Raw genomic sequence first — 69,953 nt, forward strand, 5'->3', positions numbered from 1 at the left:
AATGTGACACATGAATACCACCACCACCCCAATATTTGTAGCCTTTTTAAAAAAAAAACTAAAATGACGTGTATAGGTGTTTGTCTGTATGTGTGTCCGTAGAGGCCAGAAAAGGGTATTGCATGCCCTAAGACAGTTACAGACAGTGGCGAGCGGCCATGTGGGTGCTGGGAACCAAACCTGGGTCCTTCCTCTGTAAGAGAAGCAAGTGCTCTTAACTGCCGAGCCATCTCCCCAGCCCCAAGAAATATATCCGCCCCCCTCCCCTCTTTATTTTAATGTCAAGCATGTTTTTGGGGATAGAGGTCAAGGCCGGGGTCAGGTGAGCATAGGGGCCTAGGAAGGTGTGCCACAGGCCTGGCCGATTGAGTCTGTGTCTGCTCTCCTGTTCCTCCTGAGACCTCAGGCCCAGAATGCAGAGCGCACAGGCCGAAGCCACCCAGCGGGGGTCTGACTTCTACCTTCAGAGGTCCAGCTATGTTCCCTCAGACCCCACCCCCTGGGGTGCCTTTGTCCAGGTTGTACCAAACTGCAGCGCGCGCGTGCGCGCACAAACACACACACACACACACGCACACGCACACGCACACACACACACACACACACAAAAGCTAACAGACTCTTGCTCGCACACGCTGCGGTTTTGGCCTTCCGGCTCCAGCAGTGAGGCACCTCTTCCAGGAAGTTAGCCCTGCTGACCCCGGAGGGGAGGGAAGTTCAGAGAAGGAAGTTGAAAACTTCAGCCCTCCCAGGGAGGCAGCTCAGCTACCCTTCCTACCACTCAGCATGAGAGAGGAAACTGGGGGCCCGCGCCTGTATCAGCACCCTTCCTGACACCCTATAGCTTGCATCTGAGTTTTACTTTGAGTGGGGGTGGGAGGGCATCCTTTTATAGGTAGCCTAGGCTGACCTGGAACTCCTGGCAACTCTCCTGCCTCTGCCTCCCAAGTGCGGAGATTTACAGCCATGGAACCTGGCTTGCATGCTACTTTTGAAAGCCCCACAAGGATGGGTACTTCAGGACTGGACACCTGGCTGGGCCCTTTCTGGTGCACTCTGCCTGGGTTATGTTAGTGGCAAGGATGTGCCCCAGTGCACCTTGGGAAGAAGGTGAGTCCCCTCCCGGGCTGAGTAATTGTCCAGAGATGAGAGCCCCACCCCCACCCCCCATTGCTTAGACCCTCATGAAGGTGGGCATTAAAAGACAACTTGCAACCTTTAATTCCAACACTCCAGGAGGCAGAGGCAGGCGGATCGCTGAGCTCGTGGCCAGCCTGGTCTACAGGGTGAATTCCAGGACAGCCAAGGCTACACAGAGAAAGCCTGTGGTGAGGGGGGAGAGCTGTGAAGAGGTCAGCTTGCTTCCTTTCTGAGGAGTAACTCTCCTGCTGGCTATGCTGGGGGAAAGCAGTTAAGGTCGCTGGCTATACCCCTTCAACCAGGCTCCCGTGTCTCAGATGATTTTTTTTTTTAAAACAAGACCTCACTTTGTAGCCCAGGCTGGCCCTGACCTCATGATCCTCCTGCCTCAGCAGCCTCTTGAATCTTAGGGTTAGAGACCTATGCCACCTCACTAGGTTCCCACACTGGTCCTTGCTGCTACTGTCTCCCCAGGACCAAGGCCCTTTGGCTTCAATTCCAATGGAAACCCCACCCTGGCTGGTGGGCCCCCAACTCCATGTCCATGAGGCCGGTGCAGCCCTACCTCACCCCTGTCCCTTGCCAGCTCCGTGAGGAGGCTGATGCCAGCTGCAGGAGGCGTTGTGATGAGCAGGGCAGAGGGCAGTAGGCCTCTGACTCACCCAGGCAGGAAGGAGGCCCACAGCCTGTGTGCAGACTGTTCCACCATGACCTTTCCACCCCCTGGCAAATGTCAACTTCCTCATCCAGAAGTGGGGGCCCTGAGCTGCCACCACCAGGCCCTGTATGCTGAAGACAATGGCCGCCACTGAAGGGTCCTCTTCCCCCACCCCCTGTTCCTGCTGCCTCGGGCCTTAAAAAGCCAAACTGCAGGGCCAAGGAGGGGTAGGGGTGTCAGTCCCTGGCCAGTCGCCCCATAAGGCAAGAGCAGTTACCAGTAAGTGCCATGCCCCGTCCACTTGGGGGTGCTGAGCCCACGAGCAGTGTCTGGTGGAGTGGGGAGGGGGCAGCTCTCCAATCAAGTGGGGTGTGGGGAAGGAGGTTAAAGGGCACAGGTAGTGACCCAGAGCCCCAGAGGAGACCAGGGTCAGCTCAGAGCAGGTAGGCACCTGCAGAGGGGCAGCAGGTGGGCAGCACCAGCTTGACAGTTCCTCCAAGGAGGAGGAGGGGAACAAGGAGACCACAGGAAGGGGGTGGGGTGGGGATCCCCCTGCTCAGTCACCCTCCCCACCCTCCATGGCAAGATTTGAGGAAGCTCCCTGAAGAGTCCTTACCGGCTCCACCCATGGCCAGCCATCGTCAGAGGATACCTGCCAACGCTTCTCAAAGACAGATGAGAGGCCAGGCAGTGCTGGCAGGATTAGTAAGGAACCGAGATCTAGGGGCTGCCATTTATCCCAGTAGCCTAGAGCATCCTGATTTAGCCTGCTTCAAGCCTCAGTTTCCCCATCTGTAAAATGGGTCTCTGGCCAGGCCACGGTAGCCAGTGTTCCTCCTGCAGGAAGGTCTGGATTCCCATGTATCACAAGGGAATGGCCTGACCAAGCGGCTACTTCCATCAGCCCTGTCCAATGCCCACCTCCCAGCACGGTACCAACCCATCACTCAACAAACCTACACCTGAGCAGACCACACTTCATCTACCTTTAACACTGTGCCCCTCCCAAGTAGCCAGCTTGTACGATTCCTACCAACTGTCTTCTCCCTGGCATGACCCAGTCTCCTCAGCCCTCATCTGCATGTCGTCGTCCCCCCCCCCCCGCCCCCCGCCCCCCCGACCCCTGGAGTTACCTTGATGGACAGGTAGGTGGCTTAGACCCAGCTCCCAAGCAAGACTAGGGCCCCTCGGGTTGCTGCAAAGAGCACCTTTATTCAGAGGAAGGGCGTCACCACGGCAACAGCACATCAATTCCCTGAGAGCTTTTCCCTTATCATCGTTAGCTTGCCTAGCTAAAGTGTTTGCAGAAAGAACACAGAACACAGGCCACGGGGTGGGGGTGGGGTGAGGTGAGGCTCGGGGTGCTGGAGAGGATGGCTGGGGGGGTAGGGGAGGAAAGGGGGTGTAGCAGGGTTCCAGATACTGGAAGGCACAAATAAGGCGTTCACGGTCCAGCTTTCCAAAAGACCAAGCCTGTTAGGCTTCTGCTTTTTTTCTGATCCACAGAAAACATAAAATAAGACCCTCTCCAGCCTCCCCCCCCCAAAAAACAGCCACCCCCCTCTCCTTTTACACCTCCCAGCCATCTCCCCCTGCCGCCCCCCACAAGAAACAGCACAGTAAAAAAATACTGTCACAATATTTACAGGCACACCCACTATGGGCGACTTTCTCTCTACTTTGGAGAGGAGATAAAATTCATAACTCTGAACCCCACGGGTGTGGGAGACAAAGATAGGACCTCAAGGGGTAGGGCTGAGGACTTCACCCCCACCCTGGAGGGCAAGGAGCGGGGGTGGGGGTGGGGGTCAATGTTCATCTGAATGGCCACTGTCAGTTCCCCAGGCCAGAGCTCATAGGAGGGGCCCAGGCCTCCTACTACCTGAACCAACTTCCCTAGCACTGGGCACAGCTCAGTTATCAGGGAAGGTTCCAGGTAGGTGCTGGCTCCCCAACTTAGAGACTGTGCTACAAGACAGCACCCATGCACCCCTGAGGAGAACCCTGAGGCTTCTCCCCCTACCCACCCACCCCACCCTGACCACTGCAGAGATCTGAACATAGATCCCACAGAACCTGCCCTTGGAGTGGCCCTCAGAGTGCAGAGGAGTTAGGGACAGACAGACCTGCCACTCCTTGAAAAACACGACTGCCCAGCAGTCTGCAACACGGGTAGGCACGCCACACAAACACACAAATATAGACACACACACAAATACACACAGCCCTGAAAAGCCTCGTACAGCAAGGCCAGGACACACAACAGGGGGTCCCTGGGCCCTTTGGATACCAGGGGCGCCCAGGGACAGGGTCTCGGCCACGGCTGCTAGAAGATAGCGGTGCGGGGACACCAGGGCGTGTCCGGGTACAGGTGGCAGTGGATAGAGCGGAACCTGTGGGGATAGAGCGGAGACTGGTCTGTGTAGGCTGGGGGTGGGGGGTGCCTCGCATCCTCTGGCAGTCCCGACAGCACCCGTGTGGTTCCTAGAGCCCCCACACACAAGTAATCCAGATGTTTATGGGTATTTGGCGACCTTTCCCAAGCACTTACCTGGATGGGTCAGCCTCCACAGAGAAGGGGCCCTTGATGTGCACCGCATTCCGCTTGTTTTCAAACATGCCGTAGCTCAGGGTCACCTGTATTGGGAGCAATGGAGCGATACTGGAGAGGTGGCCAGGCTGGCTAGTCCTGCTGGACACCTGCAGGACCAAGGACACCTGCTCTGCCCACCTGAAGACTACGACCATCAACCAGACAGACCAGGTGTGTCCCCCCTCAAAGGGCAGAACCAGCAACGTAGAAGAGGATGTTTTATCTTTTTTTTTTTTATTTTACTTTTTTGAAGAACCGGAGAGGAAACCTGGTGTGCCTCATATGGGCCAGCCAGCTCGGTATAGAATGTGACACCTGACAGACAAACCCCATTTAACGCAGGACCCCTGAGCTAGCCAGTGCTACACAGAGAAACTCTGTCTCAAAAAGCCGAAATAAATAAATTCACAAATAAGCAATGTCCCTTTCCCCGACCTCTGTCCCTGCCGAGTTCCCTCCTTGGCCACCCGGGCCTGGGGACTGCATGCATACTTGCTCATGGAGCTCGGTGGTGGGCACTTGCTGCAGATTCTCCAGGTGGGAGTGGAAGAGGCCACTCCGGATGAGGGGCACACCCAGCAGTGCCTCCACGATGTAGCCTATGGTGCAGTCATCGGGGAGTCGGATGCGCTCAGCTGTGCTCATGAAGTGCCCCCCACTGCAAAAGGGAAGGGCCAGGGAACGCCTAAGGGTTTCACCCAAGGGTGCTAGACAGCTAGAACAGAGCTGTCTATGGACACCTAAGGGAGAGGAGAAGGCGGCTGGCAGAGGGTGGCCCAAGCCAGGACCTGCAGTGGGGTATGGACACCCTGCTGTGTGGGTAGTCTCACCTAGGCAGAGGACACTCACCTGGCCCATGGGCCCATCTTTAGGGCCAGCCCTCGGCTGATGCAGAAGCCAGCTCCTCCGGTGGCAAACCAAAAGTGGACTGGTCGCTAGTGGGGGTGGGGTGGGGGGGCAGGGAGGGAAGTGAAAATGGCCCTCATGAGATTCCCGGGTTCCACCAGGTTGCAAAAGTGGTTCAGCCCCTCCCTAGCTCCTCAGGGTGTGTGCAGCCGAGACAGTGTGAGAGAAGACACTTACCACCTTGTGCTCGCTGATGCGTTCTGTGGCCTGGATGGGCCTGTCCAGGCTGGGCTTGCCGATGTACACGTCTTGGGTGTGGGGATAGCTAGCCAGCAGCCGAAGCAGCGCCCGGAGGTTGACGTAATTGTCATCATCCACGTGACAGAACCACCTGAACACGGGGCGGGGCGGGATGCTGTCAAGGACCCGCAGACAGAGGGGTGGGGACCGCCAGGCTGCCAGGGAAGGGGACACGGGACGGGCACAGCAGGGGAGAGGTAAAATAAACTCACTTCTTCCCAGACTCAATGAACTGGTCATACTCCACGGCCATCTTGCAGGACAGAGCCTGGCGGCTATGGGCCGCAGAGCAGTTGGTCAGTACCACGTTGCCTGTGCACAGGGGGAGGGCTGTGAGCAGGCCTGGGGTGGGGGACAGGGGGGCCCACAAGAGCAGAAGGGGGCCTTACTCCCAGCCCAACCCCCTCCCCCAGGGTAGCCCCTGCCCATTCATCCAACCAGCTCCCCCCCCACCCCCCCCCACCCCCAGTACGGGCCACCTGTTGCTGCTAGCATGACTCAAAGGGTCCCTAGAGGATTGAAAGGGTCTCCTCTGCATAAGAATCGGGGCCCTGGGAATGGTGGGGAGGGACATGAAGCAAACAAGGGAGAAACTGGCCTCTCAGCCGGGCAGCCGGTGACCTCTGACCTCTCAGCTTCGGGGGGGGGGGGGAGGGAAGAAGTTGCTTGGGATCAGCGCCGCCCCACCCCCACCCCCACCCCCGCCCCATCCAATCCGGGACGTACCTGTGAGTTTGGCCAGAGCTTCGTCCTCCCCGTCGGTGAAGATAAATGTCTAGAAGAAGAAAACAGGCCTCTTGAGCCTTCAGCTCGGCCAAAGTATCCTTGGAGTGCCCTAAGCTTTAGGCCTATATCACCCCCCCCACCCTACCCCCATCCCTCCACCCCAGACCCTGCACAACTGCCTGAATTCTCCACTGCAAGTAGACTGTGAGTTTCAAGTGCCCCGGGGGTGGGGGGGGTGGGGGGGGAGCAGTGGCAGCTGGCTTGGTGGGGGGGGAGAGGCGGGCTCACACTCCAACCCCAGACAGCAGGGCCCAAGGTCACCATAGGCAGCTGGGAGGCACGAGCCAGGTGGGATTCCCCACCCACCAGGCAGGTAAACTGGCTTCAGCTAACCCTCCCGCCAACCTGTGCACCTGGCGGGGCACACACCCTTATTGACACAGATTGCCAGCCCGCCCAGCCTGCAGGCTCTCCAAGCTGTGGGAGGGGGTAGGGGTGGGGGGGACAGGAGGAGGAGGAGGAGGAGGTCGGCTTTGGGAAGCTGAGCCTCCACTCACTCGGGTCGGGGACAAAGGCCTCTGCTGGGCTGCTGCCAAGCCCTGGCAGACAAAGGGCCCCGGAGGGAGGATGAATCACCAGCCATTGTCCGCCGGCTTTGTCCTGGGCTGGGCCAGCCTTAACTCTGCCGAGTTAAGCAGGAGTGGCCGGCCTGCCATTTCCATACAGCTGGCCTGGTTAACTGGGCTGGCTGAGCAAGAGGTCCAGTGCACAGGGTTATGGGTAAGGGGCCACTGGCCATGCAGTACTCTGGCCTGAACCTTCTGCTATATGCCCTATATAGTGCAGGTTTCCCCAGCCACAGCAGCCAACCATGTTCTGGGAGGTCACCGGCGGTCAGCGTGATGGTGGCAGTACAGGACTTTTGCTCCCAGACCCACAGCAGTGCATCCGAGCAGTCAGTCCTGTTTAGGAGAGAACTGCACCCTAATCACTAAAGGCCTTGCCCAAGGCCACAGCCAAGACTCCACCTGGCCCAGCACCGGGCCACCCCCTGCCAGGATTGCTCTGCGGAAGGGGAGGGGGGGGCGCCGGGGCGGAGCCAGGAGCTGCCGGCACCCGCCTGGGCCCGTCGGCACACGGGAAGGAATGTTCCTTCCTCCGCCGGCCCGCCCAGCGCGTGCCGCCTGCCGCACCCTGGCATTGCAGAGTCCAACCCTGGGGCGGGTGGGGGATGCTCACAGCAGAGGCGGCACACTTCCCCCATCCTAGCCCCCCCCCCACGACCACCAGTCCTCTCGCTTTGCTTTTGTGCACAAAAGGGTCCCAAGGAAACCTGGGCATGTGCATGCGAATCTGGAGGCCAGCATGTACCCTACCCAGCCACTCAAAGAAGGAACTACCCCAGGCTTGGAGGGGTTGTGCACCATGCCCTGACCAGCCCTAGTTCTTTACCCAGGCTGACCCCATAACCAGAGATGCTCACTCCAGTGCAGCCAGGATGAGGGGGAGCAAAAGATGGGATCTACAAGCATGCACCCCTCCTTCCAGGTCTCTGCAGACACCAGGACAGCCCACACGCACAGACTCGTGCACCCCCACCCTACCCCCCCCTGCACCCCAGCATCTCAACCCAGGAATGCCGTGGGAGGTGCAGCGGGCCGGCCTGTGCAGACGCCGCTGCTGCAGGATTAAAAGGAAAAATGCTTTCTTAATGAGATCAAGAGAGAGGCCGGTTCTCCCGCGCTTAGATGGTGTCCTAAAAACCCAGCCCAAGGCTATGGAGATTAAAGTCACCTTTGTTCATTTGGGGGGGGGAGGTTGGAGGGGGGGGTTGGCGCAGAGAACCGTCTTTGAGAGGCAGAGATGTCGGGGGTATGCGGGTACTCTGCCTGCTGTCCCTCCAATACAGGGCAACCAGGAGAGGAGGGAGAACAGGGGTTGCACCTGTGGGTACCACTCAAGTCCCCAGAAACTGGAAAAATGGGTGCCCCGATACAGCTAGCCTGTCCAGAGCCAAGAAGTAGGCTTTCCCTCGAGACCCTGGGAGGTGAGCACCGCTTTCTTCTCCCTGGTATATATAGCAGAGACCAGAGAGGATGGCAGCCTGTGGCCACACTCAGGAAGAAGTAATGGGAGACCTTCATTTCCTAGCCTCCCTCCACCCCTGTTCCACAAACTTCTCTGAAGGGCAACCATCAGGGCAGTGAGGGCAGCCGAGATGGTGAGGGCAGGCAAGGGGTGTGTGTGTGTGGGGGGTGGTAAGAGACACACAGGAAGCAGCATTGTTCCTGGAGCCGAGATTCAAAGAAACACAGGATGCCAAGTTCTGCCCCAGCCATTGTGGCTGTGGCGGTGGCAGCCTGCAGCCTGGCGCTCTCCTTAAGAGTGGTGGGGGAGGAGCAAGCGGGCCAGAGGCCAGGCATCGTCTCAGCCTGTCCCCCCCCCCCCCCCACTGACCAGCCTCTACCATCTCTCCAAAGGCTGCCTGCTCTTTTTGGGGCGGGGGGGGGGTGGCAGGGTGTTACAACTTGCTTGATGCCAAGACCGCCCTTCTTGGACCACAGGACTGATGCAGATGGCACCTCCTCCGGGAAGCCCTCTTTCCATTCATACCCAACCCGGGCTTTAATGCAGCTTCTCTCGCCTTCCATCCTACTGCAGCCGCCCTGAACAGCCAGAGAAAGCAGGACCCTTGCTCATAGCACACCACAAGAAGGGCTTTGCTTGCCATGTGCACAAGTTGAGCATGGGGGTAAATCCAGCCTTTTCTGGGTGTGTGTGTGGGGGGGGGAACACCCTTACTCTGAATGACTGCTAGGATCACCAGGGCTCAAGCCCCCCGAGGGTACACAGTCAGCTTTATAATATCTCATTAGAAAGATAATATTTCACTTTTCAGGGAGCAAGAGACAGAGGGTCAGAGAGGCCCTAGGCTTTTCACTAGACCTCATAGCCCAACTGAAACTTGCTTCCGAGTCCTCTCCACCCCGGGACAAAGTCCCCAAATCTCCAAATGAGAGTTTCTCAGAACTCGTGGGGGGGGACTGGGGGGGTTGGCGGAGGAGGATACACACTATCCAATATCACACAGCAAGAAGACTGAATGCTGGAGGGAGGGGTGGGTGCCCCACGAGGGCTGTCATTCAGGGGTTGTGGGGGGGATGGAAGGAAGGACGCAGAGGCCCCCTCATCACCAGGCAACCTGAGTGGCCAGCACGCCAGCCAACGGTTCCCATGGAGCGCATAGCTGTACACAAGAGGCCGACGCCTTTTCTCGGCTGGAGAAAGGGGCTTTGTTGCTTTGCCCAAGGGGCCGGCGTGAGAGCAGCCTAGCGCTGGGAATCCTAACGGCACCGCAGCCAAACAAAACCCATGGCCCCCCGCCGGCCCCCTCCCGAAGGCCTGCTGAGCCCTTGGGAAAAGGACGCCTCATTCTCAGGAGGCTGCCTTGGGGTTCTCAAGGCCCCTCTCTGACCAAGACTAGATTAGGAACCTGTCCTGTTAAAACTCCACTCTGTCCTAAAACAGCCCCTAGCCAGGCGTGATGGCCTCCGGCTTACAGGGGCTGGAGCAGGAAGGAAGAGGACCTTCTTCGTCTTCACACCAAGTACCCAACCTCCCCCCCACACACACTTCGAAGTGCACTCTGCTCTCCCGCCCCAACGGTCCTGTTGTAGCCTCCAGGGAGATTTTCAAAGTGGGGTGTGTCTTTTTATTATGTGTATGAAGTTGATCTAACTGGGGGCGGGGGGGGGGGGGAGGGGGTGGGAGGGCTCAGCAACTAAAGCCTGGGGTTCTGCACAAGCTTGGAAAGCCAGCACCCATTTCTTTCACTATGCCTTCTCCTCCTTCATTTTCACCCAGGAAGAAGGGGGGGTCCGTTTAGAGTGGAGGGGGGACCTAGGATGGAACTGGTTGGGTCCATGCCAATTTGCTTGGAAAAGTTTGGCAACAAATATGGCCATTCACTCCTGTGTTTAGGAGAAGCATCACAGGGCCAACCCCAAAGTTGGAGACTACTCGTCCAGACCTGGCACATGTGGCAGGGGTGACCCTGGCAACATGCAGGGAAACTTCCAAGGCTGAATGAAAGGCAAAGTGGACCCCAGCAGCCACACGGGGCTAGAATGGAACTTATCGGTTTCATCGCTTCCCAGATAACCCCAAAGCTGTTATTGATGCAGCCAGAGCCGCTATCGACAGTCCTCAGTTGGACAAGAGGGTGCCCTACTTCCTCCTGCCCAGGCCGCACAGGGTCTCACCATCTCCTTGTGGCGCGAGATCCAGGTCTCGAACAGCAGGTCGAGACGCGCGCGGTGAAACTTTCTGGTGGTCTTGACCGCGATGAAGACGTCATGAGGGGACAGGACCTCGGCCGGGGGACGCAGGTGGCCGTCGCCCTGGCGGGAAGCGACCCCGGGCGGTGGATCCGCCTCTCTGCGCGCGCGGGTGAGTAGGCTGAAGTATTCGGAGAGGCTGTGCACCTCGCGGGCGATTACTCCGGGCTCCACGGCCGCCCTGGAACCTGGACCCGGAGCCGCCCCAGCGGAGCCAGACAGGCTGCGCAGCGCGCGCCGTCCGCGTTCGGCGGGCATTGGAGTGGGTGGCGGGTCCGCGGTAAGCACCAAGAGACAAGCCAGCAACGCTCCCGCCAGCGCCAGCAGCAGGCGTCTGCCGCAGCGCTGGAGCATGGTGGCCGGTGGCCGCACGTTGTTCCTTTCCAGAGCCAGCTGGTCCGGCTGCCCCAGGCTCCCGGTCCAGCTGCGAGCCTCCAGCTCCTTTCGCCCTTAAACCTCCCCTGTAGGCCACGCCCCCGTGCACTTATTGGCTGTTAGCTTTGGGGGCGTAACTTCGAAGGCGAGCTCTAACTCCCACGTGGGACATCAACGGGGGGCTGGGAACGACCCAGCTGGGGCACCCAGGGCACCCGCCTCCTTTGTACACGAGCATGTCCCACTCCCCTCCGAATCACCCTCCGGAGCTGCTCTGGGCGACACCCAGGCTGACCAACTCCCGCCACGCCACGGCTGCACGTGGAGGGAAGCGCCTCCCGGCGCTGGGACCAGGGTGATAACACCGGTGCTCCACCGCGGGCGACATCCTTAGCTTCTCGCTGTTTCCTGTCCCCCAGCGGGCTTCCTTCCCTGGGGACCGTGCTGACCGAGCCAAAGTGATAGCCAGCGGGGTGTCCTGAACGATTAATTCTGGGCTGCTCTTACTGACACTTGTGCCTTCGGTGTGGACCTGAGGTTCAGGCGAGAAGGTATCTGCTACCAAATTCTAAGTCCATCTGTCCGTCCGCCATCCGCCACCCCGCACCCCCAAACCCCCAGGCAGGCCTGTCCTGGCACCATGTTCCTATACTAGGAGGGTTGGTCTCTGAAAACCTCAGGCGCCCCGTAGCGAGGGGACAATTGGGCCGCCCATTCCCTCGCGGGATGAAAGGCTACCTTCTGTTCCATTTGGTTCCTCAGCACTCCCACCAGATGTGACCCAGCTGTGCGCCCTCCCAGCCCCGCCTCCCCGGCACACGGCCCCCTTCCCACGGGCGGGGGCCTTGCTTGCGCCCAGCACGAGCGGGGGCGGCAGGAATGTGCGCCTGATGGTGGGGTGAGAGGCTGCTTGTCCGGAAATGGTCAAGGGTCCCCGGAGTTGGGAGCAGGGTCCAAGCCCGAGCCTGCCTCATCTTCCGGGAGCTCAGCTGGAGGCCGCTCTCCGCCTGGCTGCCCCTGGATCTGGTTGGCTTCAGTTTCCGAAGAGTCCCCCATCCAAGAGAAGTCTGAGGCCATGCCGCCACCGCGGATAAACCGCTGTCCCTTTTGTCGCCGGTTCCCTAGCACTTATAATTAAGAATGGAGTGGCATATTTAGTCATTTATATACTACACTCTATTAACACTCCTCTCTAAGAATGTTATAATAAGGTAGCAGGTTGGATCCTAGGCTGGATCAGGTAAAGAAGGGGCTGGCCAGTTGGCTCAGTGGGGAAAGAAAGGCCGCTGCCGCCTACACTATGGATTTGAGTTTAATTCCCAGGACCCACGTGGTCAAAAGGAATCAACAGTATGTTGTCCTCTAACCTCCAAACGTTCAACTCGGCCTGAGCAACACACACACACACACACACACACACACACACACACTCCTGTCCACATATATATGTCTTCTTCTTTTTTTTTTTTTCTTTTCTGAACACAGATATGATAGCCCAAGTAACATACAGGAGGATTGCTGAGTCATATAGTGAACCTCAGGTCAGCCTCTGTTACAGTGTGAAAAGGGGATGGCGATGTATGTAGCTCAGCTGGCAGACTTGGTAGGATGGTTGCCTTAGCAGGCATGAACTCTTGGTTCCATCGCCAAACCAAAGAAAAGCTCGCCTGGTGGCCCATGCTTGTAAGACCAGCCTTCCGTAGGGTCGGAGGTTGAGATCTGTCTCAGCGAGTAGTGAGTTTGAGTCCAGCCTGAGCTACATGAGACCCTATCTCAAAGGAAAAAAAATGACATTGAACTGATGCGTAGCCAGGCTCTTCCTCCATCCTCTTTCCCCCTTCCCGCCCCCCCACCCCCACCCCCAAGAAGTGGATCTGTGGTCCATTTGCTTCTGAGAGCCCTGTGGGACAACACAGGCCGGCTGTGGTGGGAGGGAGTGGGATATAAAGGTTCCCAGGCTTCTTCCTGACCCCCCTCCCCCAGGTAATTAGGAGACACCACCTCTGGTGGGCAGATGCCTAAGCAGATGGTGCTGGCTGTGCCTGAGTGACAAGTCTCCCATGGCGTCACCTCCTGCTATAAACCCCTCCCCCACCGCCTGCCGGAGCCCAATCCCTCAAGGGCAAGGAAAAAAAAAAAATCCTACCTGGTATCTGATGGACTGCTCTCCAAACATAAATGCATCCTGGTCCCCTGGATGAGCCTCAGAGGCTCATCTTTTCCCGCCACCATCCTAGCCGTCATCCAAATATTTGAGTCCTCTTTCCTGGACCACTTGGCAACCTCTATGCTATTCGCCCGTGTCTACATAGTACCTGCTCTGATCGACACCCCACCCCTTCCCTATTCCGTGGCTCCCCGCTGTCACCTGCTATGAATTCAAGTCTCTCCTGGTGTCCACATGTCTTGTGGCAGTCCTAGCCACCACCATCCCCTCATGACTTATTCCTTTCCCAGTCACCACCACCACCACCACCACCGCCCCCAACTTTCCACATGGCTTCAATTTAAACCAAAGGCCAAGGTTCCTTAGTGGGCACCCACCAAGTCTGCCAGGGCAGGAGAGGTAACAGGAAATAGCCATGCCTTCCTTCAGTACCCACCTGACCCCGGTCCTAGCAGGATGACAATCTCTGTGAGCCTCCATCCCAGGCCCTCCCCCCCTCCCCCACCCCACCCCGGGGACTCCCTCCAGCTCCTGAGAACTTCATGGTCGCCATTCTTCAGGGTCACTGTAGCTTTCATATAGTGTGCCCCTTGGAAAGAAAGTAAGCTGAATGCTCAGAGGGAGGCTGGTGCGGTGCGCAAAAGAGCAGCGGTGCAGAGGAGACCCGGTCAGCCGTATCCACGAACCTGGGCTGAAGGGGGAGTAAGGAGCCTTGTTCTGGCTGTGGCTACTGATCTGAGAATGGCAGGTCAAAGCCTTACAGCATTTTTGTGGGCCGGGGGTAGGGGGGGGTGGGAACTGGGCTGCAGGCTCTGGCAAGAGTGATTCCGTTTCTTTGCTGTCAGGAGAATGGAATTTCGTGGTTACTCCTTGAGGTCTGGAGGCCAGAGGGAGACTTGACTGGCCAGCCTCTATTACTTCCTTGGCCCAGCTCTAGCCTGGAGCACCCCCTTCCCCCTAGCCCCTTGAGACTCACTGGGCATCATAGGAGGGTGGGGCACTCATCCCAGGACAGGAAATGAGGGGCTGGGGAGAGAAGACTAGGATATTCATGAAGCCCATTGGGGTCCTCAGAAACAGTCCCCAGAAGAGAGGTCCTAGGGTTGAGGTCCAGACAATAGCACAGTGAACCACACCCCCAGCCCCTCACTGGGGCATTCTAGGCAAGAACTCAAACTCTATTGTTAAGCCACACCCCTAGCTCTTTTTTTAACTTTCTTTTTTTTTTTTTTTTTTTCAACGACAAAATTTATTTTGAGGCTGCGAGTCCTTGGGCTACAGCATCGTTCCTTTTCCTTACAGTCCTGGGACTTTGCTGGCCTTGACTCGGGAGAGCACGTTAATGGCTTACAGAGAGTGGCTCATCTGGGCCTGGTGGCGCAGGCCTTTAACGGGCGTGGTGGCACTTGAGAGGTAGAAGCAGGTATCTGTGACGCGAGGCCAGCCTGGTCTACAGAGAAGGTTCTAAGACAACCAGGGTCCTGTTACACAGAGAAACCCTGTCTCAAAAAAAAAAAAAAAAAGAAAAGAAAAGAAAAGAAAGAAAGAAAGAAAAAAGAGGGGAGCAGAGAGAACATGTGGGTTCCAGGCTCTGATCATTGTATTGCCACTTGCATGGCAGAGGACCCCTTTGCTCACCTGTCATGCCAGGAGGCACACTGAGAAACTCACAGTTGTCTTTCTGACTCTACAGAGTCCCCTCGGTCCCATTACTTTCCTTGTCAACTTTCTCCCCTCTGATCTGAACCCATTGCGCAGTCCTTTTTTCTCACACTCTTTGAACAGGATTTGAATTCTGTATTTTTGATGTCCCCTAAGGAGATACCTGAGTCACTGCTTCCTTTTTTCTTTTCTTTTCTTTCTTTCTTTTTGGTTTTTCGAGACAGAGTTTCTCTCTGTAGCCTTGGCTATCCTGGACTCGCTTTGTAGACCAGGCTGGCCTCGAACTCACAGCGATTCACCTGCCTCTGCCTCCCGAGTGCTGGGATTAAAGGCGTGTGCCACCACGCCCTGCTCACAGCTTTTATTTTAAGGGGCCAAATTTACCTTTTCCTTATTTACTGCCAACAACAGGGACATAGTTGGGTCCCTGGGCTTATTGGTGGCAGAGCAGGTAAGAGGGCCAACCTGGCCCTCTAAGATGTGAGGCATAGCTTTTGCATCCTGAATCAGTCAGGACTGCATCCTGAATCCTGTCAGTCCCTGGCTGGTAGATGGCCCAGTGGCTGTCTATGTCTGGTCAAAACAGCTGAGGACCAGAGCTTTGCCCCCAGGGACCAACAGTTCCCCTGTAGGCTGAGCCAGCGGTCTCCGGTGAAGTCAAACTCATGGAGTCCTAAGGACACAGCCAGATCCTTCCTTTGCCCCACTAGCCTCTTTGGACTAGTTTGGAACTGCCTTTCTGCCTCTCTCCTCCTGGTGTCTCGAGGCCCCTACAGCAGCCTGCCTTCCCTAGCGCGGGCCTGGGAAGATCTCTGGAGACTGAATAAGTGAACCATTAACTCAGCGGGAACCCATCCGAGGCAGCCCGCACCCATCACTGCTTGGAGCTGACAGTCTGGGAACCAGCCTCCCTTAGCAGGGCAGCAGGACACCGCAGCCACACACCTGTAATCCCAGCACTCAAAAGGCGGAGGCAGGAGGATCAAGAGTACAAGGCCAGCCTGAGCTACATGAAATCCTGTTTCAAACACACACACACACACACACACACACACACACACACACACACACACGTGTATGGGGGTAAGGCAGTGTCCCTTAAGCCACAGTGAAGTGACACAGTGAGGTAGGGCCAGGGCTTTTTTTTTTTTTTTTTTTTTTTTAAATCTGGTGCACATGCACCAAAGATGTGGCCTGAGGAAGCACAGCACAGAAGGTTCTGTCACTCCTGGCAGAGGGGGAAGGGACAGGGTTGGCTAGGAGCTCAGCACAGCCAGCTCCAGCATCAGCAGGGAGTGGGGGAGGGCAGGGGCATAGGCCATGGAGGAGTACAAGGCTAGGAACAACATAGCAGCTGGTTCCCATCAGCTGGGGTGGGCACTATCCACGAACAAATCAGACAGACTGCAGCTGCCAGAGAAAGCCGCCCCATCCAGACCCACCTATCTGCCTGCTCTGCCCAGCATCCCTCAGCGCTGCCCACACTGTGGTCCTGGGCCAGCTCCCGGCTCGCTATAGGCTGAGGGCTTCCTTCCACGCTGTAATAAGGATGTGGCTGGTGCCTTCTGCCCTGGTGCTTTGCAGGCATAACAATTCAATGGACCCAGTTGCTTGATTGATCCTTGACTGCAATGTAGGTTAGAGCCTGGTTCGTTTGACTAGGTGGCTGGTTAAGGCTTCAGAGGGCACTCTGGCTTGGGGTGTCTTGATAAGCCCCAGAGGGTGCACCTTGCCCAATTCTCTCATCTTGGTATTTACCAGGTGAACAAGACTACCATGCTGTTGGCGGGGCAGTGATGGCGCACGCCTCTAATCCCAGCACTCAGGAGGCAGAGGCAGGCAGATTGCTGTGAGTCTGAGGCTGGCCTGGTCTACAAAGCAAGTCCAGGACAGTCAAGGCTACACAGAGAAGGCCGGGCGTGGTGGCGCATGCCTTTAATCCCAGCACTAGGGAGGCAGAGGCTGGTGGATCGCTGTGAGTTCGAGGCCAGCCTGGTCTATAGAGTGAGTCCAGGACAGCCAAGGCTACACAGAGAGACCCTGTCTCAAAGAAAAAAAAAAAGGCTACACAGAGAGACCCTGTCTCAAAAAAAAAAAATCTACACAGAGAAACCCTGTCTCGAAAACAAAAACAAAAGCCTGCTTACCTGTCATTCTTTCCGAAGGCAGGGTAATATTTTACTCCATGTCCAAGTCTGGCACAAAGTAGGGCTCAGTGAGCATGCTGCGTAGAGGGTAGAGAATGGGTGGATGATGGGGTAGCTGGATGGGAGGGAGGATGGGTGGATGATGGGGTAGCTGGATGGGAGGGAGGATGGGTGGATGTTTGAATGGATGAATGGGAAATCAGGTAAATGGGAGAATAGATTAAAGGAATGGGTAGGTGAATGGAAGGATGGATGATGGATGGATGGGTGGATAGATGGATAGATGAATGGATGGAGAGATGGATGGATAGAGAGATGGATGGATGATGGATGGATGGATGATGGATGAATGATGGACGGATGGATGGACGATGGATGGATAGATGGGTGATGGATGGATGGATGGTGGATGGATAGATGGGTGGATGATGGATGGATGGAGAGATGGATGGATGGGTGAAGGATGGATGGATGGATGGGTGGGTGGGTGATGGGTGGGTAGATGATGGATGGATGGATGATAGGTGGGTAGATGGATGGTGGATGGACAATGGATGGATGGATGATGAATGGGTAGATGATGGATGGGTGGATGAATGAGTGGGAAGGTGGATGGATGGGTCAATGGAGTGGATGAATGGATAAATGAATAGGGAGATAAATGCGTGCATGGACAGTCTTCTGGATAGGAGGATGGGTGAATGAAGTGGGTGTATGGGTGGGAGGATGGAGGGACAGATGAGAAGTATATGGACAGATGCATGGATGGATGGGTAAGAGGATGTGCAAATGGTGTGGATGGATAGACAGACACCAGGGAAAGACATGCGGAGACCCATGAAGGTGCCAGATGTCAGCTCTATGAGAGCAGAACCTGCCAAGGCTCAGCCCATGCCTAGAACAGAGCCTGGCTTCTACTATATGTGTAACGTACAGACATGGTGCAGATGGACAGGTGGGAGAGCAGATGTGCAGAAGTGCTGTGGGTTGAGGAGTCATTTGTTGCCTCTGTCCTCCAAACCGTGAGTCTTGGGAGTAAGAAGGCATGACAGAGCCACCTGCTAACCTCTGAGCTGGCCCAGGGCACAGACCTCATAGGACATGGGACCAGTACCTGAGACTAGGTTTCAGGTACTCCGCAGAGGAAAACAGTACCACAGCTATCACACAGGCCTCCAAGGGTCTCCCAGGGGTTGAGAGAGAAAAGGAGGCATGTGCTAGGCTCCACAGAATGGCGGCAAGAACCCGTCTGCCTGGGAGCCACATTCTCCCTGCCTGAGCTGGTTGAGCCTCTATGACCGTATGAGGACAGCTGGGCGTGGGGGGTGGGGGAAGCTGGCTGACTTAATGTGATTTGCAATGCCCAGTGACAGAGTTCGACCACCACCCAGATCCACTTCCTGACATCCTGCAGAGGCCAGACACCCCCCTCCAGGGAGACGCCAGAGTCACCGCAACCCAGCCAGCCTTTGTTTCTTTGAGAATGGCCAGTTTGTGCAGCTGCCATGGGCAGGCAGGGGTGAGACCGGTGGTACTGGAGCCTGCTGGTCATGACCCCATGCCCAGTCAGTGGGAGGCAATCCCAGAAACAGTAGAAGTAGGCTCTGGGCTGATGGTGCTCAAATGGGATGATGCTTATTGAGTGATGGAGTCTTTCCCTGACCATCAGTTCTTCCTCAGTAAAGTGCTCTGATGCTTCTCCTCCTTTATTTTATTTATATACTATTTAGTAGTACTAGAAGTTGAATTTAGGCCCTCAATATACTGACCAGGTGCTCTGCCACTGAGTTACAACCCAGCCCCTCACTGGGGGATTCTAGGCAGGGGCTCTACCACTGAGCCACACCCCAGCCCCTCACTGGGGGATTCTAGGCAGGGGCTCTACCAATGAGCCACACCCCAGCCCCTCACTGGGGGATTCTAGGCAGGGGCTCTACCACTGAGCCACACCCCAGCCCCTCACTGAGGGATTCTAGGCAGGTGCTCTGCCACTGAGCCACATCCCAGCCCCTCACTGAGGGATTCTAGGCAGGGGCTCTACCACTGAGCCACACCCCAGCCCCTCACTGGGGGATTCTAGGCAGGAGCTCTACCACTGAGCCACACCCCAGCCCCTCACTGGGGGATCCTAGGCAGGTGCTCTACCACTGAGCCACACCACAGCCCCTCACTGAGGGATCCTAGGCAGGGCCTTCACCACTGAGCCACACCCCAGCCCCTCACTGTAGGATTCTAGGCAGGGGCTCTCCCACTGAACCACACCTCCAGCCCCTCACTGGGGGATTCTAGGCAGGGGCTCCACCACTGAGCTACATCCCCAGCTCTCTTTTCACTTTGTTTTGAGACAGAATCTCAGTAAGTTTTTGAAACTGGCTATCCTGCCTCCATCTCTCAAGTAGCCGCCATGACAGGTTTTCACCACTAGGGTCAACTTTCTGCATCCTCTTAAGGGTGAGCTAGAAATGACATCTGAGGTCATCCAGGCTGGTGTGGAAAGGATTGGGGCCGCTACATACCAGAACTAGAATGACAGCCACTGTCTTCCTGACTGTCCACCTGTCCTCTCTCCTGCTTCACCACATAGCCCCTACATTTTCTCTATCCTCGACTTCACTTAGCATGAGCGAATTTATATCATTTCTTTATTTATTGGTGTGTGTACGTGTGTGCACATGCGCGTGTGGGTGTGTAGGGGACAGCCGTCTATATCAGGTGACTTGCTTTCCCCCTCACCACTTTACTTTTTGAGGCAGAGTCTCTCACTAAACCTAGACCTTTATCATTTCAGCTAGGCTGGCTGATGAGCAAGCTCCCTGGGACCCACCTGCCTCTACACTCTCCCCAGCCTTGGGATTAGAGGTGAGGTACGTGCCACCTTGCCTGTAGGCCTGGGGGTCTGGATTAAAGCTCTCCTGTTTTCACGGCAGTCACTTTACCCTAAAAGCCAACTCCTTAGTTCTTATTAACGTAACTCAAATGTCTGGTCTCCAGATGTGTCCTGGGCTAGCCTAAAACTTAAAGCAATCCTTTCAGGCCAGGTGGTGGTGGCACACGCCTTTAATCCCAGCACTTGGGAGGCAGAAGCAGGTGGACCTCTGTGAGTTCGAGGCCAGCCTCGTCTACAGAGCAAGTTCCAGGACAGCCAGAACTCAGAGAAACCCTGTCTCGGAAAAAAAAAAAAACCAAGCAAACAAACAAACAAATAGCAATCCTTTTGCCTCAGCTTCCAAGTGATGGGTTAGCCTTATCATGGGTATGAATCACTCTTCTTAGCTTAACATAGGGAATTGGGGGAAAAATTGTTCTGTGAGATCTCTTTACATGTGTACATGTGTGTGCATGGACATGTAAAGTATGTATGTGGAGGTCAGATGACAGCTTGCAGGAGGCAGTTCTTTTTTCTCACCATGTTGGTTCCAGGAATTGACCCTGCCTGCCGGGGTTCGACTAACGCTTGGGAGGAGAATTCGCCTGTATAGGGACAGAACACAAGACACGAAGAAGGAGAACAAGTCTTTGATCAAGCTCTCAAATTTTCTTTTTCAGGTAGAAGGTTTTATAAGGCAGGAGGCAGGGAAGCATATTGCTATGGCAACCCAGCTGCAGGCTATCTCAAGATTCGAGGAACTCCAAGCAGGTCACAACGTTTTGCCACCCTGAATATCTTGCTACCTTTATCTAATCTAACTGCTAAACTACAACAGAGTGGCTCGGTCTATATCCTATCTTTAACTGCCGAACCACGACAGGGTCAGCTGGTTTCTGGCAAATGACAGACTACTGGAGAAATAGGAACCTAGGCTCTGACAAGATGGCTGAACATTGGTCATATGGCCTACCGTCCCCAACAAGGAATCAAACTCAGGTCCTCAAGCTTGGCAGCAAGCAAGCACCTTAGCCCACTGAGTCATTTGGTTGACCCAGCACGGGGACTACACAATTCAGGCTGGGTGGAGGGATCCTGTCATGTCTGGAGAGGTTGGACAAGAATAGTACTCAATGAGAGAGAGAAAACTAGGGTGACCTGGAACCCAAAGTGCAGGCTCAGGACGCCACGTGAGAGATAGTAGAGAGCCATACGAGGTTTGCGAGCCCAAGGCAAGTGCAGCAAACTGTATAAATGAAGAGATGACTTGGAGTCCCACGTTGGTCAGTGTGTGTCCAGCCCGAGCTCCTGTCTCTGTGTGCCTGGAGCCGTAGGTGGGAGAAAGCTGGGTGGGACTTGGAGACAGCCTGGGCCAGCTTTTGTTTTCTTATGCCCCCCCCATCTCTGCTTCCTTAGGAGGCTCTAGTCAATGTTAGCGGTTAGTCTTGCAGGGGATGTGGGTCCTGTAGGGGGTTCACCTAGGTAGCTGTGGGGGAGGGGGGCAGAACAGGAGGCTGGAGAGCTGCAGAGACAAGCTGAGGCCAGCAGAGGAGAAAACAGGGTTTCTGAAGCTCTCCTCTCTCTGTCGCCAGGGCCACTCTGTTCCTTTGAGGTCTTCAGGGCCTGTGGAAGAGTGGTGATTTGGGTCCCGGGCGTTTGACAAGGACTGCCAAGAAGACGTTTGGTTACCACAATTGAGCAGAAATGGGTTGGGGCTGTGGCTTAAGAGTAGAGCACCGGAGCCCAGGCATGGTGGCTCACATCTTTAATCCCAGCACTCTGGAAGTAGAGACAGCAGATCTCTGTGAGTTTGAGGTCAGCCTTGTCTACAAAGCAAGTCCAGGACAGACAGGACTACAAGAGTCTCAACAAACAAACAAACAAACTAGCAAAAAAATGTAGAGTACTCACCTAGAATCCCTCAGTGAGGGGCTGGGGTGTGGTTCAGTGGTAGAGCACCTGCCTAGAATCCCCCAGTGAGGGGCTGGGGTGTGGCTCAATGGTAGAGCCCCTGCCTAGAATCCCCCAGTGAGGGGCTGGGGTGTGGCTCAGTGGTAGAGCCCCTGCCTAGAATCCCCCAGTGAGGGGCTGGGGTGTGGCTCAGTGGAAGAGCTCCTGCCTAGAATCCCCCAGTGAGGGGCTGGGGTGTGGCTCAGTGGTAGAGCACCTGCCTAGAATCCCCCAGTGAGGGGCTGGGGTGTGGCTCAGTGGTAGAGCACCTGCCTAGAATCCCCCTGTGAGGGGCTGTGCTGTGCCTCAGTTGTGGAGCAGCTGGCTAGAATCTCTGATGTTTGTGTCAAGGGCATGGTTCACAAAGCCCTTGATTCTGTCCCCATCATTAACAACAAAATGCAAGCACCACTGGGGAGAAATGTGCACTTGCTGGGCATTGATGGAAAGCCAAGGTGCTGCTAAGCCACCCAGCTCACACAGGACGTGGGATCCCACAAAAAATCTCACCCACAATGCAACTGCTGAGAAGTGGCAGGCCTCCCCTCAGGGGCTCTCCAGGGTGGCTTTTTCTGCCATGCCTGGGTTCCTCATGAGCTGGGCATGTGCCCAGCCATGTGGCCCCAGGAGTTGCTTTCTCCCGCCTTCTTGCAGGAGGTCACTCAAGGGCAGAGGATGTCGCCGCAGTCAGGACATGTGGCCGCCAAGAGCGGAAGGATCGCACTGGGGGCTTCCGCAGGTAGCGGCCTTGATGGACTCGGGGGGCACTGGGCGCGGAGCCAGGCAGCTTGAGAGGCCAAACAAGGGCTTGAAGAGGGCAGAAGCAATGGAGCCAGCCTCCACCTGTCCCTGGCACCCCCAGGGCTTCCAGGTGGAGCAGGCTGAGGACCCAGTGGAGGGAGGGGCCTGGGGTAGCTGTTTGCTCAGCTAAAGGTTTAATTTCCAAAACAGGAAGGCGTGTATTGACACAAGCCGCAGCCACAGACGGAACTGGGCCTCATGCCTGCCAGGTTCAGCCCCCCGGGCTCCCTCCTGCTTAATGCAGGGAGCTCCTCACTGATCCTGCCACCTAGCTGATGCACACGAAGCTTCCCCTAGCCCCCACCTCCCACCTCCATCCCCAACCACCCCTGGGACACACACACACACACACACACACACACACACACGGACACACACACACACACACACACACATACATACATACACACACACACACACACACACACACCATCACACCTCGAGTCTAAGTTCCTGCTTTGCAAGCTTCAGGTCTGGTGGATGGTGGGGTGGGGGGAAGGGGTCTTGATGAAAAAGACTTGAGGAGCAGGAAGGCAGAGGCCCTCCCTCCCGCAGCCTCATTTTTATAAATAAGGAAGCCACAGTGGCTCATAGAGGGAAGTCTGCCAGCCTGGGTCACACAACATGAGTGATGGCATCTCAAACATACCTAGGTGTGACTCTGTTTACTTCCCCCTTGGCCCGCACACGCAATGCAACACACTATCTGCCCAGCGGAGGGTTGGATCCCCAAGTGTCCCCCTGTCTCCTGTCTAACAAACTTGAAGGGAAAGAGACCCCGCGCTGGCTTGCTGCTGCCACTGCAAACACAAACCAAGCAAGCCAAGAGGCAAAGCGCACAGGCCACCCAAGAGCTTTAGGGCTAAAATCCCATTCCACAGAAGAAGACTGAAGCCCTGCCCAATGCCACACACAGGAATCGCCATGCATCTTAGGGGAAGCAGGTGTCCCCAGGCCACACTGCACCGTTGCCTAGGATGTGACTCACATTAGCCATCCTAGGGCCGTGTAACCTCCATGCCCTGAAGCCCTTCCTCCAGACTGCACCATCCTCAGTGCTTTGTCCTGCAACGGGACACCCCTGCCTCCTGTCTCATCCAATACAGCCACTTTTGTTACTCTATCCTTATGACCCAGTTTCCCTTCTTGTCTGTGCCTCGGGGCAGGAGACCCTGGCTGGGGGACAGTGTCCCTCTTTGAGGCAGGTCCAATGGTGGATCGGGTATCCCAGGTGGGGCAGGCAGGCGCGTCTGCCTGCTGGGGCAGGGACCATGGCTTTCAGGTCTTCAATAGCCCAAGATTAGGTTCCCTCCCCCAGGGACCCCTGTTGTGTGGCCATTATGATAGCCTGGGAACCAAGGCCTCCCAGCCAGCCAGAAACTGGCCTGCCTGCCCCTGGAGCCTAGGCCTCAAATTGGGTCCCAGCATCCTCCAGGCTTTTTGAACAGCCGGAGGTCAGAGAGACACCCGCAGCCAGACTGAGCACGAAGGAAGACATGGACTCAGGTCTTCGTTCACATACTTTGTCTACTGCCCAGGGCTGGGGGGGTGGGGAGAGTGGCCTGTTTGTAGTTGCATGCAGTGTGGCTACACTTTTAGTGTGTGACCCTGGTCAGTATGCAATCTACACAGAGATGCAGAGAAGCCCTGACCATCCATGGCCCCACCTCGCTGGTCTTGAGACTCTTCAGCTTTTCTTGCTCACTTTGTCAATGTCCCCACCCATCGATCCATGCAAGATAGCAAGGCTGTCGTCTTTCCCACCCCAGCTGAGGGTAGAAGCCCAGCTTTTTGGCCTGTGCAAAGCCCAGCTTGCTTCTCTTGCACCTCATTGGTTACACGCACATAGGTGATCATGTGGTTTATTAACTAAACTGGAACAAGTTAAGTTTTAGTATTGAGCATGGAACCACCTAGGGCCTTGTACTCTACCACTGAGCCACACCCCAGCCCCTCACTGGGGGATTCTAGGCAGGTGCTCTACCACTGAGCCACACCCCAGCCCCTCACTGGGGGATTCTAGGCAGGAGCTCTACCACTGAGCCACACCCCAGCCCCTCACTGGGGGATTCTAGGCAGGAGCTCTACCACTGAGCCACACCCCAGCCTCTCACTGGGGGATTCTAGGCAGGAGCTCTACCACTGAGCCACACCCCAGCCCCTCACTGGGGGATTCTAGACAGGTGCTCTACCACTGAGCCACACCCCAGCCCCTCACTGGGGCATGCTAGGCAGGTGCTTCACTGCTGAGCACATTCTCCAATCCCTAAACTAGGATACTTAAGGAAGCATTAGTGAGCACTGATATTAGCCACTCCTGGGACAAAGTGGGACGGTTGCAGGAAACTGAGAATCAGGTGGAGATGCCCCTCCATTGGTTAGCACACATCCAGTGTGCAAGACTGAGCAGGTGTCCACAGAGTAGTGCTGTGTACTCATGCATATGTGTGTGAGCATGTTGGACATGGTGAGCTGCTTGGCTACACATGTGATTGGGCTGTGTGCAGGAGTGTACCTGTCCCCCTGTATGCACATACCCAAGGTATCGAGTCAGCATGGGGGCAGATTCTTTCCCCAGCGTAGGCGGTCCAATGGAGGTGGGAGGCAGATGCAGGCCAAACCTGGCTGTAGGCTGCCGCACTGGGTCCCGGTGTTGGCCCATGATCTGGTGCCTGCTTCCTTTCCAGCACCAGTACAGGCTCGGACAGGAGATTGTAGGTCCAGAAGGTCATGCTTATAAGCTGCGTCATGTGGTTGTGGAGGCTGAATCAGCACCTGCAGAATCCATTGGACCCTCCATGGCTTCCTCCTCAAGGAAGTCTTCCCTGGCCTCAGCTGCAGTGGAGACCTGAGAGCATCACTTCAGAGTAGAGGAGAAATGTCTGGCACCTGCCAGGGTCAGTCCCTGCTCCAGCAGCTCTTTCTTCATCTTTGCCCTCCAGCAACCTGCCCCCTCACTGGATACACTCAAGTGTTTTCAGCCAGAAGGAGTGATTGGGGCTGGAGATGGCCTCCTCGAAGGGCTCACAGTCAGGTCACAGCTGGGACCTACAGAGCCAACTGTTTGGGTCAGGGCCCTTGTGACTCTGGTGACCACCGTAAGCATGCCAGGCAGGTGCTTTACCACAGGGCCACACCCAGCCCCTCACTGAGGGAATCTAGGCAGATGTTTCACCCCTGGAAATATTGTATCTCTAGTCCACTTTTAACCCAAACAAAAACAGGGTATATAGCCCTGGTTGTTCCGGAATTCACTAGACCAAGCTGGCCTCGAACCCACAGAGATACCCCTGACTCTGCCTCCTGAGTGCAGCACCACACCGCAAGCTATTTTACTTTTATTTGGAGACAGGAGTTCACTAAGTTGCCCAGGCTGGCCTTAGACTTCCTCTGTAGCCCAGGCTGGCCTTGAATCTTTTTCTGCCTCAGCTCCATCTACCAGTAGCTGAATTACAACCCTCTGCTACCAGGCCGTGCTCATCAGCCTCTTTGGACCTTCTTGTTGGCAGCTGCTCTGGTCACTAAGCCTGGTGCCTGACTGTCCTTCTGTCCTCTTGGTGCCAGCCTTGTGACTCACAAAGGAGAGACGCCTTTCATGAGGCAAGCTGACTGCTGGGTGACTCCTACAGGAGCCTTCAAGGTTCCCCGTGGCCAGTCTTGAGGGGCTTCTAGCTGAAATGCCATTGAGATGTCACCTCATACCGGATGCAGGAGAAGATGAGCAAGTCAGGGTCAGCCTTGCATCCTGGAGGCAGAGGCAGGTGGATCTCTGAGTTTGAGGCCAGCCTAGCCCACAAAACAAGTTTCAGGACAGCCAGGCTACACAGAGAAACCCTGTCTTGAAAAATAAAAAATGGTCGGGCGTGGTGGCGCCCACCTTTAATCCCAGCACTCAGGAGGCAGAGGCAGGCAGATCTCTGTGAGTTTGAGGCCAGCCTGGTCTACAAAGTGAGTCTATGACAGCCTAGGCTACACAGGGAAACTCTGTCTCATAAAAGGAAAGAAAGAAAGAAAAAGAAAAAATGAATGACCAAATGAATGGCCAGGTGGTAGCACACACCTTTGATCCCAGCTCTTGTGAGGCAGAGACAGGCAGATCTCTGAGAGTTTGAAGGCAGCCTGGTCAATATAGTGAGTTCCAGGATAGCCAGGGCTACATAGAGAAACATGTCTTGAAAAATCAAAGAAAAGGAGGATGAAGAAGAAGAGGAGGAAGAGGAAGAAGAAGAAGAAGAAGAAGAAGAAGAAGAAGAAGAAGAAGAAGAAGAAGAAGAAGAAAAAGGCAGAGAGATAAAGGTGCTTGCTGCCAAGCTTCACCAATATGAGAGACTCAACTCCTGAAAGTTGTCCTTTGACCTCCATTTGTATACAAACACATGCACATATACATGCGCGTGCTCACACACACAAATAAATAAATAAATAAACATGATTTTTATTTTTATTTTATTTATTTATTTATTATTATTATTATTATTATTATTATTATTATTATTATTATTTTGGGGTGTTTTTTTTTGAGACAGGGTCTCTCTGTGTTAGCCTTGGCTATCCTGGACTCACTTTGTAGACTAGGCTAGCCTCGAACTCACAGCGATCCACCCGCCTCTGCCTCCTGAGTGCTGGGATTAAAGGCGTGTGCCACCACGCCCGGCTACAAACGTGATTTTTAAACTTCTTTTTGAAAAGGGAACGGAGAGCAGGGTCTGACAACATATGCCTTGTCATCTCCATACTCAGGAAGCTGAGGCAAGAGGGTCGTATGTTCAAGGTTAGCCTCGGGGAAGGAGGCAGAGAGGTGGCAATGGGCCAGGCCAGTGGCTGTATGGGCTGAGGAGATATGGAGGGTGTCGCGAGGCCCAGAAGGACGCCATCACGGTGTGGGAACCCTCAGGTACAAAGGCCCAGTGACCAGCCAAGATGCTGTTCTTCTCCACTGGCCCCCTCCGAGAGAATCTGGGTGCCATTTCTTGGAAGTCTGGTCTATGCTGAACGAGAGGGTTCCACTTTTCAGGGAATTGGGGCTTCTATGTCAGAAATGGACAGGGTTGAGTTGGGCTCGGGATGGGTGCAGGGTGTCATTCCTCAGAGATCTAGAAATCCCAGCCCGTGAGAAGTCTGGGACGAGAAGGAGCCCACTTCTCACCTCCTGAGTAGCAGCAGGTGTTTTGGCGGGACTCACACCCGATCTGGTCTTTTGGGGGGACAAGAGTCCTCATTAGCCCGGGAGATCTGTCCTGCAGTGACCCATAGTCCTCCTGGAGTAGCAATGGGCTAAACCCTGATCTAAGGCTTAAGTCTTGGGTGTGATCCTCCATGGGACATTGCAGTAAGCCCATGTGGTACCCAGCGGGCCCCCCAGTTTGAGCCCTTTCTAGGCACTGGAGGATAAGCGTGGAGCTGCTGTAACAAATGTGTTCCAGCTGGGTGAGTTTAGCAAGAACTGATTGTCTCCCAGTTGCCAAGGTCAAGGTGACAGCTCCCTCTGATTTTCCCGAGGGCCACCATCATCTGTCCTGAGGCAAGCTGATGCATGGACCGAGGCACGGAGTGTGGCCCGAGCGCTGTGGGAACACCATTCTGGATAGGATATTTCAAGTGTAAAGGCCATGTGGGTGGAGAACTCTTTGAGGGGGGGGTGTCTCAAATCAGATATCCTTAATGCCGAGCACAACTTGGAAGACAGGGGCAGGTATATTGCTGTGAGTTCGAGGCCAGCCTGGTCTACTAAGTGAGTCCAGGATAGCCAAGGCTACATAGAGAGACCCTGTCTCAAAGAGAAAAAAAAGATATCCTGCATATCAAAACAGTTCATAACAGTATCAAAATTATAGTTATGAAGTAGCAACGAAATAGCTTTATGGTTGGAAGTTCACCACAACTTGAGAGACTGTATATGTTAACGGTCTCCGCATTAGGAGGGTTGAGAGTTACAGATCAAGACAAAGGCTCCTCGCTCAATTTCCAATTCCTCCATGGAGGCTTTGCCAGGTTCTCATGAGGATCTCTGTCAAGGTCCCTTTCTCTTATAAAAAGGTGTTTTGGGGGCTGGAGAAATGGCTCAATGGTTAAGAGTACTGGCGCTGCTCTTCCAGAGGACCCGGGTTCAATTCCCAGCACCCACATGACAGCATGCAACTGTCTGTAGCTCCAATATCTGACACCCTCACACAGACGTACATGCAGGCAAAACACCAATGCACATGAAGTAAAATTTTTTTAAAAAGGTGTTTTGTGGGAGTGGGGTGGGGTTGCTTGTTTGCATTTTGTGTGTGTGTGTGTGTGTGTGTGTGTGTGTGTGTGTGTGTGTGTGTGTTATAATGTGCTCTCATGGCATTCCTGTAGAGCGAGGACAACTTGCTGGAGTCAATTCTGTCTTTCCAACATGTGAGTCCTGGATATCGGAATCCAGTAGTCAGGCTTGGTGGCAATTGCCTTTAGTCACTGAGCTCCTTCTAGGGACAAGAACTTGAGTTACCTTTTGGGGTGCTGTTAGCCATCCCACTATAAAACACAGGACCACAGCTGAGCAGCAGTGGCACATGCCTTTAATCCCAGCACTAGGGAGGCAGAGACAGCTGCCTCTGAACTCAAGGCCAGCCTGCTCTATAGAGCGAGTCCTAGGACAGCCAGGGCCACACAGAGAAACCCTGTGTCAAAAAACAGCAACAAAGACAGGACCTGAGAGGATGTCTCTTCCCTCACCACCAAGCTAGCTTTCCTACCTCAGGTGACATCATCTCCTGTGGGAGACTAGGATAAAAAGCAGCACCCCTCACGGTGCAGGATGGAACTGTGACCTGCAGTCCCACCCCAGATGGAGAGGCAGACCAACTGTCCCTGCGCTCCTGTTGACTCTGAGAACGCTAGAGACCAGCCTGATTTAAGAGACAAATATATTCGTAAACCCTTCGCTCTCGGACCTGCTGAGGACTCTGCCCATGGCTTTTTCACACGCGTCCCTTAAGCCCAGGCATGAGGGCTGAGCAAGGGGCCACTAGATCTTCAGGAGTGAGGTCAGGCTCTCTGGATGGCACCCTCAGCTGCGGGCACGACCTAGTTCATCTCCCAAAAACAACACCTTCATTACAGGTGTGCCCTACGCTGCCCTGTTTATGTGGTGTTGAGAGTGACGTGCAGGGCTCTATGAAGTCTAGGCAAACACTCAGGTCAATGAGCCCTGTTCAGTGTTCCTTTGGCCAAGGACAGAAACAAAGGCCAAGAGCTCTCAAGACCCTCGCCCGACAGATGTGGCTTGAGTAGGCTCCAGCGCAGCAGCTCGCTGCACCACCAGCTGACCCCGTTCCTCAAAGGCTTTGTCTGGGGAAGCGGTGGGAACCAGCCTTGGCTTGGCCTCCCAGCCCCCAGGCTGTCGCCCCCTGGGAGGCCTGGTCAGCAAGCTCAGGTGTCTCACACAGCCGGTTCCTCTGCCTCTTGTAGGGGGAGCCAGGGAAGGTCACTCCCCAGGGGCCACAGGCGGCTCTGGCCCTGCCTTCAGGGACAGTGGACAGGTGGGGTGGCCGTCTGGCGGCAGGCGAGCCCAGCCAGACCTGATGCCATCTCTCCATCCCTTGAGAGGAGAGGCCCGCACAGGTGTGTCCACAGAAGTATCCCCTGAGGTCCCTTCCCACGACTCTCCCCTCCCCCCCACTCCCCCCACTCCCTACCCCCTGGGCCACCATGCCTGTCAGTGTGAGTTCCTCTGTCACCCACTTCTCCTTGGGGAGCCAGGGTTATGACCCTATTTCAGGTGGTGAAAGAAAAGACCCTCATTGTTTGTGAGGAGGGTGAGGGGTGGGGCCCACATCCCTCCAGCTGTCCCTGCAGAATCCATGCCTGTCTTGGGTTTAATCTTGGACCTAGTGGGAGACTGAGGCAGGGAGAAGCTAGAGTCGTTGCTCCAAGGAGTCCCCACGTGTTTGTCACTTGCTTCTTGGAGTCATACTACCAAAGTTAAATGAGGCTGGGAAGTGGCTGTGTTCACAGAAGACTTTGCCTGGAGTGCTCAAAGGCCCAGTTCTCATCCCCTAGGCCACACAAACCAGCTGTGGTGACATAACAGCTGTAAATAGCATATGGGAGGCAGAGGCAGGAGGATCAGTAGGTCAAGGAAAGCATCCTTGGCTATGTAGCAAACTAGAGGGTAGCCTGGCCTACAAGAGTGCCCTGTCTTTAATTAAAAAAAAAAATCCAGCTGGGCATGGTAATGCACGCCTTTAATCCCAGCACTCAGGAGGCAGAGGCAGGCAGATCGCTGCTGTGAGTTTGAGGCCAGCCTGGTCTATAAAGAGAGTCCAGAGCAGTCAAGGCAACACAGAGAAACCCTGTCTCAAGACACCAAAAAACAAAAAAAAATCAAGCTGGGTGCAGTGGTGCACACCTGTAATCCCTACACCTGGGGAGGCAAAGGCAGGCGGATCTCTGTGAGTATGGGGCCAGCCTGGTCTACAAAGCAAGCCCAAGACAGCCAAGGCTACACAGAGAAACCCTGTTTCAGAAAAAAACAACAACAACAAAAAATCCAAAACTTAGCTTTGCTGGTTATTTGCTGGGCAACTTTAGGTGGCCATTCAGTCCGTACTACAGCATCTTCAACCCTAAAATGGGAACGTTAGGAGGACATTGTGAGACCGAGGCCCCACACACGCTTAGTGTGCACGAATCAGCCACATCTGTTACATGACAGTCACTGCTGAACTCCAGAGCCTAGAGCCTGTGAGCAAGAGCTTGAGTCCTGCGCTGTCCCCGTTAGCTGTGCCCTCCTGCACCAGTTCTCTAGAGAACCCCTAGCCAAAGCTGTGTTCCTTTTGGGGTTCCTAGGTCCACCTAGCCAGGCCCCACACGCTTGCTTTTATTCATGGCAGTGGTTTGAGCTGAGAAACCAAGACCCAGAGAAAACAGACCCTCCGTGGAAGGCTACACTGGCTTTGCCGCTGGGTCGACTGGTCAGGGCGCAAGCAGGAGGCAGAACTGGGGGATGGGGACTTCATCCCCCCAGCTCCAGCGGGCGGGAAGCTGTGTGGCTTCCCAAAGTGTGAGCCTGCTCCGACTTGCAGACCGGCTCCATTCCGTGCCCAGACGCCCACACACACAGCAGATCCATGGGCCCAGAGAGGCCTCTGCCAGCCTTCATGAGAGGCTGCCTGGCTCCACCATGTCGGAGCAGGGCCAAGGGCAAAGGCTGCCTGTCCTCCGCCACCCTATGGGAGGGCACCCAAGAAAGCCACAGCCCTGGACATTCATTCATTCACTTACTCACTGACTGGCGCGTTCCTTCATTCACTCACCCACTCATTCATTCGTCCACTCATTCCTGTGTTTTGTAGACAGCAGAGGGATCTTCCTGTGTGGCCTTGACCACGTCTCTTGTCCTCTCTGCCCTGGGATGGCTCCCATTTGCCAAGGAACCTTATCTCCAGAGCTGGCTGAGGACCTAGAGACACACAGAAAGAGCAGAGCAGAGGTGACCACAGGCCCCCAATATGGTAGCTTCCAGCTTGATTGAATGTGTTTGTTTGTTTCGAGACAGGGTTTCTCTGTGTAGTCATGGCTGTCCTGGACTCGCTTTGTAGACCAGGCTGGCCTCGAACTCACTGCAATCTGCCTTCCTTTGCCTCCCTGAGTGCTGGGATTACAGACCTGAGCCACCACGCCTGGCTTCCCAGGCTGAATCTTCTTTGGTTTCCCTGGAGAGTTTTGGTTCTTGACCAGCCCCTTCTCAAAGAGGGCAGCTGATAACCCCTTCCCATGTTGGGGTGTAGAGGGGAGGGGGGCTGCTGTTGGGCCCCTGGGGTAATCATGTGAAGTCAGTCACTACTTCTTAAGCCCTGTGGCGGATGAGGAAGCAGGCTGCTTAGAGATCTGCCCAGCCTGAGCCCTTGTGTGTGTGTGTGTGTGTGTGTGTGTGTGTGTGTGTGTGTGTGTGTGTGTGTATGTGTGTGTGTATGTGTGTGTGTATGTGTGTGTGTGTATGTGTGTATGTGTGTGTGTGTGTGTGTGTGTATGTTTGCACATGTGTGGAGGCCAGAAGACAACCTTAGGTGTCAGCCACAGCAACACTTGTTCACCTCCAGTGAGACAGTCTCGTTGGACTGGAGCTGGCTAGCGGGTTAGCCTAGCTGGCCAGTGAGCTTGGGAGACTCCTGTTTCTACCTCTGCATAGCTGGGATTATAACTGGTCTATAAAAGATAATGGCACTATGATTTAAAAGTTCTGGTTTTAGTTATGTGGTTGGTGGAGAATATGTGCCTGTGAGTACAGTTGCCAGAAGAGGTCCAAAGAGGATCTCAGATCCCCTGGAGACAGAGTTACAAGGTCTGTGAATGCTAAAAAAGGAACTCTGGTCCTCCGGAAGGGCAGAACGTACCCTTGGCCACTGAGCCACGGCTCCGTGCCCGGATGACGATACCCTAAAGAGACATTTGCGCCCCTCGCTTTGGCCATTAGGCTGTTGAAATAATGGATCCTAAGAAAATGGAGTTCTCCCAGGAATTGCACACTGGGAAGGAGGGAAGCCAAAAGCCTGGGTCAGCAGGAGTTGACACTTTTGTCCTGGGAAGAGACCTGGACCGTGGCAGACCACCTGACCAGAGAGGAGGCAGGTACAGCCTGGATGGGACCATACCTTGACCAGGAGTGACTGCAGAGCTCCGCCTAACTGGGGCCCCCTAGTGACTCCGCAGTCTCACGGCAGGACCCCAAACGTGGACTTGAGGGACAGGGCGTCACAGGAGCTCTTTGTCCATTGACTAAGTCTCCTTTTCCTGCTTTTTTTTTTAAAATATTTTTTATTTAGTTTTAATCTATATGCATTGGTGTGAAAGTGTCAGATCTTGGAGTTAAAGACAGTTGTGAGCTGCCTTGTGGGTACTGGGAATTGAACCAGGGTCCTTTGAAGAAGAGGCAGTGCTCTTAACCACTGAGCCATCTCTCCAGCCCTTTTTCTTGATTTTTACTACCATTTTGGCTGCTTTAATTGGCTTGTGGAAGATGAATAGACGAACCTAGTTTGTTGGGGTTCAGGATGTGACCCCCAAGTTTGATAACAGGCACATATAGCACTTAGCTAGTCTTTTTTCAAGACAGGGTTTCTCTTGTAGTCCTGTCTTTGGACTTGCTTTGTAGACCGGGCTGGCCTCGAACTCACACCTGTCCGCCTGCCTCTGCCTCCCGCCTGCTGGGATTAAAGGCGTGCGCCACCACGCCCTGTGGCTCACTCAGATATTCTACCCAGGTTCTGGGAATGGAACTCAGGTCTTCGTGTGCATGGCAAGTCGTTACCAACTGAGCTGTCTGTCGCACCTATCTTTATGCAGCATCCCCTCACTCAGGCACAGGAGGGGTGAGCTGAACCAGTGGGAAGCAACAAGAGGGGGCGCCTCTCTCTCAGCTGAAGGCCAAGCAAAGGCCCTGGGGTCAGAAGTCAGGCTGTGTGCCCCTGAAATTCCACCCCTTTTCCTTCTGAGATTCAGTTTTCTCTGCTGTAAAATGGAGCCATTTGCCTCTCAAAATTGTAAAATTTCTTTCTTTCTCTCTCTCTCTCTCTCTCTCTCTCTCTCTCTCTCTCTTTTTTTTTTTTTTTTTTTTTTTTTTTTTTTTTTTGAGACAGGGTCCCTCTGTGTAGCCTTGGCTGTCCTGGACTCACTTTGAAGACCAGGCTGGCCTTGAACTCACAGCGATCCACCCGCCTCTGCCTCCCGAGTACTGGGATTAAAGGCATTTCTTTTATTTTTATTTATTTTCAGTCGGTTTGATTGGTTAGTTTATTAATTAATTTGGACAGGCTCTCTCTTACAAAGCCCTGGCACTCACTACGTAGATCTCGAACTCACCTTGCCCGGCTTGTTTGTTTTTCATTTTTTGTTTTATTTTGGTTTTTTGAGATGGGAATCTCTCTGTGTAGCCCTGGCTGTCCTGGAATTCACTCTGTAGACCAGGTTGGCCTTGAACTCATAGAGATCCACTTGCCTCTCAGATCAAAAGGGTATGCCATCCTGACTGGAGGTCATTGATTCATCCAGGCCGACAGGACAATGAGCTTTAGGGATCCACCGGTCACTGCCCCATACCCCAAACACCAAGGCTGGAGTTACAAGCACCTCCACCAAGCCTGGCTTTTCACATGGGTGCAGGGGATCTGAACTCAGATCCTCATGCTTGTACGGCCAGCATTTTCCTGAGTCATCTCTTTTTTTTTTCCCCCTCAGAATATGAAAGTTTATTACTATGTTTGCACTGTCAAAATTTATGATCTTGGTCTTTCCTTCTTGCCTTTGTACAAGGCCAAAAGAGACACATTAGCTGCTTTAACAACCTTAAATTGGACTCCAGGAATATCACCTACAGCATGACCTTTTCAACCAAATCCAGCAACCAGAACTTCATCGTTTTCCTCAGTGAAGTTCAAGCAGCCATCACTGGGCACGAACACTGTGATCTTCTTGCCGTTCATGATGAGCTGCACTTTCACACACTTCCGGATAGCAGAATTTGGCTGCTTGGCTTCAACCCCTACTTTTTCCAACACAATTCCCTTGGCACAAGAGGCACCTCCAAAAGGATTGGCCTTCAGAGCTGTGCCCAAGTGGGCTTTCTTTTTTTTTTTTTTTTTTTGAGACAAGGTCCCTCTGTGAAGCCTTGGCTGTCCTGGACTCACTTTGTAGACCAGGCTGGCCTCGAACTCACAGCGATCTGCCTACTTCTGCTTCCCGAGTGCTGGGATTACAGGCATGCGCCACCACGTCCAGCCCAAGTGGGCTTTCTTGTATTGTTTATCATGCCACTTCTGGTCACGTCGGTGGCTGCGGAGCTTTCTGGCAGTATGGAGACCACGATACTTGCCCATCTTGCTGGCGCCACGGGCCCAAGAGAAAGAGAGACAATACAGGAAGGACCCATAAGACACTGTGAGTCATCATTTTAGCCCCCCCCCCGTTCTTTAGTAAACTGTGGGTCCTATATATACCAAAGAATTGTTTTAAATAATAAAAATAAATTTATTATTTAATTACATTATAAATTAAAATGTATAATATGTAATTATATAATTATATTAGTATAATTATATATTTGTTCATGCATTATATATTATTGTACATTATACATTTTTATATGATTATATAATTAAATAATAAATTTAAAATAAATGTCTTTATGATGGACCGACAGTGAGCATTGATTTGTGGACCTGTTTTTATGTACCTATATATCTGAGAGCATGTAAAAGTTTCTCAGATCTTACAGTGTGAGAAAGGGGTCACGGTGGAAACCACTTGAGAAGCTGAGTTTCAGTGATGTACCGGTCAGTCTGGAATCCTAGATTCTGGACCTCCATCTTCTGAGGATGGAGGAGGAGGGAGGGTAGATGTCTGCACAGTCAGCCTCATGGTCCCAAGGGAGGTGAGAAGTTAAGTCTTCCCATGGAGTCAGGCCAACCCAGGCAGGGACTTTAGCATCCTCTTGGTGCCCAGGTCCATGGGACATGGCCCCTACCCTGAGCAGGGAGCACTTACAACCTCTACAGATCAACCGTATACTTGGCCGTAGAGCCCCTGCCCCAGCAGAGGTGGCATTCTAGAGGAACAGTTGGAAGGTGACTTTGGAGGTGACTAAAAGTGGACCGGGTGTGGTGGGGCCAACCTGCAAACCCAGCAGGGTCATCACGGATTTAAGGATAGCCTGAGCTACATGATACTTCAACCCCCTCAAAAATAAAATAAAATCTTTGAAAGGGGGCTGGGAGTTTAGCTCCGTGAGTACATATGTTTGTCTGGCATACATGAAACCCAGGGTACCTCGCCACCTCATGAGCACCACATCACCCAAGCGTGATGACTCGCTTCTGTTCTCTTAGCATAGGTGAGGGGTGAAGGATCTGGAGTTCCAGGTCATCCTTTGTTATTGAACGAATCTGAGGACATCCTGGGCTACCTGAGAACCTGTCTCTAGAAGTTTCAGTGAAGGTTCAGGGCCTGTGGCTTCGGAGATGGTGACATTCCCGTGAAACACTTGGAGGAGACAGTCTAGTCAGAGCGAAGGCCCTGAGGCAAGAGCTGGCCTGGTCTTCTCCACAGTCAGAGCAGAACCTAGAGACAGAAAGATGAGGGGATCACATAGTGAATGACAGATGAGCAGAGAGGGCAGGACTGTCTTCTGCGCAAGAGAGACCGGCCACCTGGCTGAGTCGAATTCCCGCCAAACCAGCATAGTTCCCAGAGAACCAGAGGGCTAGGGACACGAGGACAATGCCAGGGACAAAGAGCCAGAGCCAGGGGCCCTGGGGGTTGGATTTATGGCCTCTCATGACCCCAACAGAGAAACTAGCCTTGTTGGGCACAGCCAAGTCACAGGGACCAGCCTTGGGGGGTAGGACAAGGGCAATGAAAGGCCCAGAGAAAGGATTAGCCCAAAGGCCTGGCAGGTGCCATGGCAACCTGGAGCCTGAGCTGGGACAATGGGCCTGTGTTAACACCCTCAGTCGGCCTCTGTGGGGCTGAGGCCTTGTTAACCAGCTTAGTAGGCTGAGGGCGGCCATTCACATGGAAATACACGCTTTGGAGCCAGAGGGAGTGGAAGGTGATGGGACAGGTGCTGGGACACCCCAAAAACCCAGTCTCACCTTCTTGTTTGGCCTACTTTCCCCAGGGCCCACACTGCCTCTCTCTTCTATAGCCTTGTCTCCCAGAGGGCTATTCTGCTCATAGGCACTACGGGTAGCCCAGACTTTATGGAGCCCAGGGTTGTCTGGCTTGGCACTCATAAAACATGGGCTTAACCGGGCGGTGGTGGTGCACACCTTTAATCCCAGCACTCGGGAGGCAGAGGCAGGCGGATCGCTGTGAGTTGGAGGCCAGCCTGGTCTACAAAGTGAGTCCAGGACAGCCAAGGCTACACAGAGAAACCCTGTCTTGAAAAAAACCAAACCAAAACAAAAAAACATGGGGTTAACGAAGGTCCCGGGCAGGTCAGTGGGGTGGGCTCTGGAGGTGAAAAGCCTGCAGCTGCAAGTGTTTTGGTGAGGGGACATGTTGGCCCCATGGAGTAGGGTGGGGACAAAAATGGACAATCAGAACTGGTACCCCAAACCAACCTCACTCTGAGGACTTTAAGGCTGACCCTTCCCTCTCAGTTTTGTCCCTAGCTCCCTATGCCTCTGGCTCTAGCAACGACCTCTGTCTACCAGGGGAAGTTGGCCTCATAGCTTACTGCTGTCCTTTCCCACCCATCCAGCTCCCCTCCCCTCTGCCTTCTTGGACTTCTGTACTTTCTATACCTAGTGTTTGCATACCTGCCTCCAGGCTGCCTAGCAACCTATGACGTCATCACCTGCCCACCACTAGGTGTGCCAAGGGGCCCAGGACATAAAAGGGAAAACTGGTGTGTGTGTGTGTGTGTGTGTGAGAGAGAGAGAGAGAGAGAGAGAGAGAGAGAGAGAGAGAGAGAGACAGACAGACAGACAGACAGACAGACAGACAGACAGAGAGAGTCCCCTGGGGCTCCCCTCCCCCTCCCCCTTTCCTCCTCTCACGTGGTTCTACAATAAATCTTTTATCATACATGTTGTGTGGTGCATATTTCATATTCAGCACCTGGAGCCTTCCCCACTGCACCCCACCCCACCCCCGCCCCCAGCCCAACAACCCAGCCTTGTGTCTCACAGAGACTCTGTCCCAAGTTCCCTGCCCTCTACCACAGTTCAGACATTTGGTGGGAACCTCTGGTTTCTTTCAACTTTCCTATCCTACCCAAGCAGGCCACTCCAAACTGCAATCTCCAGCCCTAGGAGTGTCTAGGGAGGATGCTCACACAGGACTTCCCAGATGGGGGAAAATGGCAACAGGTCGGGCCTCCTCCTGCGACACTTGTTCTGAGACTACATGGTGCTCACACCAGGGGCGGGGCGGGGCGAGGAGGGACAGAGCCCGGAGGCTCCACCATGGCGCTGGGGAAAGCCCCCTGCAAGATGCCCTGGAATGCTTGAGCAGGGCGGAGTGACAGGAAAAAAAGAGGCAAGCAGGTGTCTAAGCCCCTGTTGATGCAGGATTAAAGCCATCTGGCTGCATCTCCGGGCAGGGTCCCTCCTCCTCGGCTCTGGGAAACCACCAGCCACGGCTAGAAGAGTGGAGAAGGCTGAGTAGTTGAGGTGTGGAGAAGCCAGGCCAGGGGCAGGAGGAGTCTTTGTATTGGGGCCTCTGGACTGATGCTTTCCTTGCTGAGACAAGGATGGGGAGGCTCCCGTGGGAGAGAGATCCCTGAGAGCTTGCCCAGGAGGAAGTGTGGTCATGGCCCTCTGTCCTTGTAGGGAAACTGAGGCTCAGGGGCAGTTGGTAGACTCTTGCAACTTAAAAATATTTTTATTGTGTGTGATGTGTGCATAGCACATATATAAAGGGTCAGGAGTCAGTGCTCTGCTACCTACGAATCATCTTCCTTTTTTTTTTTTTTTTTTTGAGACAGCGTCTCATGTATTCCCACCTGCCCTTGAACTCACTTCTGATCCTCTTGTCTCCACCTTCCAGTACTGAGATTGCAAGTATGTGTAGCCACAAAAGTTTTTCTTGCAAATGTTTGCTTCTGACAGAGACAGAAGCTGCCCCAGGACAGAGATCTGGGGTTCTCGGTATCTCAATCCAGCTTCAAGATCCCCAGCCCTGGCATGCTATCTTTCCTTAGGTACACATGAGCACATGCTCATGGGCAGACACCCCCCCCACACACACACATACACACACGCGCACACACACACACACGGGGTGTGTGTGTATGGGAGACAGAGAGACAGACAGACAGACAGAGACAGAGAGACAGAGACAGAGAGAGCTGTGTGCCATGTGGAAATTATGGAGGGGGGCGGGCTAAAGACTCAGAACCTATTGTGGGAGCCATGTTTACACTGTGCCTTGTACATCGCCCTGTCCCTGCAGGGTCAGGGGTGATGTCACCTGTCAGATCTCAGGCTTGGGGTCTCCCTTGTCACTTCTTTTACCAGCGGGCACCTGGTGTCACAGCAGGTCACTGCCCTAACACACACACACACACACACACACACACACACACACACACACACACACGTTAGTGTTGGGTTTCCTCTGAGCAGACTGAGGCCCCAGCTGCACACAGCTGGCAGTGGGGAGGGGGCACGCTGGAAACATGAGCAGGCTCTGCCTGCCACCACCAGCTCCCAAAGATGAGCCTCAGGCGCCATCAGAGCCTCTGGCAGGGCTAGCCACCTCCCCCTCCATCCTCCGCGCCCCCCCTCCAGCCTGCCATCTGCCCCTGTCTCTCCTGGGGAGGGGGAGGGGCTGCCCACATTCCTCAGCATGGCTCCTCCTCACATCTGGTGCTTCCCAAGCGCCCTGCCTTCCTTACCTTGTCCAAGGATCATGCTGGTCCAGAAGAGAAGTGCTCTCCCTGAACACATACAGCTTCCTGTGGGCCCCAGGGAACCTCCTGAGGATGGTCCTCAGTCCTTTGAGAACTTCCCAGGAGCCAGAGGCAGGCGGATCGCTGTGAGTTCTAGGCCAGCCTGGTCTAAAAAGCGACTCCAGGACGGCCAAGGCTACACAGAGAGATCCTGTCTCGGAAAAAACCAAAAACCAAAACAAACAACAAACAACAACAACAACAACAAAACAAAAGAGAAACTTCCTAAATGCGTTGGCCCCTACAGTGCCGGAAGCTGCAGGGACAGGATGGCTAGACACCTACCACGTGTCTGTTCCCCACAGGGAACTGAGAGGGCCGAAAAGGAAGGTACTGGAAGCTAAGTAGGCAAGAGTGCCAGGGCAAGGGGCTGGTCCTTGATGGTCCTGTCTGTGAGCACAAGAGAATATGAGATCCCTAGAGGCCCCAGAGGGAACAGAGACTCTCCAGGCTGCTTAGCATTGCTGGTCCCCAAAGCCACTCTGAGCATGGAGAGGCCACTGCAAAGTAGGCAATAGCACAGCTTGCAGGGACAAACCAGTTCAAAGAGGGCATGTCTGCTGTTTCCCCATGCCACCCCCTCATTGCTTTTGTGTGTGTGTGTGTGTGTAGACCAACCAGGTTGGCCTTGAACTCACAAAGATCCTCCTGCCTCTGCCTCCTGGGTGCTGGGATTAAAGGAGTGTGCACCACCCAGCCTCTTTCCTTGCTTTTTGAATCTCTAACAGAGTACACACACACTTGGGAGGCATAGCCAGACAAATCCTGTCTCAAACACTTAAAAAAAAAAAAAAAGGAGCAAGCCTGTCATCCCAGCACTAAGGGAGGCAGAGGCAAGTGGATCTTTCCTGAGTTCAAGGACAATCTGGTCTACAAAGTGAGTCCAGGGCAGCCAAGGCTACACACAGAGACCTTGTCTAGGAGTTTGGGGGGTGGGGTAGAGGAGTGGAAAAGAAACAGAATTTCCTATTGTTACCTAGGCTACCCTTGGCCTTGAAATCACTACTTAGTCCAGGGTGGCCTGAACCTTTGATCCTCTTGCCTCAGCCTCCTTCCTCAAGGCTCTGCCATTTTCTTAGCTCCTGCCAGCTGGGTCTAAACAGCCTGGGGACTTTACCAACCATGATTGAGCACCTGGTGTGTACTAGGCCCTGTGCTACACGCAAGGACAGGGTAGCTGGCGACTATCCGTCCCTCATCTCAGAGAGCATTCTAGGAGTTAGCTGTGAAGCCCCAGGAGGTGTGAAAAGACCTGACTCTGCCGGGGGCAAGGTGCTTGAAGGGATGTTTGACAGGCAAGGTATGTGCAAAGGTCCTGTGGTCAAAAGGAGAGTAATGACTAGAGAAGAAACCAATGGGGCCAGGCAGTGGTGGCGCACGCCTTTAATCCCAGCACTCAGGAAGCAGAGGAAGGCAGATGGCTGTGAGTTCGAGGCAGGCCTGGTCTACAAAGCAAGTCCAGGACAGCCAAGGCTACACAGAGAAACCCTGTCTCGAAAAACAAAACAACAACAACAACAAAAATAAATAGAAAGAAAGAAAGAAAGAAACCATCGGGAAAGAATGCTTGTTTTAGGGAGGCTAGGGTTTGCAGGGGGGGCGGGGGATACCATCTCATCACAAGATAGCCTATCAGTTTTCAGTGTAGTGTCCCCTTGTCTCTGTGCCACCCACCCATCTGTGCTGGCCTCCAAGCCAGGAGGACTGGAGTCAGGAGCTGACTTGGGGTGGGGCTGCTAGTCAGCTCTGGCTAACCGGGGTTGAAAACAGTGTGGCTCCCGGGCTACTGTCCTCACCAACGTCATCTATTTCAGACCCACATTTTGGGGCACCCAGAGGTAGAGGCCAGGGTAAGAAAAGCAGCCCGCGTGTGACCCAAGGCTGCTTCTATTCCCTGTACCCCTCCCCATCCCCAGAGCCCCCCTCCTCGGCCCCCTCCGCCAGCATACAACAGCCGCCAGGCGGGTCGGCTTTCCCCAGGCCTCCTTTTCTCTAGTTCTTCAGCTGAGCAGTTGCTTGAGACTAATTGAATTTTCCGCCTGGGAAGGGTCTGGGGAGTTCAGGGCGGAGCGGGCTGGGAAGAAGTTGTTAACAGGGCCGGTGCCCTCCCTCAAGCCCTGCTCCACCCTCCCGCCGCCGGGCCCCCACCCCCTGCTCCACCCTCCCGCCACCGGCACACCCCGCCCCCCCGCCCCCCCCACCCCCCCCCCACCAGTGCCTGTTGTGGAATGGGGGTGGAGTGCTGGGGAAGGGGCCTGGGAAGAAAATGGTCCAGCAGTCGCCAGGCAGCCCCACCCCAGTAGAGTCCTAGTAGACCGAGGTGGTTTGGCTTGGCAGCCCTTGGCCTGAGTTATCCTGAGATGAGGCTCACTGGGGCCTCAGTTTCCCCTCTTAGCCCAAAGAGAATTGGAACTGGGGGCGAGGGTGCTTTGGTAGAAGCCAGACTGGTCTCGCGGCCATTGTGGCAGCCACCCCGGCCTGTGAGGACCCACCCTAACTGCTGAGTGTGCAAGTTCTGAGCAGTACAAGACAGAGTCCTGTGTGCAGGGTTCTAAACATGCAGAGGTCCTGTTTTACCCGGTCAGACTCTTACCCAGCACCCCGCCCCCTCTTTTATAGGCCTCCCAGAACTAGGGAGGCCCATGCTTTTCCTTTGGAAGCTGGCATGGTCAGGTGTCACAAAGTTGGTGACTGCGTTTCTGTGTCTACGGGGAGGGAGGAGGTTAGAGACACCAGGACTTTGTGGGAGGACAGCTGCCATCTGCATACATGTGGGGAGCATGTGGGTCACATTGGCAAGGTCCCTGCTTATGGCTTTTCACAGCCCGCCTCTGCCCTCATGCAGTCTACTGTGGCATGGCGGCTGGGGAAGATGCCCGGTGCAGACCCGTCTGGGTCAGGATATGAAAACTGGACATTTGGAAGGGACCGGAAGTGGGCTGGGTAAGCAGGGTGACACAGAGCTCTGAGCGGCTATCTAAGGTGTTGACCCCCTGAGCGGTTGTCACACAGCCCGCCTCCCTTCCTGCTCTGGCTCTTGACGTAGTAACACCCCTCCCTTCCACCCTCGAGGGGCACATATTGGGACTCCATGTGGCCTCCGTGGTCTGAAGAGCTAAAGGTCACGAGAGACGCCCACATGGAACACTGAGTCGTCCGGTAAGATCAGGCCAAGCCTTTTGGACAAGAGCAGTCATTGCCAGCAAGGATGGGCACCGGGGATTTCTCTCCATTTTCTATTTGAGACATCTCAGCCTTCTCTATCCAAGCATCTACTGTCTGCCCCACCCCCACCCCCACCCCCTTCCTAACCACCCACCCCAGACCTGGGTGATGCTGGGGCACAGGCCCTGAACACACACACACACACACACACACACACACACACACACACACACACACACACACACACACACCTTTCTCTGGCACCTCAGGGTGGCCACATCTTGCAGGCAGGACAGTGGGGAGGTGACTTGTGTGGACCAGACCGTTCCTAGGATCCATAAGGCCTATTGGAGGATGAAGTTTCTAGTGGCCCTGAGGCTGGGCAGGAGGCAGGACAAGGCAGAAGATTTATAGAGCACAGCCTACAGAGGGCTCAGGGCGCCCTAGCAGGAACAAGACGGTGCAGTGGAGGTTGGGGGTTCGACAGAGATGAGGACAGAAGTGACAGAGATGGAGAAGAGAGACAAGGAGCCACTGAAAGAGTCGGACAGTGCGGCATGGATCAAGAGAGACAAACAGGTCCTATCTTGTCCTCAGGGCAGGGGGCCATGGAGGACAAGAGGCCCCTTGGCTCAGCAGTGACCCATCTACCGGAGAGGGATTGGTGAGCCATTCCTCCTTTTGTTTTGTTTTTCAAAGCAGGGTTTCTCTGCGTAGCCCTGGCTGTCCCAGAGCTCCCTCTGTAGACCAGGCTGGCCTTAAGCTCAGAGATCTGCCTGCCTCTGCCTCTAGAGTACTGGGATTAAAGACATGTGCCACCACAGCTAACATCCATTCCTTTTTTGTAGGCACTTTCCCCGCATCAATTCATCCTAGGCTGGACCCAGAGCCAGGGTGATAGGCATCCTCCATGAGCTGCTCTGTGGTTCCCCACCAAAGGTCTCCAAGGGCCCTTTCCTACATCCTGTCTTAGAACTCAAGGCTGGCACCTGCCCTGAGCACACAATAGTAACAGGGAATACTGCCGGTGGGTCGGGACAATACTTATGTGTTTCTGGAGGCTGATGTCAGGCACACATCATGCCTCAGTTTCTCCTCTAAGAGCTCCTTTAAACAGGATGGGGGCTACAGGAGAAATCACTGGTCCCCAGGGTATGTTCTGTAGGCAAGGAAGGAGCTGTGAGGAGAAGAGGGCTGAGCCAGGGGATGGGGGCTTCAGCCTATCCTGTCTCCCTCCTACATCCACCATGACTCTCTGATTCTTCCCACTCATCATCCTGTGTACGTGAATGAACAGAGAGAAATAGGCAACACCTGGCTAGATGACCAAGCAGATGTCAGGGCTTAGACACCCTAGGCTGTTAAGAAAAATGACAATCTGTGTGACCCAGATGGAAGCACAGAAAGATAGACAGACAGATGGATGGACAGAGGGATGTATAGAGGGATGGATAGATGGATGAAAAGAAAGTCTGATGGATATTTGGATGGATGGATACAGACATGAATGGATGGATGGATGGATGGATGGATGCAGACATGGATGGGTGGATGGATGGATGGATGGATGGAGAGATGGAGAGATGGAGAGATGGATGGATGGATGGATGGATGGATGCAGACATGAATGGATGGATGGATGGATGGATGGATGGATGGATGCAGACATGAATGGATGGATGGATGGATGGTGCAGACATGGATGGATGGATGGATGGATGGATGCAGACATGGATGGATGGATGGATGGATGGATGGATGGATGGATGGATGCAGACATGGATGGGTGGATGGATGGATGGATGGATGGATGCAGACATGGATGAATGGATGGATGGATGGATGGATGGATGCAGACATGAATGGATGGATGGATGGATGGTGCAGACATGGATGGATGGATGGATGGATGCAGACATGGATGAATGGATGGATGGATGGATGGATGGATGCAGACATGGATGGGTGGATGGATGGATGGATGGAGAGATGGAGACATGGATGGATGGATGGATGGATGCAGACATGGATGCATGGATAGATGCAGACATGAGTCAGGTGATGGGTGGGCATGGGATGGGTGGGTGGATGAGTAAATAGGAAGATTGATAGGTGGATGGATGCAGTAGATGGGTAGATAGGCAGAAGAATGGGTGGGTAGATAGATGGGTGGAGGGATGCAGGGAAGGGTGGGTGGGTAGATGGATGCTGTGACGGCTAATCTTGGTTGTGAACTTGATACATCTGAGAGGAGGGACCGTCAAAATTGAAGAATGCCTCTATCGGACTGGCCTGTGGACATGTCTGGCATTTTATCAACTGCTGATTGATGTAGAGTGGTCCCATAGTGCTAAGGAAGGTAAGTGGGCGTGTCCCTAGGAGTAAGCTATCCACTTCGCACATCCCCTCACGGTCTCTGCTTCACTTTCTGCTTCGGGCTTCTGCCTTGAGCTCTCGCTTTGGTTTCCCTCATGTGTGGACTGTAGCCTGATTCTGATATAAAACTCTTTCTTACCCAAGCTGCCTTTGGTCATGGTGTTTATCACAGCCACAGAAAATAAACTAGATGGGTGGATGGAGGGACGGAGAGTCGGAAAGATAGATATGGCCCCTAGGCTCACCGCTTGTCGGTACATTCGGATGAGGCCCGCTGCGACAGGCCGGGTGATAACACCTGGCTAGATGACCAAGCAGATGTCAGGGCTTAGACACCCTAGGCTGCTAAGAAAAATGACAATCTGTGTGACCCAGAACATGAGCATGAACTTATTGAGAGACAGATATCTGGATAGGGATCTGGAGAGATGGCTCAGTGGTTAATAGCACTGGCTGCTCTGGCAGAGGACCGGGGTTCAATTCTTTTGTTTGTTTATTTTTCAAGACAGGGTTTCTCTGTGCAGCCTTGGCTGTCCTAGACTCGCTTTGTAGACCAGGCTGGCCTGGAACTCACAGCGATCCACCTGCCGCTGCCTGCCGAGTGCTGGGATTAAAGGTGTGCAGCACAGTGAGTTCCAGGACAGCCAGAGCTGTTACACAGAGAAACCCTGTCTCAAAGAAAAGAAAAAAAAAAGTTAGGCATAGTGGCACATGCCTTTCATCCCAGCACTCAGTAGGCAGAGGCAGGTAAATCGCTGTGAGTTTGAGGCCAGCCTGGTCCACAAAGTGAGTCCAAGACAGACAAGGCTACACAGAGAAACCTGTCTCAAAAAACCAAAATAAATAAATAAATAAATAAATAAATAAATAAATACTTCTTCTGGGCCACAGAGAACCCTGAAGGTCCTAGTGTGAAAGGTGGTTGGGGTCTCTGAGCAAAAAACATTCTTCAGACTTCTTCCTGGTGCAGCCGCTGTCAGAGGACGGAAGCCTGACTAGCTCATCATGTGAGGAAGCCAAGCCGTTAGGCTCACCTCCAGATAAACAAGTCCTGTGGACCCTAAGGTCTTCCCACCCAGCCCCTGCTTGCCTGGCACAGTCACAAGGACATATATGCGCAAATGTTTTTCTGTGAACACAGACTGCGTGGCTGCAGATGGCTCTCCACCATGCTCTGCCTCTGACCTGTGACCTTGGCCATACCCGGCCCCTTCCTGGCCTCTGTGTCCTGCTATAGGTTGAGAGAGCACAGGGTCCTTCATCCACTGAGGATGGAGGGGCCGGGTCAGTTGGGAGAGGGCTGCGGGGTTGGGTGTGGACCAGGTTCTCCCGAGCCAACTTGGCCCCTGCTCCTGTGTCTGACCCCCACACTTCCTCCCTGCGCCCCCTCTGGGGAGGGACCTTAATTAACATCTTCCTGTTCAGTTTCCAAAAACATATTTGGGAGGATTATTTTGCAAAGGAAATGTTTTTGAAAGAATCTTGCGTCCCGTTGTTCCAACCCAGGGAAGTGGGGGCAACGGTCAGAGCGGGGACATCGAGTGGGGTTTTGGGGGGGGGAACCCTGATGGTCAGGTGAACAGGCCTGATAGACTCCAGCCCTCAGTTCCCCTCAAGAGGACAGGGTCCTGGGGTAACAGTGGGAAGGCTGGAAGCCAAAGGAACAGCAATGTACCCTTTACAGGGAATCATGGCAAGCCCCAGGTGTGTCTTCCCAACTTTGCTCACAGGTCTATGTTCCTCCCCCCGCCCCCCCCCCACCTCTCGGGGCTCTGTGTCCAACCCACTTTGACCATCCTCTGACCAGGTGTCCTTCAGCACCTGCGGGACTTGTTTGTGTAGCCTGTGTCTGTCTGTTCGGCAGCTGAGGCGCATTAAGTTCATGTTATCTTTTCATTGAACTTGGTCCATAGAAGACCCTTTGTTGCCTGGCGTGGTGGTGCATGCCTCTAAATGCCAGCACTCGGGAGGCAGAGGCAGGCGGATCACTGTGAGTTCGAGGCCAGCTTGGTCTACAAAGAGTCCAGGACAGCCAGCGTGACACAGAGAAAGCCTGTCTGGAAAAAAGCAAAACAAAACAAAACAGAGTCCCAGCACTCAGGAGGCAGAGTAAAACAAAACAAAAGAAAAAAAGAAGACCCTTTGTCTACTGTTTAAATTTCACACAAATTTCCTTCTTCTCTTCTCCTTCCCTCCTTCCTTCTTTTCTTTTTCTCTTTAAACAAAAACAGATTTATTCTATTTTTGTTTGTGTGTATGTGTCTGTGTAGGTATGTGCACATGTACATGCAGGTACCTGCCAAAGCCAGAAGAGGGCATCAGATTCCTCAAAACTGGAGTTACAGATGGTTGTGAGCCATCTGATGTGGGTGCTGGGAACTGAACTTAGGTCCTCCACAAAAGCTCAGAACCACTGACCATCTCTCCAGCCTTCCTTCCTTTCTTCCTTCCTTCCTTCCTTCCTTCCTTCCTTCCTTCCTTCCTTTCTTCCTTTCTGTGCGGTCTCATGTATGTGCTTGTAAGGATCAAACGGAAGGCCCAGTGCGTGCTAGACAATTGAGCCACCAATTGAGCTACACTCTCTGCCTTCCTCCTGTTTCCTGCCTCCTCCTTTTCCTTGCTCCTCCCAAAAGATAACATGGACTAGTTCCTCCTAATTTTTTCTCTCAAAGACTGGAATTACAGGCATGAGCTGACTACTCCTTCCCCAAGCTTTTCTTCTTTCTCTCTCTCTCTCTCCTTTTTTTTTTTTTTTTTTTTTTTTTTTTTTTTTTTTTTTTTTTGGGTTTTGTTTTGTTTTGTTTTGTTTTTGTTTTGTTAGTTTAGGCCAGACTGGCCTCAAGGACTAACCTGATCTTTTTATCTCTACCTCCCAAACACTGGGATCTTAAGAATATACCACCACTGGGGGCTGGAGAGATGGCTCAGAGGTTAAGAGCACTGCCTGCTCTTCCAAAGGTCCTGAGTTCAATTCCCAGCAACCACATGGTGGCTCACAACCATCTATAGTGAAATCTGGTACCCTCTTCTGGTATGCAGGCATATATGAAGGTGAAACACTGTATACTCAAATAAATAAATCTTTAAAAAAAAAAAAGCATATACCACCACAATTGTTTTGTGTGGAGCTGGGTGGGTGGGTGGGAACAGGATGTTGAGTTTGGCCCCTGGTACACGCTAAGCAAGCACTCTGCCCTCTGACCCACATCTCCAGCGCTCCGTGCTCTTAGTTCCTACCCGGAGAATCAACCACACTGTCACATCCCCGCTGCCCCAAACCCAGACAGCTGTCGCCATGTGGGAAGCACCAACCATGAACGCTTTGTGCTGCCCTCCACTCTGAAGGAACTACTGTCTCCCTTGAGATGAGGCTCAGGAGACCCCATGAGCCTTGCCCTGACCCTGATCCATGGAGACTGCAATCCATCCCTCAGCGGTGACCCTTCAGTGCTACCCTGCCCCCCACCCCATGAGGGTGTGGAACTTTGTGCTTGCTTAAAGCTTCTGTCTCAATCTGTCACCTAAGGTCCATCTTGTCCTTTGTGAACACTCTCCCTGGGTCCAGTCCGCAAGGTGTGTTTCATTAAATACTTGTTTGTTGAATGACTGAACGGTGACTCAGTCATAGACCTAAAATAGGGTCTCCTAACAGACATCCCTTAGCTCGAAAGAGCACCCCACATTTGCTAGGAATGTGGCTCAGTTGGTGGAGCACTTGCCTAGCATGCAGGAAGCTCTGAGTTGCACCCCAGAACCTCATAAACAGAGAACCGTGACCAGTGTCTTGGGAGGTAGAGAGAGGAGGGTCAGAAAAGGTCAAGGTCATCTTCAGCTCCGTGATGAGTTCCAGGCTAGCCTTGGCTATGCGAGACCCTCTCTCAACAACTACAAGAAGCATCCTTCAGGAGCTGGGCGGTGGTGGCGCAAGCCTTTAATCCCAGCACTCAGGATGCAGAGGCAGGCGGATCACTGTGAGTTCGAGGTCAGCCTGGTCTACAAAGTGAGTTCAAGACAGCCAAGGCTACACAGAGAAACCCTGTCTCGAAAAACCAAAAGAGGCACCCTTCACTTCCTGCTTCCTGTATACCCATGTTCCTTTGCCCCAGTCTCCTCCTATGCCTCAGTTTCTACCTCATCCTGCCTTCTTAGTTATGAGCCAGTCTCGCTCTCCACTGGCTTCTGGCCCCCTCAAGCTGGGGGAAAATTCCACAAGTTTCATCCAGTGCTGGCCATTAAGAGGACATTTCTCAACCCCCTGGGGACCAGCCGAGGCAGGGATGGGACAGTGGGTCATAGCCTGCAGCCAGCTGGGTAAGTGTGAAGGGCACGAGGCTGGAGTTCTTCTGGCAACTTCCCTAGCCCATCTGGGCCTCAGTTTCTCCTTTGAGAAAGGAGAGGGTGCTGGGGCTGCCCAGCCTGGGACGTGTACTGACCAGTCTCTTCTATGTTCTTTCGTGTTTCCTCAAGTGTTTCTGCGGATCTCTGTCACTGTTGCTTTCCTCCTTTTTCCTCTGTCCCTTCCTCCCTAGGATTGAACCCAAAGGCTTATGCACACCAGGCAGGCACTCTGTGACAATGCTTCCTCCTGAGCCCTTTGCTAATCCTTTGCGTTGAGAACGAGGCTCACCCTAAATTGCCCCATGGGATCGCAGGCTGCTGACACCAGGCCCTGCGGAGTCTCCTTCTTCTGTCTATTGCTTTCTCTTTGTCTCTGGGTCTGGCCTCCTGTCCTGTCTCCATTTCCAGCTCTTCCCGGCCGCCTCTTCAGGATTCAGTAGGGCTCACAGCTCCTCCCCATCCCACAGATGTCCTGGAACTGGTGGGAGGTTATTTTAGGAGCTGGTGGCTCCCCTGGGTCTTTCCCAAGCGCCTTGGCCGGCATGGAACACTTTGGGAGCCAGTGGACTCTGCCCCAGCAGGCGGCCTGTGCTGCCTGAGGCTGAGGAGAGTGTGGTCCAGGGACACAGCACAGACTTCCTGGTGACAGAGGCTGAGGCAGCAGCCAGAGCCCTTCCCTAAGGATTCCCAGGAAGGGCTTATTCCCAGCCTTGGGTCTTTCTCTTTATCTCTTTGTTAGATTTTTAAAATTTATTCTTTCTTTGTTTTTTTTTTTTTTGTTTGTTTGTTTGTTTTTGTTTTTGTTTCTTTCTTTCTTTCTTTTTGAGACAGGGTTTCTCTACGTAGCTTTGGCTGTCCTGGACTCACTTTGTAGACCAGGCTGCCCTCGAACTCACAGAGATCCGCCTGCCTCTGCCTCCCAAGTGCCGGGATTAAAGGCGTGCGACACCACACGCTGCTAGATTTTATTTTTGATACAGGATCTCACGTAGCTTGGGTTGGCCTCCACCTTGCAATGTAGCCAAGGATGACCTTGAATTTAAAATCTTACTGCCTCCACCTCCCTGTCACAGGGATGATGGGTGACTACCAATCACGCCCAATTTATGCAGTTTCAGGGTTAGAATTTGGGGCTTTTCTCATGCTAGTCTACCAACCAGGCCACGCCCCTAAAAAACCTCCCCTCCCCCCCCACGCCCAGCCCCATGCCACTGCCACTTCCTCTTTGACAAAATATGACTGTGTACCCTAGGAAGCCAAGGAACTCAACGGTCCCTCCTGCCTCTGTCTTCTGACTGCTGAGACTATACGTATGAACCAGAACAACTGTCACAGAAATTTTTCTAATGCCTACACTTAAAAACATAAAAAAGAATGTAAAGGGAATACATTTTTTAAAAGTAAATGTAAAAAATATAAAAAAGGAAAAAAAGGGGGGGAACTCAACATGCCTTTAATCCCAGTACTCTGGGAGGCAGAGGCAGGTGGATCTCTATGAGTTCAAGGCCAGCCTGGTCTACAAAGCGAGTCCAGGACAGCCAAGGCTACACAGAGAAACCCTGTCTCAAAAAACCAAAAAAAAAAAAAAAAGAAAAAAGAAAGAAACAAAGAAACAAAAACTATAACAACAACAACAACAATAATGATATATTTCTTTTTTATTTTTTTATTTTATTTTTTTTATTTTTTGGTTTTTTTGAGACAGGGTCTCTCTGTGTAGCCTTGGCTGTCCTGGACTCACTTCGTAGACCAGGCTGGCCTCGAACTCACAGCGATCCACCAGGCTCTGCCTCCCAAGTGCTGGGATTAAAGGCGTGCGCCACCACACCCGGCCCTATTTCTTTTTTATTAATTTAATATTTTTATTAATTTGTTCAGATGACATCTCAATTGTTATCCCATCATTTGTATCCTCCCATTCATCCCTCCTCCTGCTTTCAACCTATTCCCCCCCCCCAGGTCTATGACTGAGGGGGACCTCCTCCCCCACCATATGGGCATAGGCTATCAAGTCTCATCTTGGTAGCCTGTTTATTCTTTCTCTGAGTGCCACCAGGCTTCCCCACCAAGGGGAAGTGGTCAAATATGGGGCACCAGAGTTTGTAGACCAGGCTGGCCTCAAATTCACAAAGATCCGCCTGCTGCCCGAGTGCTGGGATTAAAAGCATGTGTCACCATGCCTGGCCTGTCTTTATAATTTTTAAAACTTTAACACTTATTTTTCTTCATTTTTTTCTTTTTTCTCCCTTTATTTTTATTTTTTAGATTTATTTAATTATTTGTACAGTATTCTGCCTGCATGTGTGCCTGCACACCAGAAAAGGGCACCAGATCTCATTATGAATGGTTGTGAGCCACCATGTGGCTGCTGAGAATTGAACACCGGATCTTCGGAAGAACAGACAGTGGACTTAACCTCCAGGCCTTTCTTAATTTTTTTCTACAGATTTGTTTATTTTATGCACATTGGTGATTTGCCTGCACATATGTCTGTGAAGATGCCTGAACCCCTGGAACTGGAGTTACAGAGAGTTGTGAGCTGCCACGTGGGTGCTGAGACTTGAACACAGGTCCTCTGGGAGAGCAGCCAGTGCTCTGGAAGAAACCACTGAGCCATCTCGCCAGCCCCCCCCCACCTTAATCTGTATTTTGAATTTGCTTTGTTTTTGAGACAAGGTTTTATGTAGCTCAAGGCCATCTTGGACTAAGGGATGTCCCAGAAAAAGGAGGAGAGGGCTGGCCATGTGGCACAGAGGGTAGAGCACTTGCCTGGCATGTGTGAAGCCCTGGGTTCCATCCCAAGCACCCCATAAACCCGGCACAGAGGTGCACACCTGTGATCCCACACTCAGGAGGACCAGGAGAGCAAGGTTATCCTCTGCTACATAGTGAGTTTGAGAAAAGCCTGGGCTACTTCAGACTCTGTCTCTGAAGGAAGAAAGAAAGAGACTGTTAATATGAATTTGCATGCCGTTTATTCCGATTCCTGAATCTGGCATGTGTTTTTTACACTCATGTCTCCATGGAACATTCTAGATGCTTAATGGATGCCTCCTGCCATACAAACAACGTGAACACAGACAGCTCGTGCTGCTTTCCCAGTGGCTACCCACGCATGAACACAGCTGGCTCTCTATAAGTGGTCTTTGCAGGGCTGAGTGTTTTTGGTGCACATGCGTGTAAACTTTGAACTCAAAAGGTTGAATCCTCACTACTCACATTTAAAGGGGAAAATAAAAATTAAAAAAGGTGGGCTTGGCTATGCCCACCTATAACTCTGGTGCTGTAACGGAGACGGGAGGGTCACTGGAGCTTGGGGCTACCATCCTAGCTCCAGGCTCAGTTAGAGATCCTGTGTTTGTTTGTTTATTTTGTTTTTCAATACAGGGTTTCTCTGTGTTAGCCTTGGCTATCCTGGACTCGCTTTGTAGACCAGGCTGGCCTCGGACTCACAGGGATCCTTCTGCCTCTGTCTCCCGAGTGCTGGGATTAAAGGCACGAGCCACCACGGCCGGCTAGAGATCCCGTTTTAAAGAAATAAGGCAGAGAGTTAAAGCAAGACACCTGACATCCTCTTCTGGTCTAAGCACTCTCTCTCTCTCTCTCTCTCTCTCTCTCTCTCTCTCTCTCTCTCTCATACACACACACACACACACACACACACACACACACACACAAATAAACCTTTAAAATAAAATAATATTACTGTCTGGAGACCCATGTCCCCGCCGTCTCTCCCTGGTTCTGGTCCTCGGAATTCCCGCACCTTCATCTTTAGGACAGCTTGAAAGGGATCCCCCAATGCTTTATTGTCTGATTGTATTTGCAGCTCTTCCTTCCTCCAATCCGGTCCCCGGGTCTGTTTATAGCTCTGGCGTAGCCTGCAGTGTCCCTGGAGCCCAGCATGCATCTGGAGAAAATATCTGTCTCTCTCCAGGTCAGATGTTAGTGGGTGGTCAGGCGGGCATGCCAGCTCAGCTGGCCCTGACCTGCCCGCTTCGGTGGCCTCCTCACACTGGGTCAAAGGCAACTCTCAGTATGCTGTACCTGGGCAGTTGACCTCAAGATGGCCACACCTTGGCTCTCTCACTGTTGGCACTGGATCCATTTGGATGGTTGTTGGGGGGAATCTCTCTTCCTGCCCCTGGCCTCCATCACTAGCCTCACTTACAGTGTGCCATAACTGGCTGGTTTGGGTAGCTGGGCATCTTCCTTTGACTTGGCTCTTTACTGCCCCCTGGAGTTTGTTTACAGCAACACGCCTCTAGGGAAGCAGCCTGATTCTCCATCCAAGAGAGGGGAAGAGGGCCAGAGAGATGGCTCAGTGGCTAACAGCACTGATCGCTCTTGAGGTCCTAAGTTCAATTCCCAGCAACCACAGAGGTGGCTCACACCCATCTATAATGTGGTCTGATGCCTTCTTCTGGCCTGCAGGTGTGCATGAAGGTAAGGTAGAGCACTGCCTACATAATAAATAACTAAATAGATAAATAATCTTTTTTAAAAAGGGGGTGGGGGCGGGAGAAAGGTTCTTTTCCATCAGGGTGTGAACACTCTGTGATGATTGCAAAGTTAATGGGTTGCTAGTGGATACTGACTTAGGAGCTTGGCCCAGAAACTGACAGGTGTAACCTCTCCCTGGCCTCCTGACTGCTAGGATTACAGTTCTGTGTCCTCACAACCAGACTATTATTGGTTGGGTATCTTCCCAGCCCCCTGCCTCCCATGCATTCTGCAGCACCCACCTCTCGGAAGCCAACCCCGATAATACTCCCCCCCCCCCCGCCCCGATCCCATGCTTCCAGGGGATGGGTCCAGCAACTCAGGCTCACTGCTAGCTTCAAACCCTGGCTCTGCGACGGCCTAGCTGTGGGTCCGTGCCGTCGAGTCCTTTTCCAGACCAATCCCATAGGCTGACAGCTACAGAAAAGCATGTGACACCCGGCAAAGAACAAGCCTGGGCTATGCACGGTGACCCTTTCTTTTGTTTTGTTTTTGCTTTTGTTTGTTTGTTTTGTTTTGTTTTTCGAGACAGGGTTTCTCTGTGTAGTCCTGGCTGTCCTGGAGCTCACTCTGTAGACCAGGCTGGCCTCAAACTCACAGAGACCCACTTGCCTCTGCCTCCCAGGGCTGGGATTAAAGGCATGTGCCACCACCACCTGGCATGGTGACCCTTTCTTAAGAACGACCCGGTTGGAGTGTGGCAGGTCTATAATCCCAGCCCTGGGGAGGCTGAAACAGGAGGCCAGTCTGGTCTACATAGGGACATTCTTTTTTTTTTTTTTTTTGAAAGGAAAAGGAAAAAAAAAGGATGATTAAAAAAAGGAAGAGGAGGAGGAAAAGCAAAAGGAAGTGGGCAGAAGAGGTAAAGAGGAGGAGGGAAGGAAGAGGAGAGGAAAGTAGAGGAGGAAGAGGAGGTTGGTGCTGGCCAAAGTGGCCGCTTACCCTCTATCCTGGTGCAGTTCCTCCCCCAAGCTGGGTGGAGACCAGCTCCTGCCTCAGAACCTTCAAAGTCAACAGCTCCAGGCAAAACCGCACATCCGGGTGGAGGTGGAGAGGGAGGTGGGAGGTGGGAGGCGGGAGGTGGGGGTGGGGGTGGCGCCTAAATGGCAGGCCTGTTATTTTCAGCCCTGAACCACCTCACCTGGCAGCCTGCCCCGCTGGACAGCGTGTCTCAGAGGGGCACTGCCCACTACACCACCATGTCTCCCAGGACCAGCCAGGCCAGGGCAGAGGGTAGTCAGAGAAGCATCTGGGAGGGGCAAAGTGTATCTCAGTTCTGTCTGTCCCCTGGGCTGTAGCCGCCTGGGTCGCTGGGAGCTGTCACAGAGGGATGCAGAGCCCAGATGTGGATGGACAGCTGACCTACATCAGAACGGCCTGGGCTTCCCAGATCTCCCAGAGCCATGGAGACAGAGCTGGGTGTGTGTAGATGACAGCTTTCCTACAGCACAAATCCCATAAGCCGGAAGGAGAGGCTCGCAGAGGAATGAACGCCCCTACCCACCCACCCCCAAGCAGGCATCTTTGGCCTCCCTGCCCCAGGGAACAATACCTGGGCCTCCTGTTCAGCAGATCTGGGGCCCTCCTGCCATCCCAAGGGCTCCCCAATTCCAAGCTAGGGCCTCCAGGCAGCTGGAGCCTGAGAGCATTCTCATCCTAGGGGGAACAGAGGTGGAGTGGGCTGACTGCCACAGTTCCCCTCCCACCCGTGTCTGTCTTGTTCGCCTCCCCTCACCGAGGGGACAGGCACAGTGGGCAGAGGCCAGCATTGGCAAGCCCAGCGTGAAGCTAAGAAACCCAGAGGCTACTGACTCAAGCAGCTAAAGAGTCAGAACCTGTTCTACACTCCTGGCTGTGGGCTCTGTGTGACCGTGAGCACTGGGCATTGCCCAGCACTGTATGGCATGTCGAGGAGAATTTAAGATGGATATCTGTGTAGTCCCAGCACCCCTACAAATGGGGAGAGGAGCTGAGGAAAGCAATGAAGCTGGCCTGCAACCTCCTACTAGGACCCGTGGCCCAGGGGTTTTGAGTTATGTACTCTTGGCTTTTTGTTTGTTTTGGTCGTTTCATTTTGTTTCATTTCTGAGACAGGATTTCTCTGTGTATCCTTGGCTGTCCTAGGACTCTCTCTGTAGACCAGGCTGACCTCGAACTCAGAGACTCACCTGCTTCTGCCTCCCGAGTGCTGGGCTTACAGGCGTGCGCCACCATGCCTGGCTGCGCTCTGCATTTTGCAGGGGTGCTGGGTGTCCAACTCAGGTCCTCACATTTGCATAGCAAACATTTTACTGACTGTACTGTCTCCCCAAAAGGAGCGTCATCATGTTCCTGTAGGGAGGTGAGTGGGTGGCGTCTGCAGACTAGGAACCCACAGCAGCTAAACAGGCAGGAGGCATGGACATGGCCAGACCAGCAGGCTCACCCCATGGAGCCTCTGTTGCTCTGGGCTGCCCCCTACAGGCACTGCCCCTTCCCTGCAGCAGAGAAATGCCCTGTCTGTCCTGCTAGTGAGCTGTCTCTGGGTCCAGCCTGGTCTTACTGGTGGCTACAGGCTCAGCCCTGGCAGGGCCTGGGGAGAACGGTGGTAGAGAGGACCTATGGGGACATTAGAAAAGGAGGCGTGTAATCATCGCACGCTCATCTGTAGGCAGTAGCCCCGAGGCTCTGGGCTCCCAGCCTGGCTACGCTGTGACTCAACTTCCCTCTTGGAGAGTCCCAGAGGCCCCCACAGCCGCCCCCACAGACTTGGACTTCTCTCTCCCCTCCTTGAGGTGGCCCCAGAGGACCCCTCTCATTGGCTCAGCCTAAGAGCCAGCCGTCCAGGAGGGGCATGGGGGTGTGGGAAAGGCCCTCCCCATCTGTAGGCTGGGGACTGGAATGTGCTGAGCAGGGCCAGGCCTAATCTCCATTCAACCCCTGGAGGCCACTGAGCCACTGCCGCAGGGCAGCTCCGGGGGTGGGGTGGGGGTGGGGCGAGAGGAGGGGAAACACACTCCCAGCATGGTGGGCAGTGCATAAATGGGTCAGACAAACCCCGTAAGGCCAGCCAGGGTTCCATAGGTGGTCACACGTTCCTCACCCTTTGAGGCAGATGGTGTGGTATGGGGGAGTGTCATACCCTTCCTACAAAGATGGGAGACTTGTCTCTAGACATCCTAAAACGTCACAGTGACTTCCCAGACAGACCCGAGGAAATGTGTTGAAAGGACCAATTGCCTCTGCTGGGGATGAATCAGGCAAGAGCTCTGCCACTAAGCCCTGTTTCCAGCCTTCTCTCTAGCAGGGGTTAGCCTGAGAGGGGTGGGTGAATGGGGCACAGAGGTCCATGTGACCCAGACAAGGTCCCCCCCTCCCCGGAGGTGGGGCTCCCGTGCCACGCCCCAGCGGGCTCTGCTATATCCCCAGCTGCCTCGTCCTTGCCACCGTGTCTGAGGGCAATGGCTTTGCAGGTGGGTAAGACCCATTGCCGTGGGATGCTGCCATGGGATGGAGAAGGAAGGGTGGGGGGCATCCGGCAGGCCACCTACTCCCGAATATAGAGCTTGGGGACATTCATGTCTTCAGACCCCCACCCGAGCAGCTGTGGGGGTAAGGTTTGGGTGGGTACGGGGTGGGGGTACCTGAATAACCAGTTCACTTGGAGGGGAGGTAGGAGGCTGCAGCCCTATGGAGGTTTCTGTCCCCTGTGTTTTGCCTTCAGTTTGAAGCCTTCGGTGCAGGTGGCCTGGCCCCGGGCTGGAGCCTGACAGTTCAGGGACATGCAGATGCTAGAGATGACAAGTAAGAGCCTCCTCCCTCACTTCCTGGGGCAGCGGTAGGGACCCTCCAGTCACACAGGGGTGTTTTTGTTTTTGTTTCTTTGTTTGTTTGGTTTGGTTTTTCGAGACAGGGTCTCTCTGTTTAGCCTTGACTGTCCGGGACTCGCTTTGTAGACCAGGCTGGCCTCGAACTCACAGCGATCCGCCTGCCTCTGCCTCCCGAGTGCTGGGATTAAAGGCGTGCGCCACCACCGCCCCGGCTCCAGTCACACTTCCACACTCCCCACCCACAGGTTTGAGATCAACTTCTTAACGGACTCTGGAGACATCGCCTTCCACGTCAAACCCCGATTCTCCAGCGCCACGGTGGTGGGCAACGCCTTCCAGGGAGGACGCTGGGGACAGGAGGAGGTGTCCAGCGCATTCCCGCTGACCCTGGGAGAGCCCTTTGAGGTGATGGGGCCCGTGGGAGGAGGAAGAAGAGGTAGGAATGGGGCACCCAAGGCCCATGGAGAAAGGGACTCTTGTGGATATTTATATGGGTTGGTGCCATGATCTCTGCGGGGCCTGAGTGGCTTCCTTTTCCTCAGTTTCCCTGGGGTGCTTCTCTCTCTGGCTGCCAACCAGGGGTCCTCAGCTGGGAACTCAGGGTCAGGTGGGCTATACTGTCCTTTGCCAAGTAGCTGGGAAGGCTTACTGCTGTGCCTTCCCCACAGATGGAGGTGAGCGTAGATGCAGAACACTTCCACGTTTATGCCCAGGAACAAAAGGTACTCCAGTTCCCTCACCGTCACCGGCCACTGGCCACCATCACCAGAGTGCAGGTGCTCAGCGACCATCGGCTGGCCCAGGTGGAGCTGGCCAAGCGGAGCCTGAGCTGGGGGTAATGCGCCCACCGTGTCCTCCCACACACCTCATCAGGGGACTCCTATTCACCTGCACCCTGGGTGGCCATAGTGTGCCACCCTCTCCTGGCCTTGCATATCTGTTTTCCTCCCCACCCGCCCCCACCGTCCTTCACCCTCTCTCACCCCGAGTTGTCCACATCTGGTCAGAGCAAGCAGAGCTAAGACCTGAATGTTGGATTCTTGCAGGGATGGGGGCTACTGAGCGCACTGGACCACAGCCTACAAGAGTCAGCCTTGGCCATCTTGTATCCCCTGCCCCCTGGAGCCACACGCTATAGAAGCCGGGAAACCGAGGCTCTGTGTGAACCCCCAGCTTTTACCTTTAATAAACTATGAGCAGGTTACAGTCCTGGCTGCTGTGGGGATGGGGACACGGGGCAGGGCTGCCATAGCCCCAGATGTGTCCGCCAGGGCAACGGGATTCTTGAGACCAGTCTCTGACACTCACATGACCCTGTCATGGAACGGAGCATGGCCACTGTGTCCCCTCCAGACTCCACCCAGAGTGGAAAGGAGACTTTAGCCCCGCCTGTGAGGAGCTGGCGCAGGGCTCTGGCCAAGGCTAAGATGTCACTTCAGAAGCCCTGAGGCTTCCTGGAAGCTTCCTCCTCCCCCAGCTTCCCATTGGAGTCCTTCCTGTTTCCGCTTGTCCCACCTGGAAGGGAGCCGTGCTCCTGCCCCTGTCCACTTGTGTGCGCGTGCTTGCGTGCGTGCATGGGTGCATGTGTGTGTTTGAGTGCGTGCGTGCGTGCGTGCGTGCGTGCGTGCGTGCGTGTGTGTGCGTGTGTGCGCACTCGCGCGTGTGTGTGCACGTGCATGCATGTGAGTGTGTGTGTGACTGTGTGTGTTTGTCTGTGAGACAGCCAGGCACAGGATAGTGAGAGGGAGGGAAGGAGGACCCTGAGGACCACAGACAGGAACTGAGCTCAGCCTTCAGCCTCCCAGCTCTGCAGCACTCACAAATCCTCCATCTAGGACTGGAGAGATGGCTCGGAGGTTAAGAGCACTGGCTGCACAACCAAAGGTTCTGAGTTCAATTCCCAGCAGCCACATGGTGGCTCACAGCCATCTATAATGTGATCTGATGCCCTCTTCTGTCTGTTGCTCTCTTCTGTCATGCACTTGCAACAGAGTGCTTATATACATAAATAAAGAAATCTTTAAAAAACAAAAGACATCTTTCCAGGCTACCCAGGAGGAAATCCCAGGCCAACCTGGGAAGGGACAAGCCTTCCAACCACCACTCAGGAGCTCCCTAGGGCAGGCAAGGTGGCTGCAGGGGCTCACTAAGACAGGAGTCCTGGCGGCTTCCATGATGTGTATTAATTTTAATATGCTAGAATGACATTGGTTGTCCGTTCATCTAACTATCTATCTACCCAGTCATCTGTTATACATGTAGTTATACATGTGTGTGTTCATATATACACACGCACACGTGTATGTGGCACATGCACATGAATGTGCACCTGAGTATGGGCCAGAACAGGACCAGTGTTTCCCCCTAAGACTCTCTGCCTTTGAGAAAGGGTCTCTTACTGAACTGGGAGCTTGCTGTGTTGGCTAGGCTGCCTAGCCGGTGCGTGCTGGAGGCCCAGCTGTGTCTGCCCTGCAGTGCTGGGGTTGCAGGCACAGACAGCTTTTTACATAGGTGCTGGGCTTTGAACTCAGGTCTTCATGCATGCAGAGCAATCACTCTGAACTACTCACTGAGTCATCCCCCAGACTTATTATCTGTCTCTATTTGTCATCTCTCTGTGTATCATCTCTCATTTGTAAATTTTATCCTCTCTCTCTGTCTCTCTCTCTCTGTCTCTCTCTCTCTGTCTCTCTCTCTCTGTTTTTCCAGACAGATTTTCTCTGTGTAGCCCTGGCTGTCCTGGAACACACTCTGTAGACCAGGCTGGCCCCAAACTCATAGAGATCTGCCTGCTTCTGCCTCCCCGAGTGCAGGGAATAAAGGTGTGCACCATAGCTGCCTGGCTTATTTATCTATCATGTATTTATCACTTATTCTTTGTTTGTTTGTCTGTTTGTTTGTTTTTTGAGACAGGGTTTCTCTGTGTAGCCTCGACTGTCCTGAACTCGCTTTGTAGACCAGGCTGGCCTCGAACTCACAGTGATCCGCCTGCCTCTGCCTCCCAAGTGCTGGGATTATCACTTACTCTTTATCATCTATATCTGTCATCTTCTTATAAATCTTCAGTCTGTTGTATGCTTCTCTATTGACTTGTCTGTCCTTCCTTCCCATCTGTGAACACATGGAGCCCAGCTCTGCTCCAGGGTCTCCTCACAGCCTCAGGAGACGCAGGGTGGGGGTGGGGGTTGGGGTGGGGGTGGGGTGGGGGGGATAGGACCTTTACAGGTGCGTTTATGTGAAGAAAGTAGTTGGTCAGTACTGACCCAGGCAGGGAGCAGAGAGGGGAGCCCTGCCCAGGTTCACTCTACAGGAAACCCCGGGCCTCTGTCAGGGTAAGAGTGCCATGAAGTTTAAATGCGCCAACTCAGGGGATGCACTGAGAGGGCCAGATGTGCACGCAGAATTCTCTAAGGTAGCGATGTCAACCTGTGAGCCGAGACCCCGCCCCGCCGTGGGGGCTCAAACGACTCCTTCACAGGGGTTACATCTCAGATATCCTGCATATCAGATACTTACATTGCGATTCGTAACAGTAAAACTGCAGTTATGAAATAGCCGTGAAAATAATTGTACGGTTGGTGGGATCACCGCGACATGAGGAACTGTATTAAAGGGTTACAGCGTTAGGAAGGTTGAGAGCCACTGCAGTAAGGCTTATGGTGCGTAAACTGGGTAGGAGCAGGAAGCCAGCAGGAGCAGGAGTGAGAAGGACCCATCCCTCTGGAGCCAGGGAGGCACCTGGGGTCTACAGCTGCTGGCGCCAGCCCCCAGGTGGGACAATGGTGGCTGGAGGTCCAGCTGTGTAGCTTCCTGTCTTTGCTTACTTCCCTAGCCTGTGTCTTGGCCCAGCTGGCCTGGGGCCCCTTCCTGCCTCCCTTTCGGAGTTCTGGCCTTTGTGTCAGCCACAAGGGGTTGGGGGCTGTCCACAATGTGTACTGGACACTCTTTGTCTTTGATAGCAATGGGGAAGGTGGAAGGAGCTAGCTCTTATAAGGGCGGGGTCCGTGACCACAAGAAGCTGCCTGGATCCTGAGGGTTGGAGTGTCCCAAGGCAGGTGCCCGCTTGCTGTCCCATCCCCTCACCTCAAGACCTGACCTGCTGCTTGCTCAATGTCCTTTCCTAGGCCTCAGTTTCCCCAGTGACGGCCTCTTCAATAACAAGACACCGTGTAAGCATGAAAAATCATCAGAAGATGCTTGTTTGCAGGATGGGGAAGCCGGGAGACAGGCTTGGGGGGGGGGGAAGGTTGGAGGGGGGAATGGCCTGACAAACAGGTCCACAGGGGCTCCAAAGACTCAGCAACAGACCCCCAGGGGTTAGGTGACTTGCTCAAAGTTGCTCAGAAGTCACAGAGTGGGCCATCGATGAAATCCAATTCCCGATCTGAGTACCTGTGCGCACGCTCTCAGCGCACGTTTTTGCTCAACGAACCTGTGCGGAATACACGCATCTATGCAAGAACACCTGTATGGGGGCACACACACCTGTGTGCACATGCACAAACACACCCATGCACACATGCCTAGATGCCTGCATGCTCCCCTCTGGCCCTCGGTTAAAGTAGGCTGTGCATGGAAGATTGAAGAAAGGTAAAGGGAGGGAGGGAAGGAGGGAGGGAGGGAGGCTCCCCCTCCCGGAGCCTCTCCATCTTTAGAATGGAACGCAGGGAGCTGGGATCCCACAGCACCCAGCTGCATGCCCTTGCTAGCACACAGCATGGGCCCAGCATTGCAGCCAGGTCAATTGAGCAGCCTGGTTGCCTTGCCTGGGATGTCACCTCACCTAGGAAGACTTCCCTGGTTTCCAACCAGCTCCTGGGATTTCTCCAAGCACCACCTTCATCTCCACCCTAGCACCCTGTCTACAGGTCAGACAGCAGGTCTTACCCCAATTTCCCTGAGCTCTGGAAGTGTTTGTTGAATGAGGGAGGGAATAAACTAAAGACTTTTCATCAGGGTGCAGTGGTGTACACCTGTAATCCCAGCACTCGGAAGGCAGAGGCAGGCAGATCTCTGTGAGTTTGAGGCTAGCCTGGTCTACAAAGCAAGTCCAGGACAGCCCAGGCTACACAGAGAAACCCTGTATAAAACAAAACAAAACAAAAAACAAAAAACAAACAAACAAAAAAAAACTAAAGACTTTCCTGGAGGAAATCATTAACCTTTGAACAAACTAGAGGACTCTAGAAACATCTCTTGCAATCCACCCTCACCTTAAGCAACAAGAAGGTGCCAGTGCCTTTCCCCTGTGGCTTTGTGGCTCTGGCTTTCTCTCCAGTATGGCTTCTTTTCCACTCTGGAAGACACTGACCCCAGCTGTGCCTCAGGACTTTTGCACTAGCTCTTCCCTGCACTTTCCTTTTGTATCTCTCAGCCTGGCTGGCCTCCCCATGTCACCACAGCCTTTTAGAGACACATCTAGGACAGAGCATGTCCCCTATCCCCTTATTCGAGCCTTTGTCAAACCCTTAGGCCTGTGGGTAACAGCCTGGCCAGCAGAGGGCATAGAGGCTGGGGCCAGCTTCCGGCAGGGCGGTGGTGGCCCACGCCTTTGAGCCCAGCACTCAGGAGGCAGACTGAGGGGGATCTCTGTGAGTTCAAGACCAGCCTGGTCTACAAAGGAGTTCCAGGACAGCCAGGGCTACACAGAGAAACCCTGTCTAGAAAAACCAGAACAACCCCCACCCCCCAAAAAAAGATGATCTTTCAACAGCAGGTCAGAGCCAAGCTGTGTTCCTGAGCCCTTGGGATTTGTTCCCACAAAACAAGACCTGGGCCTCAGGCCTGTGGCAAAGACAGAACCAGCAAATAGCGCTGACGGGTGAGGCTGACCCTGCCTGTCCTAACCACCGTGAAAGCTTGGACAGAAGTGGCGGGAGCCTCAGTTTGTTCATTTGCTTCCATACCCCACGCTGGCCTCGAACTCACAGCTGTCCTCCTGCCTCTGGTTCTCGAGTTGTGGAATGAGTGGCCTGCAGCACCACATCCGGCTCGATGCTGCAAGGAAGGGTGTGGACAGTACCCAGCAAGTGCAGTGGGCACAGACCCCCGTTCCCATGACAGCCAGAGGTTTGGCCAGCTGTGCCCTTTCAGGCCTGAAGTCACTGGACCCTACCAGGGCCTTGAGTTCCTGTTTCTGGCTCTTTAGTAGTTATCCCACCTCTGCTCAGAGCTAACCACGGAACCTGGGTTCTGTCCGCATTGTAACTGGACCATTCAGGCACTGTGAGAACATGCTTGAGGACTGTGGGACAGTCCCCAGCATGGTGCTGTCTGCCTCCAGTCAAGGAAGATTAGAGCTCTGGCCTAGGGTCAGCACCTTCCTAACTTTTCCTCTCTGGTTGTCTTGTCTTGGATTCCAGTGTGGCAGGTGAAGAGAGACTGGGAAAGGTTAGGGCTAGCAAGAGGCTTGGCATCTCAAGGTGCTTGCCGCCAACCCTAAGGACCCGAGTTCGAACCCAGGGTCCCACATGGTAGATTGTCCTCTGACCTCTATACATCATGGAACAAGCCCCTCGGACACAATACAATAAACAAACACATAAAATTTAAGAATTAGCGTTTTCTCTAGTCAAGCACCTCAGTTGGCGCCTTGAAGACGGACCTAGAGCCACAAGATCTTTCCATCTGCTCCTCCTCTTCCCAACTCACCGATTATGTCTTGTGGCTATTAGTTTTTGTCAGCTCCATACTAGCTGGAGTCGCTTGCGAGGAGGGAACCTCTGTTGAGGTATGGGGCATTTTCTTCACTGAATGGCTGATGAGGGAGGGCTCAGCCCACTGTGGGTGGTGCCATCCCCCAGGCAGGTTGTCCTGGGAAGTATGAGAAAGGTATTGGGGAGCAAGCCATGGGGAGCAAGCCAGTAAGTGGCATCCCTCCATGGGCTCTGATTCAGTTCCTAGTCCCTCTCTGCCTTGAGTTCCTGTCCTGACTTCCATCAGTAGCAGACTGTGATGTGATCAAGATATGTGAACCATGTATATAATCCCATTCCTCCCCCCAAGTTGCTTTTGGCTGGTGTTTATCAGAGCTAGGGAAAGCAAACTAATAACGTATCTATCCTCTAGTTACCTAATATGCATAAGGCGCTGGGCTCAGCCCCCACGGAGCACAAGTCAGGAGTCAGCATGCACCTGTGAACCCAGCACTGTCAAGGTAGAACAAGGAGGACCAGAGGTTAAAGGTCATCCTCAGCTACATAGGGAGTTCAAGCCCACTCTGGGCTACACGAGACCCAGCACCCCGGAGGCAGAGGCAGGTGGATCTCTGACTTCAAGGACACCATGGTCTACATAGTGAATTCCAGGGCTACTCAGAGAAACTCTGCCTCAAAAAAGCCATAAATAAATAAATAAATAAATAAATAAATGTAACAGCTGAGGTTAGGTTACCATAGCCTGCAGGGGCTTCTGCAGCTGGGGCAGACTCTGTTTCAAGAGCAGAAGATGGCATCTTGTGGGAAACCTAACATCAAGGTAAGCCCCAAGCATAGCTTTTATTGGGAGAAAGGTGTGACTCTGGACTACTGAGTGGGTACTGCCCATCTTCAGAGTACCCACTCCATGAGGATATGGAGTGTCTCACAGAAGTAACAGAGATGATGGCAAGCATGGTCTGAGACAACCTTGGCACCCATGAAGAGGGGATCTGATAAATAAGCCACCTCTGTGGAGTGTGGCTCAGTGGTAGAGCACCTGCCTGGAATCCCCCAGAGAGGGGCTGGGGTGTGGCTCAGTGGTAGAGCCCCTGCCTAGAATCCCCCAGTGAGGAGCTGGGGTGTGGCTCAGTGGTAGAGCCCCTGCCTAGAATCCCCCAGTGAGGAGCTGGGGTGTGGCTCAGTGATAGAGCCCCTGCCTAGAATCCCCCAGTGAGGGGCTGGGGTGTGGTTCAGTGGTAGAGCACCTGCCTAGAATTTCCCAGTGAGGGGCTGGGATGTGGCTCAGTGGTAGAACACCTGCCTAGAATCCCCCAGTGAGGGGCTGGGGTGTGGTTCAGTGGTAGAGCCCCTGCCTAGAATCCCCCAGTGAGGGGCTGGGGTGTGGCTCAGTGGTAGAGCACTTGCCTAGAATCCCCCAGTGAGGGGCTGGGGTGTGGCTCATTGGTAGAGTCCCTGCCTAGAATCCCCCAGTGAGGGGCTGGGGTGTGGCTCAGTGGTAGAGCCCCTGCCTAGAATCCCCCAGTGAGGGGCTGGGGTGTGGCTCAGTGGTAAAACACCTACCTAGAATCCACCAATGAGGGGACATAGTATACAGTTCCAAGGGAGCCTTGGCTACAAGGGAAGTTCAAGGCCAGCTCCACCTACATGAGACTCCGTCTTTTAAAAAAATTAAAGTGAATAAAATAAATATAATCATTAGGACCAGAGAGACCAGGGCTCCAGGAGGGAGCCGCAGTGGATGACCAGGAGCCTCGGTGGCTCCTCTGCAGCTCTGTGGGCGGAAGCAGTAGTCCAGACAGTTGCCAAACCCATTGAACTCCACAGCACAAAGAGGCACCTTCACTGTATGCAAATTTTTAAAACATTAGCCAGGACGCCAGGGGAGCCGGGAATGGAATGCAGCACGCACAAGGGATACTAATTGAATTACAAACGTGTGACATCATTCGCTGGCCGGATGGAGAAAGGGGCTGATCTAAGCGATTTGGGCCACTGTTTTGTTGTTGTTTTTTTTTTTTGTCCAAAGGCTGTAAGACCAGGGAGGGAACTAACCGTGTACCAACACCGGGCGTGGGCGGGCAGGGTCGTTTCTCACAGGGGTCCATGGCTTAGCAGTTCTAAAACCCATAGAGCTGGATGGACCAATTGGAGATGGGGGGGGGCAGGGGGGGGGCACTCCGCTTCCTATGCGGGAGAAACTAGGCTCAGACAGATTAACAAGGAATGCTGTGACAACGGGACAGCCGCAGGCAGAAGCGCTGGCCTCTTGCCTCACTTTGTAGGCAGAAATTAATGCAGGCTTCATCGGAGCCCTGAATGCAGTAGCCAAAACTATTAAACTCTTAGGGGGTAAAAAAAAAAAAAAGTAGGGTAGAGGGCAAGCTTCCTGGGTTTGGATTTGACAATGACTTCATGAATAGAATGCCCAAAGTCCAGGCAACACGAGGAACGTGAGAAGTTGGGCCTGATCCCAATTTAAAACTCTGGGTGGATCAAGAATTCTCCCAGGAGCTTGGAGAGAGGGTGCACATGTTTGGAAGTCAGTCATAGAGAGATGCTGGGTGTGATGGCACATGACTGCAATGCCAGCTCAGACACACACACAGACACACACACAGACACACACACAGACACACACACAAGCTTTTCTGACTATATATATTTATACACACATATTATATTATATTATATTATATTATATTATATTATATATATTATATAGCCAAGATCAACACATGAGTATGCATTTGCTTGTGGATACAGATGGCTGCCCAGAAGCTAAAAAGCAAGCTTCCTTACATGAGGGGATATAGGAAAGTCACCCCTAGAGTCTGTCCAGTCTGGGAAATGGGGTAACAAGTATCTCTACAAGTCTGGAGTTTGTGGGAGACCCAGGGTTGTGTTGGAGAGGACACTCCCTGTGGGACATGCTGCAGCATAGCCAGATGTGGTGTCCTCTCCTGTGCACCTGGACGCTGAGCCCAGTTCCCTCTCCTGCTGGGTCACACTGTCCCTTGCCCATCTGAGCCAGCCCAGTCCCCTCCTGGAAAGCAACCTCCCAGTGGCAGACACCTGCTGGCTGGAGTCATCTTGTCAGACCTAAGTACCGTCTCCACTTTACCAGGGCATCCAAGGCATCTGAGTCCCATCTGCCCCTGGACCCCAAAGGACAGGAGCCAGGATGCTAGGGGACCATGAGTGTTTGTGGGCAGGAGGGATCCTCTGGAATAGGAGTTTGGGTGTGAACAGGGTGTGACAGAGGCCTCTGCATATGCGCCTGGACCAGAAAGAGGCTGCGGCAGGGGAAAGAGGAAGTTGTCCTGGAGCCTAGGGGAGAGGCTTGGCACCTTGGGGGACTGTCCTTGTGCTGGTTATATTCAGAGGACAGTAGTGGCCTTTTTTGCCCTTTTCTTCCTTGGCTGTCATGCTGCTTGGTGACGCTCTAAGCCTCTGGCTTCACCCTTCCCCCATGATACAGGGGAGGGGAGCAGAAAGTCCCAACCAGCACCCCAGATCCCTGGGAACCCAGAAACCTTGGAACACTACAGATACTGCTCAAGGAAACCCAGGGGACCATTGGTCCTCAGCAAACGGGACAGAAAAGAATGTGTCTGCCAACCTCAGGCCCATCGAGCCACCCATGTCTGTTCAGGGGCATGTCCGTGTAGTCACACACCTGTAGCCTGCTAGGTCCCTGACTATGGCTGGCCCATGTAGGGATGTTCCTCTAGGGAGGTGGCCTCTTGGAATCACTGTGAGAAAGGCTTGTCTTTGAACGTGATGTAGGGCCAGGTGCGCCAGTCATCTTCTGTGTGTTTTGGCCGTGTGTTGTGTAGACGGTCATCTCTGGAAGAGACCTAAGAACTTACTGGGGGGAAAATGTTTTGGCTCATGGTTTCAGAACTCTCAGTGTTCAACTGCTTCTGTGTTTTGGAATCACGGCGGGGCAGAGCATGGCGGTGGGGCGGAGCATCGCGGTGGGGCGGAGCATCGTGGCGATGGGGTGGAGCATCGTGGCGATGAGCATGGTGGGGAGAGGCAGGTGGAAGGAGGAGGAGGAGGAGGAAGAGTAGGAAAATGAGGAAGAGAAAGAGGAGGAGGAGGAGGAGGAGAGGCCAGTGAGCCGGCTCAGTGGGAAGAGGAGCTTGTCACCAAGCCTGAAGATCTGAGTTTGATCCCTGGGACAGCATAGTGAAAAGAGAGAGCTGATTCCCAAAAGTTACCCTATCCCTTTCAACCCAAAACAGGCCCTATGCATGTGGGGACCTCCTTGGATATGAAAGGCTCACAGTGTGGTCCTGGCAGGGCTGTAGCTTGAACCACAGCAGCCCTTCTCCAGAACCTTCTTACATATTTGAGGGGCTTTGATTGGAAAAATATATATTCTAGAGAAATAGTTGTTTTTTAAAAAAATTAGGGTGGTGGTGGCGGCACATACCTTTAATCTCAGCACTTGGGAGGCAGAGGCTGGCAGATTGCTCTGAGTTTGAGGCCAGCCTGGTCTACAAAGCAAGTCCAGGATAGTCAAGGCTACACAGAGAAACCCTGTCTAAAACAAAACAAAACAAAAACAAACACACACAGACACAGACACACACACACAGACAGACACACACACACATACACACATGCACACACACACACACACATATATATATACAGAGAGAGAGAGAGAGAGACAGAGAGACAGAGAGAGAGCACAAGCAGAGGGACACAAATGCCATGGCACTTGGGAGATCAGAGGACAGCCTCAGGTGTCTGTGCTTACCCTTTTCCTTGCCTACGACAGGCTCTCCTGTTTTCTGCTGCACACACCAGAATAGGTGGCGTGGAAACTTCTGAAGGTTCTCTCATCTCTGTCTCTCACTCCCCGACCCCTGTTGGATGTGCTGGATTATGCATGGTGCCACACCCAGCTCTTTGTGGGTGCTGGGGATTTGAACTCCGTTCTTTATGTTTGTAGAGATGGCATTTACCCACTGAGCCATTTCCCCGGCCCCCTTTTCTTTCCTTTCTGAGACAGAACCTCATTTAGCCTTTGCTGACGTCAACATCCATTATGTAGCCAAGAACAGACCTTGAACTCCTAATCCTCTCGTCTCTGCCTCCTGAG

At 53.6% G+C, this 69,953-nt stretch overlaps 2 protein-coding genes and 1 pseudogene across 4 annotated transcripts; 1 reads left to right on the top strand and 2 right to left on the bottom strand.

Annotated features, from left to right (window-relative positions):
- Positions 1-2,990: 2,990 nt before the first annotated feature.
- On the bottom strand, positions 2,991-11,046 carry LFNG (LFNG O-fucosylpeptide 3-beta-N-acetylglucosaminyltransferase). Its single transcript, XM_084761960.1, has 8 exons — positions 10,526-11,046; positions 6,264-6,312; positions 5,750-5,849; positions 5,475-5,628; positions 5,241-5,326; positions 4,884-5,049; positions 4,350-4,435; positions 2,991-4,191 (listed from the first exon to the last, which is right to left on the bottom strand). Exons 1-8 carry the CDS (start codon positions 10,952-10,954, stop codon positions 4,125-4,127), a joined length of 1,137 nt encoding a protein of 378 aa, XP_084618086.1. The 5' UTR covers positions 10,955-11,046; the 3' UTR covers positions 2,991-4,124.
- A 23,756-nt stretch (positions 11,047-34,802) lies between these two features.
- Positions 34,803-35,743, bottom strand: LOC311585983 (small ribosomal subunit protein uS12-like; annotated as a pseudogene). Its single transcript has 2 exons — positions 35,330-35,743; positions 34,803-35,161 (listed from the first exon to the last, which is right to left on the bottom strand). The product of its transcript is annotated as a small ribosomal subunit protein uS12-like (transcript).
- A 21,672-nt stretch (positions 35,744-57,415) lies between these two features.
- Positions 57,416-59,383, top strand: GRIFIN (galectin-related inter-fiber protein; the record flags this gene model as incomplete). Of its 2 annotated transcripts, XM_084761282.1 has the most annotated exons (5): positions 57,416-57,824; positions 58,076-58,155; positions 58,427-58,586; positions 58,850-59,016; positions 59,228-59,383. In XM_084761282.1, exons 1-5 carry the CDS (start codon positions 57,684-57,686, stop codon positions 59,241-59,243), a joined length of 564 nt encoding a protein of 187 aa, XP_084617408.1. In that variant the 5' UTR covers positions 57,416-57,683. The 2 variants fall into 2 exon arrangements, with proteins under 2 accessions (XP_084617408.1, XP_084617409.1); XM_084761283.1 differs by lacking the exon at positions 59,228-59,383 and having other exon boundaries at positions 58,850-59,020.
- Between the last annotated feature and the right edge of the window lie 10,570 nt (positions 59,384-69,953).

Source organism: Acomys minous (assembly GCF_964271855.1).
Source record: "Acomys minous genome assembly, chromosome: 16".
NCBI classification, from domain to species: Eukaryota; Metazoa; Chordata; class Mammalia; order Rodentia; family Muridae; genus Acomys; species Acomys minous.

Excerpts from the sequence above, each read along its gene's own strand:
- LFNG (XM_084761960.1), bottom strand. The coding sequence starts at position 10,954 with ATGCTCCAGCGCTGCGGCAGACGCCTGCTGCTGGCGCTGGCGGGAGCG. Across the intron at positions 6,313-10,525 it reads TCTCGCGCCACAAGGAGATG|ACATTTATCTTCACCGACGG; the intron begins GTGAGACCCTGT and ends TTCTTCTTCTAG. Across the intron at positions 4,192-4,349 it reads GTGGAGGCTGACCCATCCAG|GTTCCGCTCTATCCACTGCC; the intron begins GTAAGTGCTTGG and ends CTATCCCCACAG.